At 44.4% G+C, this 72,089-nt stretch overlaps 1 protein-coding gene across 1 annotated transcript; it reads right to left on the reverse strand.

Annotated features, from left to right (window-relative positions):
* Positions 1 to 13,037: 13,037 nt before the first annotated feature.
* LOC103643958 (calcium-transporting ATPase 3, endoplasmic reticulum-type) lies at positions 13,038 to 45,142 on the reverse strand. Its single transcript, XM_020546917.3, has 34 exons — positions 44,789 to 45,142; positions 44,634 to 44,684; positions 44,502 to 44,535; positions 42,809 to 42,826; positions 41,733 to 41,869; positions 41,580 to 41,654; positions 41,073 to 41,118; positions 39,414 to 39,473; positions 39,235 to 39,315; positions 38,714 to 38,799; positions 31,515 to 31,616; positions 30,960 to 31,013; positions 30,477 to 30,578; positions 29,252 to 29,310; positions 28,983 to 29,127; positions 28,716 to 28,823; positions 28,024 to 28,176; positions 27,819 to 27,923; positions 26,644 to 26,840; positions 26,084 to 26,195; positions 25,660 to 25,758; positions 25,443 to 25,588; positions 19,927 to 19,984; positions 19,518 to 19,610; positions 18,364 to 18,414; positions 18,128 to 18,259; positions 17,950 to 18,051; positions 15,865 to 15,919; positions 15,677 to 15,762; positions 15,055 to 15,203; positions 14,242 to 14,347; positions 14,102 to 14,155; positions 13,619 to 13,670; positions 13,038 to 13,547 (listed from the first exon to the last, which is right to left on the reverse strand). The coding sequence occupies exons 1-34, from the start codon at positions 44,819 to 44,821 to the stop codon at positions 13,483 to 13,485; spliced, it is 3,006 nt and encodes a 1,001-aa protein (XP_020402506.1). The 5' UTR covers positions 44,822 to 45,142; the 3' UTR covers positions 13,038 to 13,482.
* Positions 45,143 to 72,089: the final 26,947 nt, after the last annotated feature.

Here is a 72,089-nt window from a genome sequence, read left to right on the forward strand (position 1 = left end):
TAATCAACAAAGAAGGATTGGCTGTGGATCCGAAGAAAGTGGCAGACATTTTGAACTGGAAAACGCCAACAGATGCTAGAGGAATCAAGAGCTTCATTGGAATGGCCGGATATTATCGGCGATTCATTGAAGGGTTTTCGAAAATTGCGAAGCCAATGACAGCGTTGCTAGGCAACAAGGTTGAGTTCAAGTGGACCCAGAAATGCCAAGAGGCCTTTGAAGCGCTGAAAGAGAAGTTGACTACAGCGCCTGTCCTAGTCTTGCCTGATGTGCACAAGCCCTTCTCGGTGTATTGTGATGCTTGCTACACAGGTTTGGGATGTGTGTTGATGCAAGAGGGAAGAGTTGTGGCTTACTCATCCCGACAGCTGAAGGTTCATGAGAAGAATTACCCAATCCATGATCTAGAGTTGGCAGCAGTGGTTCACGCACTGAAGACATGGAGGCACTATTTGTATGGACAGAAATGCGATGTTTACACAGATCACAAGAGTCTGAAGTACATATTCACTCAGTCAGAGTTGAACATGAGGCAGCGAAGATGGTTAGAGTTGATCAAAGACTATGAGTTGGAGATTCATTACCATCCAGGCAAAGCAAACGTAGTGGCAGATGCTTTGAGCAGAAAGAGTCAAGTCAATCTGATGGTCGCTCGTCCGATGCCTTATGAGTTGGCCAAGGAGTTTGACAGGTTGAGTCTCGGATTTCTGAACAATTCGCGTGGAGTCACAGTTGAGTTGGAACCTACCTTGGAGCGCGAAATCAAAGAAGCGCAGAAGAATGATGAAAAGATCAGTGAGATTCGGCGACTGATTCTAGATGGCAAAGGCAAAGATTTTCGAGAAGATGCAGAAGGCGTGATATGGTTCAAAGACCGCTTGTGTGTTCCCAATGTCCAGTCTATTCGGGAGTTGATTCTTAAGGAAGCTCATGAGACAGCTTATTCGATTCACCCTGGCAGTGAGAAGATGTATCAGGATCTGAAGAAGAAATTCTGGTGGTACGGAATGAAGAGAGAAATCGCAGAGCATGTGGCTATGTGTGATAGTTGTCGAAGAATTAAGGCAGAACACCAGAGACCTGCTGGATTGTTGCAACCGTTGCAGATCCCTCAGTGGAAATGGGATGAAATCGGTATGGATTTCATAGTCGGATTGCCTCGCACTCGAGCCGGCTACGATTCCATTTGGGTAGTAGTGGACCGCTTGACCAAGTCAGCCCACTTCATACCTGTCAAGACCAACTATAGCAGTGCCGTATTGGCAGAATTGTACATGTCTCGGATCGTTTGTCTTCATGGTGTGCCAAAGAAGATAGTGTCAGACAGAGGAACGCAGTTCACCTCTCATTTCTGGCAGCAGTTGCATGAAGCCTTGGGCACGCATCTGAATTTCAGTTCAGCTTATCATCCGCAGACAGATGGCCAGACCGAAAGGACCAATCAAATTCTTGAAGATATGTTGAGAGCCTGTGCGTTGCAAGATCAGTCCGGATGGGATAAGAGATTGCCTTATGCAGAGTTTTCCTATAACAACAGTTACCAGGCCAGTTTGAAGATGTCACCATTTCAGGCGCTCTATGGAAGGAGTTGTAGAACTCCGTTGCAATGGGATCAGCCTGGAGAAAAGCAAGTGTTTGGGCCAGACATTTTGCTTGAAGCCGAAGAGAACATCAAGATGGTTCGAGAGAATCTGAAGATAGCGCAATCGAGGCAGCGAAGCTATGCAGACACAAGAAGAAGAGAGCTGAGTTTCGAAGTCGGAGACTTTGTCTATCTGAAAGTGTCACCGATCAGAGGAGTCAGAAGATTCGGAGTGAAAGGCAAGCTAGCACCCCGCTACATTGGTCCGTATCAGATTCTTGCAAGACGTGGAGAAGTGGCCTATCAGCTCAGTTTGCCCGAGAATTTGTCTGCTGTGCATGATGTCTTTCATGTGTCTCAGTTGAAGAAGTGCTTGCGTGTGCCAGAAGAGCAGTTGCCAGTGGAAGGTCTTGAGGTCCAGGAGGATTTGACCTATGTTGAGAAGCCAGCTCAAATCCTTGAGATTGCAGACAGAGTCACCCGAAGGAAGACCATCAGAATGTGCAAAGTCAGATGGAACCATCACTCTGAGGAAGAAGCAACCTGGGAGCGTGAAGATGATCTGATGGCTAAATACCCTGAGCTCTTTGCTAGCCAACCCTGAATCTCGAGGGCGAGATTCTTTTAAGGGGGATAGGTTTGTAACGCCCTGAATTTGGGGGTAGAATTTTTTCTTCTTTTCTCTCACCAAATTCGGGCGTTACTCTCTTTTCTCTTTCCCCGTTTGCCCCTTCTTCCCAATTTCAAACCAGTATAGCGGCAGGTGTCCGTGTTATGTATAAACCAAAACCTAAGTGTCATGGGTGTTGCATCATGCCGAAGCACATTTCTTTGTCTGATGTTGAATGTTCGTCTCGTTCCGTTCCGGATTTCGGTTCGCGATTTAATTCCGTTTAGTGGTCGCGCTCGTCGTGGGTTTTCGATCCGCGAGGTGGCCCGGCCCAACCTAGCCCAGCCCAGCCGGCCCGGCCCGCCTCGGCCTGCGCGCCCCTGGCGCCCAACCCCCCCCCCCTGCGCCCCCCATCCTCTCCCTCTCCCTCATTTGGATCTCCCGCGCAACAACTTCCCTCTCCCTCTCCCACCTCTCTCTCCCCGTGGTGCCCTAGGGTTTGGAGACGGCGATCACCGGATTTTGGACCCCGAGGTGAGCTCCCCTCCCCTTCTCTTCTCTCTCTCCCTCCCCCTCCTCTTCTTCCCCACGCGCGCCCTCCCTCTCCCCTGCTCGCGCGCGCCCCTGCCCGCCCCTGCTCGCCGGCGGCGCGGCGCCCCCGCCCCTGCCCGGCCCCGCGCGGCGGCGCCCGCCCTCCCCCCGGCCGCGGCGGCGCTCGCCCGCCCCTCCCCCTCGCCCGCGCGGCGGCGCCCGTCCCCGTCCCCACCCCGGCCCGCGCGGCGGCGCCCGACCCCGTCCCCGCCCCTCGTCGGCGGCGCCTCCCGCCCGCCCTCGCCCGGCCCCGCGCGGCCCCCTGCCCGCCCCTCGGCGCGGTGGTGCCCCGGCCCCCCGCTCGGCCCCCGACCCTGCCCCTCCCCGGCGGCGCCCGCCCGCTCGGCCTCCCCGGCGGCGCTCGGCCGCTCGGCCCTCGGCCCTCGGCGCGGCTCCCCTCCCCCTCCCTCCCCGGCGGCGATCCCGCCCGCCCCCTGCCCGACCCCGGCCCCGGCGGCGCTCGGCCTCGCCCCCTGTCCCTCCCCGGCCCCGCCCCGGCTCGCCCTCGGCTCGCCCGCTCGGCCCCGGCCGGTTCAACCGCCCCCCTGGCCGGTTCAACCGCCCTGGCCCCAGCTCGCCCGCTCGTTTCCCCGTCCCGGTCTCGCCCGACCGTATTTTCGCTCGCCCGCGTTCGCGATGATTATTCGTTAATTAGCGTGTTGCATCGCGCGCTTCGCCGCGCGACGGATTTGTCTAAATTCAGATTCTATCTTGTGCTGCGTCGTGCGCTTCGTCGCGCGACGATCCATTTTGTTTCGGGTTGTTTAAGGTGTAGCGTCGCGTGTGTATTCACGCGACGTTCCACTTTGGACTCAGTTTAGTCGACGTATGCCGTCGTGCGCTTCGTCGCGCGACGCTTAACGTCTCCTCGTAACTAAGGCGAAGTGTTTTGTTGCGTGCTCGGTCGCGCGACGATTCGTTAACTTCTTAATTTGTTTTAGAGAGCTTTGTCGCGCGTCTCGCCGCGCGACCATCCTTTTATTTATCTCCACCTGCTTATAATAATTAGACATGAAACATGACTTTACTTTATGCTAAACATAGTGTCTACCTTAAATTCCTTCCATTAAGCGAGTGGCTAAATCTATAATCATGTAACGTTATCGTTTCTCGACTGTCTTTTCCTCTTTCTCTCTTAACCGTACTCGCGAGCCTGCGTAGAACGTCTGTTTACTTATTGCATTCTATTGTATGGTGTACTGTTCTTTTGTATTAAATATGTGGATGTATGTATGTTTGCGCTCGCATAGAGAACGATCCAGTTGAAGAGCCCGAGGAACCCGCAGGAGAAGCCCCTGAGCAGCAGTCGTTTGGTGGAGGCAAGTGTCCCTTGACCTATCTATGTCCTATTCATTCTTTAATTCACCTCCCGCTTACATATTTATGCCTAAGGATTGACTAGCTTTTGTTATCCCTGTCCTTGATTACCTATTTGGGTTGGATTATTACTGTTTAGCTTTATGCTATTGCTCAACTCTAATCAATGAACATGATGAGATTATCTATGATACGCTGTTTTCCCTTCTCTTATGATGATGTTGTACTTGTGACCTTCAAGGGGGCTCGAGCGGTTTCTCGAGTGCCTCTCCGTAAGGACCTGTTCTATGGATGACCGCCCGGGAAAACAGTGCAACCATGAGGGTGGAATGGGATGCCCTTAGCTGAATAATTAGAGGATCCGGGGTGTAGTTCACTTAGCCGTCGTGCCGTCAATGGGGCTCGGTGTATGCGACTCGCTCTGCCAAGTTTGGGTTCGCCCCTTGGGGAGGAGTGCGGTGCATTTAGGAAACCTAACGGGTGGCTACAGCCCCGGGGAATCTTTGTAAAGGCTACGTAGTGATGCCCTGCTAGGCCACCTAGGTAGTGGTCAATGGGGAGTAGCTCTCTCCGGGCAGAATGGGAATCACGGCTTGTGGGTAAAGTGCACAACCTCTGCAGAGTGTTTGAAAACTGATATATCAGCCGTGCTCGCGGTTATGAGCGGCCAAGGGAGCTCCAGTGATTAGTGGTACTTGATCAGAGACATTGTGGTACAGGTGGCAATGAGATTGATGGTTTTGGTTATGACTATGGTGCTGGTAAGTGGTATTCTTTCCGTTTGGAAAGGGTACATCGGGTTAATAACTTGGGTTAATGCTAAAACTTGGCTTTCTACTAGTAAATAATAATCTGACCAACTAAAAGCAACTGCTTGACTTATCCCCACATAAAGCTAGTCCACTACAGCCAAACAGGATACTTGCTGAGTATGTTGATGTGTACTCACCCTTGCTCTACACACCAAACCCCCCCCAGGTTGTCAGCATTGCAACCACTGCTCAGGCGAAGATGAAGCTGTGGAAGGAGACTTCCAGGAGTTCCAAGACTACGACGAGTTCTAGGTGTGGGTTAGCGGCAACCCCCAGTCGGCTGCCTGTGAAGGCCGCAGTTATCTACGTTTCTTTTCCGCACTTTGATTTATTGTAAGAACTATATGGACGTCTCAGACGTATGATGTAATCGACTATTTCCCTTATTAATACTATTTTGAGCATTGTGTGATGATGTCCATATTATGTAACTGCTGTGTACGTGAATAACTGATCCTGGCACGTACATGGTTCGCATTCGGTTTGCCTTCTAAAACCGGGTGTGACAGAGGTCGTTCAGGACGAGCATGCACGCATTCTTAAATAAACAAATAGATAATTGAGTAAAGACTTAAATACAAAATGATGACCAACTAAGTACCCCAGTACCATTTTTATAATTAGAGAGAGGTTGAGTCGTATTTCCTTTTTCTTTTTATAATTCTTTTTCTTTTACTTACGCTTAACCGTACACAGATGACTTCCCACGGATCCTCAGACGACAAGAATGCACTGTCCCACACTGACGGGCTTGCACGAGAGGGCTTTCCCCGCTTTTTGTGGGAGGTACTTCAGGGGGCCGGATACACGACACCTCCTCAGTACGCGGTGCAGCAGTTCGAGAAGCACCGAGTGCCCCGCTGTAGGGTGAGGATGACCCTGGAGCCTCATCCCCTGCAGCCAGGCTGGCGTTCACTGGACTCTGAATCCTTTGGATACCGGGCTGAGGACACGATTGAGGCGATTGCTCTGCACGGGTTGACCACTTTCTGCGGATTCCATCCCTTGGAGCTGTCTACCCACCCCATTGGCTTGTTCCCCGCGGAAAGGGAGGACGACCTAATGTGGAAGGATCAGGTGGAGCATGCCAAGGACATCTAGGCTATCTACCCGGGGCAGACTGCTCACTTGACCGTGCGGTGCATGAATGCCCTGTACCGTCTGCAAGTGATGCGTGGTGAAGCAATGTCCCATCTGATGGCACTGTTGGAGGCAACAAAGATCACCCTGGACAATAGAGAGGAGCTTGTAGTTGATTTGTCCACTGAGATGGTGGAAAAGGACTTGCAGGTGGAACAACTGTCAAATGAGATCCAAGAGTTGGAGGAATTAGTGGGAACCAGGGAGAACACCATCGAGGTTCTTGAGGATCAGCTTATTAACACCCAGCAGCAGCTTGCCGAGGCTAATGAGCACCTGGATATGCATCACCAGGAGATCCAGGATATGGAGGCCAACGAGGACGTCGACATTGAGGGAGGAGAGGAGCCTGCCTCCAGCTTGGACACTGCTGGCTCAGGGAGACCACCTTCCCCCGAGTCGAGTGTTGCCTCGTTCGCCCACTCGGTATCAGGAGTAGGGTTAGAAGTCGGTGATGGTAGGACTCCTCACAGCTAGCTTAGCTTTTGCACCCTTGGGGTACTAGGCTAGATAGAGTTGGGTCTTTTGGGGCTGTTGATGTAATCATGATGAACTCTTTTGGAAGCATGGTTGATGGATGATGTTAGTCTTAATTTGGGGAAGAAAAGTTTATGCCCTGTGAAATCCCTTATGTTTTTGCAAGAATCTATCACTTCGCCTTTTGACTCTTCTTCACGATTGAACCTTGAATCTTAAAAATGTGTTATTGAGAATATATGTGATTTTTCAGATGGCCGGGAGAGCGTGTCGCGGTCAGAATGAGCGCGTTCCTCCACCGCCGCCACCGCCTCCCACTCTGCAGGAGCTAATGGCTCAGCAGAATGAGATCTTGAGGCAGCTAGCTCAGCGTCAGCCACCACCTCAGCACTATGGTGGTCGAGATCATCAGCGTCACCCCGCGGCAGCTACCTACCAGGAGTTCCTCAATACCCATCCTCCATTATTCACCAGGGCAGAGGACCCACTTGATGCTGATGTATGGTTGAGAGTAGTGGAATCCAAATGCCCGCTACTCCATGGAGTTTTCTCAGAGGTCACTAAGGTCAGGTTCGCCACCCACCAGCTTCGCGGACCCGCAAGGACTTGGTGGGACCATTTTCTTGCTATGCAGCCAGATGACCGAGAGGTGGAATGGAGAGAGTTCAAGGCAGCTTTCAGGGGCACCATATACCAGCCGGAATTATGGACCGAAAGCTCAACGAGTTTCTGGCACTCACTCAGGGCAACAGGACAGTGTTGCAGTATGCTCAGGCTTTTAATGACCTGTGCCAGTATGCTAGATATCATGCAGACACAGACGAGAAGAAGAGAGACAGGTTCAGGAGGGGGCTCAGCACTAAGCTCCGTGACCATCTCAACACCGTCAGGGCCAACAGCTATAATGAGTTGGTCAACATGGCCATCTCCCAGGAGGACTGTATCACAGCTCGTCAGGCAGAAAAGAAAAGGAAGATCCCTGTGGCAGGACCTTCAGCTCAGCCACAACGTTTCAGGATTGTGTCTGACACCCAGAGCAGGGGACCTCAGCAACAGCAAGGGCGTTGGGTGATCCGACCACAGCAGCAGCAGCAGTAGGCACCCAACTGCACCCAGTTTCCAGCTCAGAGGAACAATCAACAGCAGCAGCAGTATCGCCAGGCAAATGACAACAGGTGTTTCACATGCGGCAACACCGGACATTATGCCAAGAATTGCCCCAGGAACCAGCAGAGACAGGAGCAGAATGTTAATCAGAATCAAGGCAAGAGACAGAAGGTGCAAGTGAGGCAGGGCAGGCTGAACTTCACCACCATGGCTGATATTCCAGAGGGAGCACCCATCATGACTGGTATCTTTACAGTTTTGAATTATCCTGCTATTATTCTTTTTGATTCTGGTGCATCGCATAGTTTTATCAGTGCCAAATTTAGTGCCAAGTGTCAGTTACCTTTTCACCACACCAATGGGGGTATCACAATTTCGACACCAGGAGGCAGGGTTGCCACCTATCAAGTCAACAGGCAAGTGCCTATAAAATTTGGTAGTCTTGTGATTAGAACCACCCTTCTCATCTTAGGATTGGATAGCGTGGATATTATATTAGGAACTGACTGGTTGGCCAGGCATCAGGCAGTATTGGATATTGCAGCGAGGGCCATTGAAATTCACTCCCCTGCTTATGGCGAGACTGTTTTATATTTGCCTGATCAAGGTTGTACCCGTTCTTGTGCTTTCGTTATGATAGAATCCCCAGTGGAAAAGATCCCAGTGGTTTGTGACTACCCAGATGTATTTCTGGATGAATTGCTAGGAATGCCACCTGACAGAGACATTGAGTTCGCCATTGAATTGCAGCCCGGGACTGCTCCTATCTCCAAGAGACCCTATAGGATGCCTCCCGCGGAATTGGCAGAATTGAAAAAGCAACTGCAGGAATTGTTGGACAAGGGGTTCCCCATCTCTCTATTTATTTATCGTTAGTTTTATTCCGCTGCACTCGAACAATGATGACTACTTTTGCAAAACTCCGATGGTGATGTAATAATTTAATACTCTTATATGCATGGTTTTATGCTTTATTGTATTTGCTCTGTGACTCACCATCGAGTGAGATTGTGGTACTTGATCCTGTCAGTGGCCTTGTCGGACTAGATTCGAGGGATTGACGGGTTATTCCCATTTAAGTGTGGTCTAGCCTCTAAGGTGGGACTTAGGCACTTAAGTTGGAATAATTCGGGCAGTTCCGCCACACGTTCCGCCACCCGGCCGGAGAATTTCCTCTCCGACAGATCCAATGATCATTTTGAATACCACTGTCTTTTTCTTTAGAGTCCTTTTCCCGTTTGCGAGGAATCTCCACAAGTTGGAGCCTCTCGCCCTTACAATATTGATCACAAGAGAAGCACAAGAGTAAGGTAGGGAAAGCAACATACAAGACTCAAATTGCAGCAAACACACGCACACAAGCCAAGACGTGAGCACAAAACACAGTGCAGGGAGTTCACAACTCAAATGGTGCTCAGATATCTAACACAGTGATTTAAATGCGTGGCGGCGGAGTCTAGGCGTCTTAGAATGATCCGAGAATGCTTGGTGTAGTGCTCCATGCGCCTAGGGGTCCCTTTTATAGCCCCAAGGCAGCTAGGAGCCGTTGGAGATCAAATAGGAAGGCAATTCTTGCCTTTTGTCGGGTGGTGCACCGAACGGTCGGTGCACCACCGGACATGAACAGTTCATGTCTGGTGCTCGATCTCCTTCCTTTTCTCGCGAAGCCGACCGTTGCGCCCTCGGCCCTCTTGGCGCACCGGACACTGTCCGGTGCGACCAAGTGATCGTTGGCCCAGGCCACGCGTCGCCCGCTGATTGCGCTGCCGACCGTTGGCTGTGGGCACTGTTGGCTCACCGGACAGTCTGGTGCATACCGGACAGTCCGGTGAAATATAGCCGTGGCGCCTTTGCTTTTTTCCCGAGAGCGACGAGTTCGTCGCCGGGCCAGCCTGGGCACCGAACATTATCCGGTGCACCAAAGGCTGGTGTTGGTTTTGCTGAACTTAGCCAAAACTTCTCCTTGATTATTGATTTTGTGCTTCTCAACCACTTAGCACATATTAACTTAAAACCATGTGTTGGACATCTAATTACCAAAACATTTATAGAAATGGCCCAAGGGCACATTTCCCTTTTAGTAACATCGACGTCAATAATGATGATGCTAAGGTAAGGGTCTATTTTCTGAATTGAAACTGAAAAGGCATATTTATGAGAAACTTTTGTAAAAAAGCTAAAACACCAAAAAGACGACCACCTTGCCTCTACTCGTAGCAATACATACAATAAATCAAATAATGAATATGCTAACATTACACCAAAGCATATGAACAAACTGTGTAAGAATATTCTATGCATCGCTACGAGATCGTAGGTTCGAGAACCACAAAATTCGGAGTTAAAACACCAAAGTTATGAATTTTCTGAGTTTCTAAGTATTTCATTATTAATTTTACAATTAAAAACGTTTTCCAGATATTTTCCATAAATTTCCTAATTTATTTTATTTGTTTTTCTATGAAGAAGGACAACGAGTGCTAAATCCTAGGAACTCGAGGCTTTCTCTGCAAATTGTTAGGACTTAGATTCAATAATCTAATACTACACTGAACTGTGGATTATTCTAAAAATAGATCAGGGACTCTTTCGTAAGTGTATGCGGTCGAAGGGGTATAGGTATATCAGCGTCATTCGATCTGAATCGACAACATCGATTAAACGTTTCTCAGCTTGAACCGGTACGCGATGACCGCCCTAGGATCGAGGATGAACAACCACGATTTAATGAAGTGGGATTCGATCAGAACCACCCGATCTGATCCAGTGACCCGGATTGAAACGTGCGAAGGGTGATTCTACGTCTAATAACAGTCACATGTGCTCGGATCAACACTCCACACAGCTCCCACGCTTCGGGGCTGTGGTGCCCGATTCCCAAAGTCAACTAGGTGATAAATGATGCAGGTGCTAAGGCGAAATCGATATGGGTGCTCTTACCGAGGATTACATCGCGTCGTCCTCCGCCCATCGAGAAGTGCGTTCCGCAGTGGCGCTCCCGTCACCGGCGACGAATTGCCATGGCTCTGTGGTCCCGCACACTCCACTGCTTCCCCGAGCACGCACCATACACCTGACAGAACGCCTTCAGTCACATTGGGGATTCTGGATGGTGGCGGAGGCGAATGATGTCGACGACGGCTATCCTTCTCCCTTTCTCCCTCTCTGATCCTCACCGAAGGTGCTCTCCAATTGGGTCGTCGCGATGGTTCGATTTGATGGATGAGGAGGTGGTTCAGGGCTTATATATACACCCTGCGAGGCGAATCGGATAATAACCAGCCGATCACAACCGGCCGCGCGGATCCTGGGTTTGCTGTAATCGCCCAGCGATGGACTTCGATGAGGATGACGTACCTGGCGCGCTGGTCCCTCATGTAAGCGAAGCAAGGACGCGATCGTAGTCTCCCATCGCGTGTCGCTGGCTAAGTAGGCTCACGAGTCAAGCATGCACGATAGGAGAGGATTACGATCCAGCCCTAGCTATCGGTGCACGGGAGAGAGTGGTCGGCAGGGCTGAGGGACTAGCGGGTGGGGTCCACGCCCACCACCGGTAGCTGAGCTGGGTTGAATGGGCCACGCAGGAAGTTGGGTAGTTGGACCAAGAGAGGGAAATTCGGTCCAGAGGCACATTTCTTCCTTCTTTTTCTATTTTATTTTCTATTTTCAGATTTCATTATCTTATTTTTAACTCAAATTTGCTTTTGAATTTCAAACTTTTAAAATCTAATGCACGGACAATAATAAAACTCCAGCATGCATAGTCTTTTATTATTCTTTTAAGTCAATGCTTCAACTACGCAATGTACACAAAATTTATATTTAAAGAAAATATAGTCTAGTTAAAAGTGTGTTCAAAATTCAATAATTTATCACTTATTTGTGTTAAAGGTAAATAAAATCTTTAATAAGAGATCGTTTAACTTATTTCTTTTAAAGATTATGTTTAAATATATAATTTAACAAGGATACAAAGGATCTTTTCATTTGACTTTTTATTATAAAATATATTTATTTTAGGGGATACAACTTTAAGGGTAAGAAACGTTTCATTAAAAGGTATTCTAACTCCAAACCTTTGGAGAATTTTACCAAATTTCCAAGTTAAGTTTTTGAGGTGTTACAATGAGAAAAACAGTGGTGTCGTAGAAACATAAGTATCAATAGATGATGCTCAAATGGACAGCGATGTTTCACTGGCTACACCAATCTATTGATGGTGGACTCGCAGGCAAATGCCTGCCAGGCAACTCATCCTGGCCCCAGGCGTAGGAAATCCAACGCTTGGTGCCTGGGCCAGGCAACTTTTTGTGGCCACCATCCAAACAAGCCCTCAATTTCCTTTTCAACTTGTAGAATTTGTTTAAATATTGATTTTTTTTCTTTTTCAACTTTTCCTTTGCCTTTGCAGGGACCTAAAAACATTGATGATATGACCATTTGATACTTCCTCTAGAAGCCCAATTGTTGCTACATGGGAAGGCTATTTTGTTATTTTGGGGTGAACGTGGTTTACACTTGGTCACTTGCTAAAATTATTTGGTTAAACTGTGCAAATTGATGTCTGTGATATTGGCCGTTTACTGAGGTTATTTTGGTTGTTTGGAGCATGAACGCTATACAAAATATTTAAGGCCCTATTTGGATGCTTAGAATTGAATTTCATTCTAATAATCCTAATTTAGACACACATCAATTAAGAAAATACGGTTTTATACGGAATATATTTGTGTACTATTGTTAACCATATAGAGAAGATATGTATATGCTACATTTCTACTATAGGAGAGCGACCCTAAGAATGACATAACCTTACTTCAAAAAAAAAGAATGACATAACCTAGAGATACATAAATATATAAATCAATTTCCATCCCTCCACTCTATAATTTATGATAGTCTTATTTCACCGAATCTGGGCTTTATTTGGGCTATGATCTTCCTTTGGACTAACAACTGCTATACGTGGAGAAAGTTGAGAGGAGCAGCAGCCACTAGATGTGAATTGAGTGGCATCCGGAAGGCAAAAGTCACCCGTGACTTTTCTTCAGAAAGTCACGAAATCTGAACCGGAAGCCAATACCAGGAAGAACCTGAACTAGTTATTTGTAGTACGAACTATACTAGCTAAGTATAAAAGCTTCAAGAGATCGACACCGGTTCCTCGAAATCGCCTGTAGATTAGCCTCGCTGTTCTGTAGATGGGAACGAAGCCTCCAGAACCGTGTGGGGCTCGGGGTTGGGAGGACCAATGAGATTTTTTTTTCTAGAATCTGTTTGGGTAGCTCCCTTAACTTTGGGTTCATATAAAATAGTTTCATTTTACAAGAACATCGACAGCCTGCAGCGGCAGTGGTTGTAAATTTCAGCCGAACATGCCATTGTTTCCAACAATATCAAGGTGCAAAACTTTTGCGATGTATAAAATGGCAGAAATACCAGAACGGCGTCTGTCACCCTGAAAATTTGACAGAACCTGATGCGTACAGTGATTTCATTGGTTGGGAGAAAGGGGTGTTGCATGAACTCATCCTTTTGTAAGCATCTGACATTCTGATACAAGTGTAGCACCGTCTATAACTAGTGAGAAGGCTTTCGAAGCTTCTCTATGTTTTCTGAGCAAAACTAGCATTCTGAGAACCCCCCCCCCCCCCCCCCCCCCCCCCCAATGAATTGTGTAGTCGCGAACTCTATTCTCGAAGATGCTCGGCCCTAGATATCAGCCACATAAAGATTTGTACAATGTCATCTTCATCCATGAACATTTGCCAAAATTAGGCTCAATACTAACAGAAGACAAGCTTTTCGCTTTGCATTGTATGCATCTGATATGCTGAAGCCTAAAATCAATTGTCTCTCGACTCTTTTGGAAGTATCTCACGTCTCCACAACCTTAAAGGGAATCTTCGACCTGCAAACAAGCAAACTCAGATTCTGCTGGCTAAAACAGCAGCTGCTGTAGTATTTGTATAGGGAACATACCTCGTGGGCTTCTCCTTGAGAAGAATTTCAAAACCTCATCAATCAAAATTACCTAACAATTAGATGAAATTAGTCTGGAGAAACATTTGTTTTGAAAGATCTGGAATGATGTTAAGAGGAAAAGATACAAGAACACGACAAATGGTCGTGTCGTAAAACAATGCTATAAGCAAAACACATACTCGCTCTGGTCACACAGACATGCCATTCAGGACAATATTTGGTCAAACCTTAAAACTACAAACGTCAATGACTTCTAAATTATTTAGTTTTAAACCATGTAAGTTATTTGTGTGCATTCATATCCAAATTTACTTGCAACATCTCATAAAGAAGGATTTTAAGAATAAGTCTAGAAGAAATTACTGGTCAAAAAGATACACATTGAAGACTGCCCAAAGTCGAATGTGACAAGTATTTTTGACCGGAGAGAGTATCACCACAATTAATTGCATAACAAGTCAAGGTAGAAAGAGTACTAACAGGGAAGGATAGATAAAGAACAATTTTCCACTCAACCCACGACAATGGAGAGACCTGCATAAGTATATCACAGTTTATCCGATTTATTTTAACATAAATAAGATCAAAGAACCACTGAAGAACAAAGAAAAATTACTTACAGAGAAAAGGGCTGATAGTGGTTCAATGTACAGGACTGCTACATGAAGAAGCATGGTCAGAATAATAGACCCAACAAGCCACAGGTTACTCCATGGATGAATGACACTGCATGAGTGAAGCTACATTACTACAGATGTATTTTCGTACATGACATGATAGCCTTTTCAGAGAACTGTTATTCTCAAGCTCACAGAATGGGAGGGCCAAGACAAAACAAGCAGAATTTCATGCACCACAGGACATAAAAAAATCTAGATTTTGAAGAATGTCTACTTCCAATATCATAATTCAAATCACAAAAAAGTGAGGTACATTTTTCTGGCTCTGTGAAGATAAAAAACCTATGTCCTAAGTTTCAGTGTTCATGGGTGATGTAGAAAACATTGTATTCGAGGACAATGGTTGTGTGAGTACCTTAGATTGGATACATACGAGAATCTTTTACAAGTGAAAAGACAAGATGAACGAGGCACAAACACAAATAGTGGATGCAAACTGGCAATCTCTTATCTACAACCAAACTCAGGTGAATTTCAGGATCTTCAAACTTTTCAAATTTTAAGTATTAATATCTTTACTATTTTATTATAAATATATTCCTCCCTGAATTGTTATAGTATGGTATTACCTCCTTACTGGTTTAAATATAACACCACATAAATTAATTGCCATAGTGGCATTCTGGAAGCTCTCAGTGCCCAAAGCATCAACAAATTGTTACTGGAAGCAGCACCTTTTACAGCCTTACAGGTTACACCATTAACAGAAACCTTAAAACATAGTGGCAGTAATGAAGAACAAAGAGTTCTTACAGCAGAGATTGGTTTTCACTTAGGTTATTCAAGGCATTAAACATCTCAACGACAACAAGCACAGTCATTGAAACAGTTGATGGATGACGATCCTCAAATATACTGCAAGAATATGAAGTCTGCCTTGTAGAACATGAATCAAAGTTGACCTGCAAGGGTAAGAGAGAAGTTTGGAGTGTATAGAATAAGTAATGCATATTAGGTACCAGAAAAAATATAAATTAGACCATGAACTCATTCAGCAACCATGCAGAAAACATAATATGTAGAAAGATCAACGAACATCAGTCTGTATAGACTGAAACATAGTTGACCTATGAACACATGCAAACTAACTGCCATTCTGTGGTACTATTGCAGCGTGAGCCTATCCCGGTTGTTAACTAGGATCTTCGTTGTGAGTAATTTATTTTATTTCAAAATATGATACCTGGGTAAAGCCAATTCGCTGAACAACCATCAACTGATACATCAGAGACTATACAGGACTACCATGTTGAAGTACAAAGTTTTATTGGATTGTTGAGGATAACACTCACAGCAGGCCATGGAACAATAGTTCCAGTAAATACACACTGGCACCAATGGAAAAAAGGAAAACAACTCCAAATTCTCAACATACCAATTCAGAATATGGTAATTTAGGGCCATTATCAGAATAAACGAACCACCAAACAAAACCCGCTATAGTAGCAAGACCAACATAAGCTGCATTAGCAAATACAGAAGACAACAAACAAACGTGAGTCAAGAGACACTACACTTATCAGTAGGAATATATTGAATAATAAGTAGATAGAAGAAATGAACCTCCAATGACCAAATAACGGAAAAAGAGCCATCCACTAACCACAGCTTCATTAACCTGGGATGCAACAGAAAAGGACAATTGTTTAATATCTGAGATAGCAATTAGAAAATTAAACCACAGTAATTTTACTTGAAATCTGCATAAAAGCTTCTCCTATCCCATACGGTGTCAATATGATTCAGTTGCCTTGGCTGCCCAGATTTTAGGATGTGCCTCCAAAAAAATTCCAACCACTTATCTTGGCCTTCCTTTGAGTTTCAGGAGGCTGTCTGCTGGCAGTTTGCTGCCTTGGATCCAGAAAATTGCTGATAAGCTTCCTCATTGGAAAGCTGACCTTTTGAATCTGTCTAGGAGAATCACCCTTGTCAAGGCTGTGCTCTCTGCCATTCCAGTATATCTTCTTACTGCGCTCAATGTTCCTAAATGGAGTATCAAGGCCATTGACAAAATTAGGAGGAACTTTTTATGGAAGGGCCGAAGGGAGGCGAGAGGAGGTTGTTGTCTCATTGCTTGGGATAAAATTGCTAGGCCATTGGAATTGGGAGGCGTTGGCATTCCTAATCTCCTCACCATGAGCTGGGCTTTACAAATGAGATGGCTATGGCTTCAAAAGACAGACCAACCCTTCCAAACCGTGGGCTGGCATAGAACTCAACAATTCTTCAAAAGCTAGAGCCTTATTTTAGACTGATGTGCCTACAGATATTGGTAATAGGGTCACGACCATTTTCTGGAAAGATAAGTGGATTCATGGGTGTTCTGTGGTTGAGGTAGCTCCTTCAGTTGCTGCTGCAGTCCCTAAGAAGTTTCAGACCATTCGGACTGTTCAACAGGCCCTCCCTTCCTCCACTTGGGTGCAGGATATCAAGGGGAATCTCTCTTGCTGGTCTAGAGGAATTCTTACAGCTTTGGGACTTGTTAGAAGACTTTAAATTGCATGATAGGCCCCGACAGGCATGTGTGGAGGTTCTCTAACTCTGGGATGTTTTCCTCAAAGTCTGCGTACAGAGTCTTTTTCACTGGTGTTGTTTCCTTTGAGCCATGGAAAGGGATCTGGAGGAGCTGGGCTGCGCCTAAGTGTAAGACTTTCATTTGGCTTGCTATGAACAAGTGTTGGACAGCTGACAGACTAAAAAAGAGAGGGCTTGTCTTCCCTGTGAGCTGTGTCCTTTGTGATCAAGATGATGAAACAGTGCAACATATTCTCTCTAATTGTGTTTTTGCAAGACAATTCTGGCACTCTATCATCTCCCTTATTGGCCTTGCTGCTGTTGTTCCCAAATATAGCGATGTTTGCTTTGATGACTGGTGGAGAGAGGCCTCCTCCAAAATCGTCAAGGGGAAAAGTAAGGGATTTAACAGTTTAGTTATCCTTGGTGCTTGGAGTCTTTGGAAACATAGAATCAGATGTGTCTTTGATGGGGCTCGCCCTTCCATGAACACTCTAGTGGATGGGTTCAAGGAGGAGCTACACCTTGGCAGGTGCAAAAAATATGCAACCCTTTTTGATCCCGGTTGAAGGAGGGGGTCTCGAGGGGCCGGTGTGTTCAGGTGGTTGTAAGCGGCCTGGGTGTGCCTTGTGTATGTGTGTGTTAGAGGGTGTGTGTTTTGGGTGTGTTTCTTGTTTTCTTGTCTGGGCTCTAGCCCTTCTTTCTTCTCCTATTAATATAATGATACGCAGCTCTCCTGTGTATTTGAGAAAAAAAACTTACTTGAAATCACATGCCTAGCAATTCCTAGCCATTAATATAAACTCATGCATGTGGCAATCATCTAATTTGATATGTAGTCATCAAGAGCAAGTGGTTAGCAAATCTAGCCTCATGTATACAAGGATTTTGCTTAATGCAATATCCCAAAGATATATATAGCAGTATTCTTGTAGCCAAGTAATTTCAAGTGCAAATAAAAAGGCTCAGCAAGTCTGTTATACTGCAGCTCAGTTGACTAATCGAGTACCAACAAAATATGTGTTAATGCATAGTTTTAACAAAAGTTTAAGCAAAAGAAACCAACAGAAATCATAGATAGCTATTGATACTCAGATAGTCAGGTGCACAACCAAATGTGTAGTTGTTTATTACCTTTCGAGGCTTGACTGACATGATGTTGCCATCAGGCTTATTGAAACCAATTGCAGTTGCAGGTAATCCATCAGTAACAAGGTTCACCCAGAGTAGCTGGACCTGCAAATCAATGATGAAAAGGGTAAGCATAATTCACGTCCATAAATAAAAACAAGAGATACAAGTATACACTCACAGGTATAAGTGTGTCAGGCATCCCAAGCACTGCCGCCACAAAAATACAAACCACCTCCCCAATATTTGATGAGATCATGTATCGGATAAACTGCTTGGTGTTATTATATATGGCCCTTCCCTCCGCAACAGCCTATAAACAAATTGTAGAATAGGATTTGAATAAAGATCATCAACTGAAAATAAGAACTGATTGTTCTCATTATTTGTATATCATGCAATGAGAAATAATCTTACTGCAACAATCGTGGCAAAGTTGTCATCCGCCAAAACCATGTCTGAAGCACTCTGAGTTAGAGAAACATTACAAGTGCATTCAGTGATTAAATACATGAAACAACCATTATGGATAATTGGTCATCTAAGAAAGGGCAAGATTGATAATACGGAGCTTCACTCAGTTGACATTTGCTGATACACACAGCACGAAGACTATTTATATAGACTCAGCAAGATATTCATCACAAGTTGAATAAATACAGAAATGATTTCATTAACTGGTGCAAATGTCTTTCGACAGGAGAGCATGCAGGATCAGCTCTTACGAGCACATGACTGAGGTAGAGCCAATACCCCATGAGATTTTTTTCCCGAATACGTAGGAGTGTTGTGCATCATTATATTAAGAATAAAAGGAGGTAAACAACCCCAAGAACAAACAAAAACAAAACAGACCCACACCCACACACTCACGCACACACCCTAAGCCAAACAAACACTAGTGGGTCACTGGTTACAATATGAACAAGAAAACACAATCAACCTGGCTGATCCAAAGCTTGGAGAAAAGGCAATACTTTTGCTCCAGCCAAAGACCACATGACAGCCTCCTCCTTAGCCAATAAAGCCTCCCTATCTCACTCCATATTTCAAACTTCACTATGTAAGCAGTACAGTCTAACAATACAATGTTTTGCATGCCCATATACACGGTCTGCTGGAGATGACCTAAAAGCTACATGAATACCCCACAAGATTCATATAAAGCTATAGTCTGCTGTACAAGCTCCTTCCCTGAGTCGGTACAGTCAAGACTGGCTGGTTGAGACAGCTTTCGATGCCATTTGGGTCTTACTGGCAGTTTTTATCTCCAAAAGAATGGGACGCATTTTTTGTGAGTCTTGTAAAAGATTGGATTCTTCCTGCAAAATTTCTCTATGAACCCCCTGATGTATGCCAGGCGCCCTTGAAAGTAACACAGCTCCTCAAGGTATTGAGGATGCATTTAGAGTATGGCCTTGATTTTACTCAGGTCGATTTCTAAGTTAGTTGGCTAGATAAAATGGCTCAAATTTTTGTGTCTAAATCATACTAGTCATGGACTCATGGTAGTGCATTAGGAACCAGTTTTACAACAAAGGGGGGAAGGGGCTTATTTTACTTCTTAATACCTTAGCAACTGCAGTTCCTGATCCCATTGCTATTCCTATATCCGCTTTCTTTAGAGCAGGTGCATCATTGACACCATCTCCAGTCATAGCAACCTTGCACGTGGAAATGAAATACAGCTTAGTATATGGAAACAGATAATGGTTGGAGTTTGCCATGTCGTTACTGGGATAAAATAATTGGCCATTAAAGTAAATTTGGCATATTGACTATAATGATAGCTAAGGAACAGTGTCTGAGCTACATAAAAAGACCCATGCAATATTTAAAATAAAACCTAATGATAAAAGTGTCCTTCAAAAAATACATGCCACCAATTTTAGTTCGGTACCATGCTCTGATCCCATCATTGATAACTAAAGAACGACATGGTGGTTTGATGATAGCTATCATATATGATTGTTAACTTACCACTTCATTATGTGCTTGCAAGGCTTCAACAAGCATCTTCTTATGGGAAGGTTCCACTCTGCACAATCCAGTACAAATTATCAGGTTAGTGAGGGTGAGAACAATCGAAAGAACGGAGAACACCACTATGTGATATCATATTTCAATATGGTACCATTACATTATTTTAGAACAAATTTCAACATCAATTATAAGTGACTGCCCCATGTTGTTTATGTGCAGAAACATCCAAATCCAACTCAGTGTTGAGGCTGCTGCTAGGCCTCATTTTTCATATTCAAAGGCAGTTCTGGCATGTTTATGATGGCCAGCAAAGTAAGAATTGAAGATATTTTGCTCAGGAAGTCGAAATTGAGAAATAAAATCCTCTTCAATCAGAAATAATGAAATTCTGAATTGAAAAGGATATTTATTTTCTCACAGCCTATACAATGGTAAGCAAACTATAATGTACAGTACAAGAAGTAGCCTCTTGTTCCCATTTTTAACCAGAAACTTTTCAATTACATTATGTTCTGATTCCTTGAAACAAATACTACCTATGCATATGACCATTAACAAGCTACAAGAGAAACTTGATCTATTTCATACCTTGTAGACACTGTTAAGGCCCATATTAGCTGTGACTATATATATTCTACCAAGTCCTAAGGACTAATTGCTCTCTCTAATCCAAGGTTAGTGACATGGTACCAAAGGAGGTTAGGGTTAGGGCCTAATCTCCACATTTTTTCCCTCCTGCCGCCATCGCGGCCAACTTTCTCAGTCCGCCGTCACGGCCTTCTCTCCGGCCTCGTCAGGCCCCCCTCACCCGCCGGCACTACGAGCCACGTTGCAGCCGTCTTTCATGCCGGATCCGCACTGCAGGCCGCGCCGCCATCGTCTTCCGTGCCGGATCCACACCCTTTCGCTGGATCCGCGACGTCATGCGCCTTTCCGCGCCGGATCCGCCTAGACCATTCGACGTCGTCGTCTTCTGCCCTGGATCCGCGCCATCGTCCGCCATCTGCACGCCGGGTCCGTCCGCGTGGATCCTGTCGCGTCGGATCCGCCTGGACGCCTGTGTTCTGCGTCGTTCACCCTTTGTCGTCCGCACAGCATCACTCCGTCCGTGCAAGACCTGTCCTCCTGGGATCCGCCCGTCTCCAACTAGCGTCATCTCTGGTCAGGACCTATCCCGCGCAAACTGTTGGCCAGATCCGCTCGAGGCTGACCAGATTCAGGTCCATCCGCAGTGGTGCTTCCATTATTCATAGGCCTGCATCCTTTGTACGTCACATCAACTGATCATCATGTCAGTCAATGATATTGTGGTTAGTATCATCCTTGATGGTCAGAATTATCCAGAGTGGGCTTTCTGTGTTCAGACTGCTCTACGTGGTCATGGTATGCTTTTTCACTTAACTGAAGATCCTCCTGCTTTACGTGAGGATCGTAGCAATGCCGCAGACGTTAAAAGTTGGCAGATGAATGATGGCAAGGTGATGGCTGCCATGGTTAATAGCACTAAACCATCCATGATTATGAGCTTGTCCAAGTTCACCACTGCTAAAGCTATTTGGTAAAATCTGAAGGGCCGGTTTGTTCAAGGCAGTGGTGCTCTCTTACACACTATTATGCAGCAAACACGTGTTATTAAGCATAATGAAATGACTATTGATGAGTACTATTCTGCTTTTGATCGTTTGATGAGTTCTTTGCTATCTATGGTGCCAGCCTGTGCAACTAATCCATGTCCTTTACATACAGATTTGTTATGGGGGTTCGGGTTGGATATGACTCTCTTTGTGCACGATTGCTTCACAATTCTGATACTCTCACAATGACAAAGGCATTGTCTGATCTACTTACCGAAGAGACTCGCCTCAAAGCCTTGTCTTCTGCTACTGGTTCTAGCACTCACAGTGTGTTGGCTGCTACTCAAAAGTCCTATGTAGCAAGAAGTTATTCCTCAGTACCTTGTGAGCATTACAAGAATACTCATCGGTCTGAAAATTGTTTTGTTAAATTTCCAGAGAAGTTGGCTGATTTCCGTGCACGACGGTCAGCTCGTGGTCGTGGCATAGGTTCTGCACCTAGAGGTTCAGTTGCTATTGCTTCTACTTCACCAGCTACAACCTCCTCATCGTCTTGGGCTCTTGACTCAGGAGCCTCCTTTCATGTGACATCTGATCAGTCACAGTTAGTCTCTTCTTCACCCGTTACAGAAGATGCCTCTGTTCAGTGTTCAGATTGCACATGGTACTTTATGCCATATAACCCACAAGGGTTCTTTTTGCACTCCTCAGTTTACTGTTCCTAATATATTTTTTGTTCCTGAGTTGTCTATGAATCTTCTCTCGAATAAATTACAGACCAAAATTGTTTTGTTGGATTTGATGACTCATCTTGTTTTGTATAGGATCGTCGCACAGTGGCTGTGATTGGGACTTGTCGTCGCCGTAGCACTGCTCATCGCCTCTACATCCTCGATAGCTTGCACCTTCCTTCATCCACTTCATCATCTTTGGCTCGTGTGCTTTCTGTAGTTTCAATCCATGCTGCCTCTTTTGCCCAATGGCATCACCATCTAGGTCATTTGTGTGGCTCGCGTCTGTCCACTTTAATAAAATCAGGTTGTTTAGGTCGTACGTCATCTGAGTCTAGCTTTCATTGTAAGGGTTGTCATCTTGGAAAACAAATACAACTTACTTATTTTACCAGTGATTCTAATTCTGCTAGACCATTTGATCATGTTCACTCTGATGTTTGGGGCCCAGCTCCTTTGGTTTCAAAAGGTGGAAATAAATAATATGTTATTTTTTTATGATCATTCTCGTTACACTTGGATTTATTTCATGTAACGACGTTCTGAGTTGCTTTCTATCTATAGGTCTTTTGCTCGCATGATTCACACCCAATTTTCTGTTCCTATTAAAAAATTTCGCTCTGATTCTGGTGGTGAATATTTATCCAATTCTTTTCGACAATTTCTAACTTTAGAGGGTACTCTTGCACTGCTTATGTGCCCTGGTGCACATGCTCAAAATGGTGTTGCTGAACGCAAGCATCGTCATGTCATAGAAACTGTTCGCACCCTTTTGATATCTTCTTTTGTCCCCTCACATTTTTGGTGCGAAGCAGTGTCTACCATTGTCTGCCTCATCAATAGACAACCATCATCAGAACTCTCAGGGAAGACTCCTGGTGAAGTTCTTTTTAGAACTCCTCGCTATGACCATCTTAGAGTTTTTGCATGTACATGCTACGTGTTGTTAGCCTCTTGTCAACGGACTAAATTAACTGCTCAATCTATTGAGTGTGTTTTTCTTGGATATAGTCCGGAGCACAAAGGCTATAGATGTTATGATCCTTCAGCACGTCGCATTCATATTTCATGTGATGTGAGTTTTAATGAAAATCGACCTTTCTTTTATAACTCACTCACATTCATCTTCTTTTTTGTACATAGTCCATCTCTTTCATGTGCCTTCCTCCCAGCCATGCTCATTCAGCTGGGTCTTCATCTTTCACTACACCATCGTCTACCACATCCTCACCTGATGTTCTCATTCCCATTACAAATCCTTCTACCTCAACACCCACTTCACACTTCACTTCTAAACCACCAATTACCAAAACCTACATTCATCGTCCTCGCACTCGTCCCATGGCTGGTACTGATGGCGAACCTGTTGTTGATGTTTGTACTAACAATGATGACTCTCCAGTTGTTTCTGATGATCTACAAATTGTTGATGGGTCACAATTTGCTGATTTGCTACCAAATCACCAGGGATATCATCTTCGTGATCGTAGTACAATTGAACCTCTAGATCGCTATGGATTTCGTTGTGTTGCTGTTGTAATTGTTGAACCATCTAATTATCATGAAGCTTCTGGTATTCATGAATGGCAGCTTGCTATGCAAGAAGAGTTGGACGTTCTTGATCGAACAGGTACTTGGGATCTTGTTCCTTTACCATCACATGCAGTCCCTATAACATGTAAATGGGTCTTTAAGATTAAGACTAAATCTGATGGCTCAGTTGAGCGATATAAAGCTCGTCTTGTAGCCAGAGGTTTTCAACTGACTCAGGGTCTAGATTATGATGAAACCTTTGCACCGATCGCACATATGACGGTTGTTCGTACTTTGATTGCTGTTGCAGCATCTTCTTCATGGATTATCTCTCAGATGGATGTCAAAAATGCTTTTCTTCATGGTGATTTACACGAAGAAGTTTATATGGACCCACCACCAGGAGTTGATACTTGATATTTCTTCCGGCCATGTCTATCGTTTGTGTAAAGTTTTATATGGATTGAAACTTCATGCTTGGTTTCAAAGGTTCGTCGCTGTCGTAAGGGCTGCTGGTTTTACCTCTAGTGATCATGATCCCGCATTATTTCTTTATTCCTCTTCACGAGGGCGCACCTTGCTCCTATTATATGTTGATGACATACTGATTACGGGTGATGATCCAAAACATATCTCTCAAGTAAAACAACATCTTATGAACAGTTTAAGATGTCTGATTTAGGCCCTCAAGATATTTCCTAGGGATTGAGGTATTATAATCTACAAAGGGCTATTATCTCTCACAATCTAAATACATCCAAGACATTATTGCTCGCTCTGGTCTTACTGATAGTCGTACAACTGCAACACCCATGGATATTCACTTACAACTTTGTCTGAATGATGGTTCACCACTACAAGATCCATCCAGATATCGGCATATAGTCGGCAGTCTAGTCTATCTCACTATCACTCGACTGGATATTGCACATTGTTCATATTCTGAGTCAACTTGTCTCTGCGCCTACTTCAGTGCATTATGGTCACTTGCTTCGTGTATTGAGCCATTCAAATGATCCTATGAAGCATGAACATACAAAACATATTGGTGTTGATGTTTTCTTCACGCGGTCTCATTGTCAACAGAAAACTATTGCTCTTTAACATGTGCCCTCAGAAATGCAAGTTACAGACTTCTTCACAAAAGCACAAACAAGAGAACAACATCGTCTCAAATTGTTCAAACTCAATGCTTCAGATCCTCCGCTTCCACCTTGAGTTTGAAGGAGGTGTTAAGGCCCATAATGGCCCATATTAACTGTGACTATATATATTCTACCAAGTCCTAAGGACTAATTGCTCTCTCTCTAATCCAAGATTATTGACAGACACCACATCACTATTATTTTGTTTTAGATTATTCTCTTGTGTGGTTATAACTAATCTTTCAACATTGATACAACCCCTTGTCTAATGCATGTGCAATCAGCAAGCGCCAGATTGCATAAGAATTTGACCATCATAACTGTGTTATTGTGCACTCAGGCAGCTTTTATAGCTTTCAAAATTCAAATTGTAAAAAGCTCAGGAATGATCTGGGGTGATGTGTTCAAAAGCATTTTTCATCCACCAAAATAATTCCTGACATTCTGCATTGTCCTTTTAGCTTCACAGTTCAATACCACTCAGAGGAATAGCTGCTCTGACTTATCTAGAAGACAATGGTATGAATCACCTTGAAAACAGAACCATCCTTTGTAATGCGTTTGTCCTTTCCAAAGGAGGCAATCCTTCAAATTCTGATGCTGTATAGGAATACCCTGAAAAGTCATTCAAGTGCTCAAAAGCACCAATTTGCCGACACAGCGATTCTGCTGTAGACTAAAAGAGTGCGTATTAATTTTCTCACCAGTAGCAAAAGTACTCAAAAGTTAAGCCAAGACTTCACCAACCTTGTTATCCCCCGTAACAACTATAACACGGATCCCTGCAGACATACAAGAGTGGATAGCATCCCAAACTTCTTCTCTTGGTGGATCAAGCATCCCAACCTAAACAAGTACGAAAAGAAATGGTTTCATAAATAAAAAAAGGGCAGACCCAATGCTGGAGGCTCCCACAATAGTGGGGTTTGAGGAAGGAATAAACTGAGACAAGCTTTACCCCGCAAATGCGGAGAGGCTGTTTTGAACCTACGACTACGATCTGGTGACTCAGTGATACAACTCTCACCACTGCACCAGATCTTCAAATGGTTTCATCATTAGCTAAATTATTATCATACGCAATAGAAACAAAAGGCAAACCACATTACAACAAGAAAAAAATGTAACAGAAAACAAAGAGAGGAAGCAGCAGGAGAATGATAAACCATACCAATCCTATAAATGTGAGGTTGGCCTCATCACCATAACAAATACTTTGTTGACCAGCTGGCATCCGTTTTAATGCTAATGCTAAGCACCTTAGCGTGTCTTTCCCTGCAAAACTAGAGTTCCAAGAGCATTTAGCATATTTATACTATGCCTAAAACTATAATATATGTTTTAAAAGTATTCAATCTAAATGAAGTTTACAAATGCACGAAAACAGAACATAGAATCAGAACAGAAAGTATTTTCTCCAGCATTGGGTCTGCCCTATAATATATGTTATTTTCAATAACACTTTGGTAGGGGACCTTGATTATTTTCTCCTTGATTATTGAATCTAAGGAGAAAATAATCAAGGTCCCCTACCAAAGTGTCAGAAATATATCTATGTTGATATTTTGTTTTCGAGAACATGCAAGAGAGTCATGTGTCATTATATTAAGAAGAAATACATTGATATGAGCTGGATATTTCAATATTATACTATTATAGTAAGATTCCATAAAAGCATGGAATGTAGCTTACCTTAAGAGTTAAGACAAATAACATATGAAAAAGGCTAACCTTTGAAATCTAGCTTCCAACTCGTTACGAATGTCCATAGTCAATGGTACTGAAGAACCATCGTCATTGCACAATATATGTGTGCATCTGGCCATTATACTTTCAGGGGCACCTTTTGAAAACATAATTTCTTGGTGTTTTCTACTGCAGAGGACACTCATCATTTTGCGGTCTCGGGAGAACTCTAAAACAGATATCTAAAAAATCATAAAATAGAGAATGAATTTTGAAAATATAATAAATATCAAGAAATAGAATATAAAGAATAGAGGCTGATTATATGTATAAAAAAAATATTTTGCCCACATGCCTACACTAGTTTACAAAAATGTTGAGTTGTTGACATGACGAGTAGATAAGACAATGTTTATGCAGATAGGTACTTAGACAGTTGAAATCTTCCAGAATATGGGAGGAACAATTGTTGACATTGTTGGGGCTTTAGAGGCTCTTGCATACTGGTTAGTACAATTAAAATAAAATAATTGTTGCTCTTCTATTCCACGTCTGAGACCCAAAAGAGGCTCAACGCGAGGGGGTATTGGAATATAATATAAGTGAATTTTCTACCTCTTCCTATCAGCTTAAACTTTTTGGGTTGATCTGGTTGTTGCATGCAACTTAATATTCGTTCGTGTGAATCTTAATAGTACGGTTAACTGACAAAGGTTGATTAGGCATGTGGAAAATTTTAAAGCATTTGACAACAATGAACAATGAAAGCAGTGTCAATAACACTATATGGTCTAACTAATCCTACTATGCATTTGAGGAACCGTGTTTGCTTGGGAGGGACTAGTGACCAAGGTGCAGAATGACGAGCAATTAAGATGCCAAATGCATTCATCAAACCTAAGTTCCTAGGAAGCATTTGAAGGCCATGAAGTTATAACGACTTGACTAGAAAGCCATTCAAAACCTCTTGTTTTATTTTGCCTATTCACTGAAGGAGCCATTTTCTAACATCTAAAATATACTAGAAAGAATTAGTTCATGGTCAAAAGATATTCCCATAAGAAAATACAGATGGTGATCTTTAAGGGAGTCACAGATACAGCAAGGTTGCAGTACAGAAGAAATATAACATTTTTTCTTCTTAATATAAAGATACACAGCTCTCTTTGTGTTCGAGAAAAGAAAAAATATAGCAATTCAAACAAGATGAGGGTAACAACCTTTCTAAACTGGTTTTCCCAATAATGGTTGCAGTATGATGCACGCTCGTGCTTAGTTAGCATGTTGAGGGATGAAGGCATTGAGTCAAAACCAGGAAGACCAACCTAAGAGTAATGTACAAAACGAACATTAAAATTTCAATGAAGTTCATAAATCCTGTGAAAGCAAAAGTGCACAGATGTTTATCTATATGCAGTAACTGACCTTCTCCACCAGCACACGCAGAGCAACTTCAGTGGACTCTCCAATTTTTTCATAAGATTTTTTATCAGGATTGTATTGTAGAGTGGACTCGTTGCAAAGAGCTGAACACATAGCAAGATGGAGGAGACATGGTGATTGAGGGGGAAACTCTAACTGCAACAGATGAAAGTCCTTTAGTTAGTTATAAAACCCTAAATCCAAAAAAGACTTACAACTATACTTGTGTGATAACATAGGTGGTGTAACAGGTGGCTAGATACACATGCTGTCCAAAAAAATCAAGTACCCATCCAAAAGGGCATGTAATGGAATCAGTCCACCTGCTCTGCTGAGAAGTTCATAGAATGAGAAAAAACTTCATACTAAACTCAGCCTCTCGCACTGGTAAGTAGCAGGGTAGAAGGCTTTATTAATTGTGGCCTTGTGGGCACGAAATACACTACCAATCACTCTGTTCCGTTTCCCTAGTGAAAACCATTCATTGATGAAACTGGACTTCTCTGAACAAAGTGCTAAAATCTCCAAGAGGGGTGTGATGAGCCATTTCACGTGCTAATATATCTACTAAATGCAAGCATTTTTCTCTCCCCAAATTGAAGAAAACATATCTTGTGTTCAATAATGCAGGTTTTCAGATTTTTTGCACTATAGAAATCCCAGAAATTGATGGAACTATAGAATATGCTAATTACCTGCAACCCATCAGCATCATAAATAAAACCATCAGGAGCAAATGTTGTCCCACTAATGGAGTACTCATCAGTCATTGGTCTCTGGTGCACAGACCGCACAACACACACCTGTGATGTTAAAAACACTTTTTAGCCCAGGCACATGAAAAACAATTAATTAAAAGAGCCTATCGTATTTCAGAATTCAGATACATATCATACTGAGCACCTGTATATGCAACAAGGATAACATAATGGAAACGAGTAAATAAAAGAGAAACATATCACCTTTGACACAGACATCATGTTTGTTGTAAGGGTACCAGTTTTGTCACTGCAAATGACTGTTGTGCATCCTAATGTCTCGACAGAGGGAAGTGACCTGACAATGGCGTTCAAGCGAGCCATTCTCTTGGTACCAAGAGCTAAGCACCTAGAAGAAAAACAAACAAATGATTTATGAGGTTTACTTCAATGTGGAAGGAATGGAGTACAACCCCACATCTAACCAAACATGATCTTGGGACAACCAAGAAATTGTTTCACAAGAAACTCACGTTGTTACCACAGCTGGGAGACCTTCTGGAATAGCCGCAACGGCAAGAGCAACAGCCACCTATTAAACGAAAAACAGCAGAACACATGTTTTGAGAAAAAAAAATATTAAGAGCAAAATGCAAATGATAAGGATGATTCACATAAACATACACTCACAGTTGCGGCAGTAATTTAAAAAATCAACTAAAATGGTGTATTATAGTGATGAATTATTTATTATCAGCTCTGGTCATAAGTTGTTGAAGATGCATAACATGTAGTGCAAATAATGGTCACAAAAATATAAAGGTGTGAAGAAGATTTTTGACAGGATCAGTTGACTTGGTAATAAACTAGAGAATCATGTGTTGTACCTACACAATGAAGTAAAAAAACTAACAAAGAAACATGATAAGAAGACATCCTCCAGAATTTCCTAAGAGGGGAGAAACCGAACCCTTTTGGAAGGTACTCGCACACAATCTAAGACTAAGAGTACCCGGGTTTGAGGGCTGGTGGGCATCCTCACAGACGGAGGCACTACAAAGTACCAACCAAGCTATTGGTTGGTTCCCTGTAAATGTAATTATCCTATAAAACCATAGTACCATACCACACACGCCTTAGACCGGCCGGAAAGGGCCTCCCCGTGATTATGCCCTTAAGAAGTTTGTGTCAGCCTTCAAACCTGGAACAGTGATGGGTTTCATCAACCCCCGGATTTCAATAGTATAGCCAGTGTAACTCCGGATAAGTTGGCACACTGCATGCATCTTGCAATCAATAATATATATTAACTTACTAAGGCCTGTCAACCCAACTTCAAGAGCTATGGTATCTCAGTGTGAGTTTTCGCCTAAAAAGGTCACCATACGTGCCACCAGAGAACATTATAATGAAAAGAAGCACATCATATATATGAACAAACAACACGATAAAACACAGTCCATTTCTGAAAGGAATTATAGAATCTAAACGGCTGTCTTTTGTGGAAGAGAAGCCTGTGAACTATAGTCAAGGTAGACAGTGCAACCAACTAGACTGCAAATGTGGTCCCAAAGAATGATCAGTATGGCCAAATAATGTATCCTGGCAGCAGACACATACATACACACACTTCAATTTACAGCACAACTTCCAAGTGTTCAACCTAATAAATAAGATAGTACATGCTAGACAGGAGATTAACCCACACTGATCGAATGTTACAGAAATGTAAGTTGAAACATAGGAGCAACAGCATACCTTAAAATAGTGGATGGCACCCCTAACAAAGCCACCATGAGAAGGATCTCGGAAATGTCCGATATTTACAACCCAAACAAGTATGCAGATTCCTGCTATCACCTGCAAAGATAATTGTGTTACGGATAAGCTTCAAAAGTCATTTGAACTGCACAATTTGTCTGGACTCTGGAACAAATGGCTAAATGCAGGGGCCGGCATTCAACAGAATAAATATTCCATTTCTTTTTTACACTAATATTTGACAACAATATGATTGTGTAATAACGCTGCAGCTTCTAATGATAAGTTAAACATTAAGATCCAGGAAAGAACATTAAACTAATGCTGCTCAGATTGTATAATGTCATCAGTCTCTCGATAGTAGATACTAGATACATAAAATGTTTCAATGATCATTTCAGTGCTAAATTTCCATGTCATAGTATTTCTTGGTTTCGGAAGTAAAAACAACTCACAACTTGTTGAAAGGACCATGATCACCTTTGCCAAAAAAGTACCAAACTCGTCAAGCTTTTTCTTCAACGGCGTTGCTTCCTGTAATATTGTGAGATTTTTAACTGTGAGCAGAATAATCACCATATAAATCGAGGGGTGAGGCTACAATTAATCAAATTACAAATAGGCATACAAGTTGCAACATAAAAGGAAGGTAAAGTTTGAATGAAGTTAAATAAAAACTCAGCAGGTGGGGGAAAGACCGCCCTCACGGTATTTCACTAAGAGCTTAGTCGGAGCCCGGCCAAGAAAAGCCACAAAAGTTGCCCCCTCATACATGGGGATCCCGCCCACTATGGTTCAGACCTTGACTCGTTCTTTGAGGCCCAACCCACACGACCAACCCCTTACATGAGGCCTCGCCCAAGGTCGGTTCACCCATACCGACCAAGGGAACCAGCGAGTGACTTTTTTTAACCTCGGCCTGAAATTCGCTCCCACTGGGAGTCGAAGCCAGGGCCTAAGAAGTGCTACTCATACTACCTGACCAACTCAATCACATAGTTCAATTCTAAGAAATATAAGTGTTAAATTACTTACATCCTCTGTTCTTAGCATAGCATCACGTATACTTCCCATTGCAGTATTAGAACCAATCCCAATAACGATTGCTCTTGCTCTACCAGCTACAACAACAGTGCCCTGGGAAACAACAGCACAAACATAGAATTCTTAGAGGGGGCAATGAAAGTTGGAAGAGTAAAAAGATAATATAGATGTTTTAGAATGTGCATATTCAAATATCATTTCAGCACAATTACTAGGAACTCAAGAAAAAAACTAGGGTTAACTGATCGACACCATTACAATTGTCACGTTTCTGAGTTCTACAGTTAGTATTATTCATCTATAAGGAATCATGCCACCACAAGATTTCATGTACCTAAAACAGCCACTTTATACATTTAGGACAATGTTGGTCCCATTACAAGCAAATTGTATTCTCATATGGCCCAAAATGCCTCTGCTACTCCCATCTCCCTCCACTCACTGACATGTGGCCCCATGCATCACCCCCTACCTACCACCTGAGCCCCCACTGCCTGCTCCTCTCATGATCAGCATCTGCCTCCTGCCCCTCCTCCCATGGCCATCCTCCACCTGCTCCAGCTGCCGGGGCTCGGGGATAACCCATGCCACCTCCGTCGCCTCCTCTCACCCGACAACAAAGCTAAACTGACCCTCGAGAATGCTTACAGCTCTGAGCTTCAACTCATGCACAGCCCAAACAGTGGAACCAGCAATTGGGAGCACAACATGTGGGGCGCGGCACCAGGTTGACGTGCAGATACGGCTCAGCAAAACTAGTGGTGCAGCAAGGCTGGCATGCAATGCAGTGAAGCCAGCGAGCAAGGAGGCATAGTGCATGGGGACGGTGACCGGGGATCACTGGCGCGGCAAGGCTTCAGACCCAACACACAGTGAGGCCACAAATCGGGGCGGTGCAATGGGCAGGACCGCTAGCCATCAAGCGTAGCGGCTCTGGAGCTGGCGAGCAGAGGAGCAGGGTGCCATAATGAGGGCAGTGTGTGGCGCAAGGAAGGTTGTCGCTCGAAGCTCGTCCAAACCAGTTGTGCGCAAGGGGCCACACTCAGTTAATGTTGACTTTAACCGTGGCTTGGTTGTTGCAAGAATCAGCAAGAACTGTGGTGACGAGGCAGGTATGGGAGCGGGTGTGTGACATCGTCAAGTTTGGGGGCCTAGCGCCGTATGGAGGAGTCCATGGAAAATGACGGCCAAGCCAAGAGCATACGGATAAGCTCCATCCTTAGCGGCCATGCTCATCCACGCGACAGACACTCCACGCCGTACTACCTCCATGAGAAAGAGAGAAACGGAGATTGTGTTATCATGGCCATTGGCCAGACTCAAAGGTGGCATGAGCAAAGAGAGCGAGGGTGGCATGAGGAAGAAGAGAGCAAGTAAGACAGGTATTTTCATCCATACAAAACCATAACCCAAAAGATAGTCAAACAACGAAGCAAACGTACAGTGTGGCATTGATCCAATTTTCTACATATTGCAGTGGCATGGTTCCAAATAGATGAATTGTAGTGGTAGAACTAAAAAGAGGCATGGAGCAAATTACAACAAAAACAACGCCTTTTAGTCCCATGCAAGTTGGGGTGGGCTAGTGTTAAAATCCAACATAAGCTACAAATCAAGGTCCAGGCACATGAATAGCTTTTTTCCATTCGCTCTTATTCAAGGCTAAATACTTGAATAAATTCCATCATTTCAAGTCTCATTTTACTACCTTTTCCTATGTCAGCTTTGGTCTTCTCTTGCCTCTCTTCCCTTACTATCTCTACTACTATGAAGAATGTAAGGGGGTAGGCTGCCACCCCGTTCTGCCCCTCCCTCGTTCTGCCATCCCCGTCCGTTATTGTCGCAACAAAAAAAAATGCTGCTAGGCTCAGGAATCGAACCCTGGATGTCTTAAGCAGAACGCCTAAGCTCCCACCCACTAGCCAACTCGACTCATGTTAATTTATATTCAACCTCAACTACGAGGTCTAAGTGATGAGATAATTCATGCTTAGTTTTTCATTTGGTGACCCTGGTATGTATAATTTTTTACCCACTCTGGTATTTTTAACAACAACTTACATACTTGCAGGTGATAGACTATTACATAAGTTTAATAAAATCTCAAAAATTACGCATCAGGGGGCATAGTTCACATGGAAAATTGAGCATTATAAAAAATAGTTCACATGACAAACTTGCGCGGCAGGAAAAAAACGTGGATTAGTTCACATGGAAATTTTACTCGAAAAGGTGGTTTAGTTCACATGAAAAAAACGCAGGAGGAAAAATGTGGATTAATTACATAGTAGTTTTATATATTTAGGCTCCTTCGAAATGCAGAAATTTTAGAAAAAAATCGATTTATGATAAAGCCAAAAAGATACCCCATTTAAGCTTAATTTTCTGCATTTTACCAAAAATTGTCTGAAATCATCTACTTGGAGGACTGCGTCCTTTGTCATCTATAGTCAATAATGGAAGGCATGTTTTTTTCCTTGCCATTCACAACAGTCGAGGAAAAGCTTGAGTTGTATTGCAACATTAGGGTCGTAGTATATGATGTGATATCTGTCTCATAATTGTGATAGGTATTTTTAACAACAACTTACACACTTGCAGGTGATAGACTATTGCATAAATTTAATAAAATCTCAAGATCATCTAAAGTGCCAATCTGGATGTCGTGTCCACATAGAAAATGCTTTTCAGTTCAACTTTCTAAAGCGAGACGGTGATGTTGAAACTAAAACAGACGAGCTATATCCAATTAAAGACATGTCACAAATATGTAGTGCCGAATGAAGGGTTTTACTTTACCTAGACCATGACATGGTAAATATGAGTTTGAAATTTACACGGTTATTGTTTGCATGTATTTTATTTTTTATGCAATATTTATAATTGTTTTGTAGGTGTATCCAATTAAAGACATGTCACAAATATGTAGTGCCTCCTTGTCTCCCTCTCCTCCTGCGGTGATAGCTTCCTCGAGGAGATGAGCGCACCGCCCCCACGATCGGCCTACCTCCGCCGTCCCCGCGTGCACCACCACCATCGGGTGGGAGAGGCAGTAACGACTCGCCTGAGGCCAACCCTCGGTGGGAGGGGCAGTTATGACTTGCCCGAGGCAAAGCCAAAACAGGACAGGCAGTCACGACTCTTCCTAGACCACTCTCGGGCGAGAGACACAGTCATGACTCATCCGAGGCCAAGCCTAGGCGGGACAGGCAGTAACGACTCGTCTGAGGTCATCCGCGGGAGGGACAGACAGTCACGACTCGCCCAACGCCAACCCCCCGGGTGGGATACACAGTTACAGCTTGCCTGAGGCCAACCCCGGTGGGATACAAACTTACAACTCGCCCGAGGCCAAGGCAAGACAGAACAGGCAGTCCGCCCGAGGCAACCCTCGGGTGGGAGAGCCAGTCATGACTCGCCCGAGGCCAAGCCCAGGCAGGACAGGCAGCCACGACTAGCCCGAGGCCATCCTCTGGCGAGACAGGCAGTCACGATTCGCCAGAAGCCAACCCCCGACGGGAGACACACTCACGACTCACCCGAGACCAAGCCCTGGCTGGACAGTTAGCCACGACTCACCTGAGGCCATCCTCGGGTGGGATAGGCAGTCACGACTCGCCCGAGGACAACCCGGGGTGGGAGAAGTAGTCACGACTCGCCCGTGGCCATCATCAGGCAGGATAGGTAGTCACCACTCGCCCGAGGCCAACCCCCGGCGGGATACGTAGTCACGACTCGCTCGAGGCCATTCTCGGGCTGGAGAGGCTGTCAAGAATCGCCCAAGGCCAAGCCCGGATGGGGAGATGCAGTCACAACTCGCCCGAGGCCAACCTCGGGTGGGAGACACAATCATGACTCGTCCGAGGCCAAGCCCGGGCAGGAGACGCAGTCACGACTCGCCCGAGGCCACCTTTGGGCGTGAGACACAATCATGACTCGCTCAAGGCCATGCCTAGATGGGACAGGCAGTCACGAGTCGCCCGAGACCAAGCCCAGGCGAGAGACGCAATCACGACTTGGTCGAGGCCACTCTCGGGTGGGAGAGGCAGTGACGACTCGCTTGAGGCCAAGCCTACACCGGACAAACAGTCACGACTTGTCCTAGGACACTCTTGGGCAGGAGACATAGGCACGAGTCACCCGAGGCCATGCCCAGGTGGGACAAGCAGCCACGACTCTCCTGTGGCCACCCTCATGCGGGACAAGCAGACACGACTCGCCCGAGGACAACCCCATGTGGTACTGGCAGTAATGACTCGCCTGAGGCAACCCCGGGCGGGAAAGGCAGTAATGATTCGCCCGAGGGCAACCCTGGGTGGGAGAGGCAGTCACGATTCACTCGAGGCCATCCTCGGGGGGGAGGCAGTCACGACTCGCCCGAGGCCACCCTCAGACGGGAGACACAATCACGACTCGTCTGAGGCCAAGCCTGAGCGAGACAGGCAACCACGACTCGCCTGAGGCCATTCTCGGGCGAGATAGGCAGTAACGACTCGCTCGAGGCCAACCCCCAACGGGAGACGCAGTCACGACTCAACCGAGGGCAAGCCCTGGCTAGACAGTCAGTCACGACTCGCCTGAGGCCACCCTCGAGTGGGACATGTAGTCATGACTCGCCAAAGGGCAACCTCTAGCGGGAGACGTAGTCACGACTCGTCCGTGGCCATCCTCAGGTGGGACAGATAGTCACAACTCGCCTGAGGCCATCCACGGGCGGGACAGGCAGTAATGACTCGCTCGAGGCCATCTGCGAGTGGGATAGACAGTCACGACTGGCCCAAGGCCAACCTCCGGCAAGACAAGTAGTCACAACTCGCCCGAGGCCATCCTCCGGTGGGATACGCAGTCATGACTCGCTCGAGACCACTCTCGGGCGGGAGAGGCTGTCAAAAATCGCCCAAGGCCAAGCCCGGCGGGAGACACAGTCACGACTCGCCTGAGGACACCCTCGAGCGGGAGACATAATCACGACTCGTCTAAGGCCAAGCCCGGGCGAGACAGGCAGTCACGACTCATCCGAGGCCAAGCCCGGGCAGCAGACGCAGTCACGACTCATCCGAGGCGAAGCTCGGGTAGCAGACGCGGTCACGACTCGCCTAAGACCACTTTGGCAGAACTGTCCGCACCCGGCCTCCTCCACCTCTTCCCGCCTCTCGCTCTAACCGCGCCACGTTCCACATGTCACGGCCTCCATCCACCTAACGCCCTCCAATCTGCCTCCCGACGCAATTTGCGGTCCCACACACCCGACGCCCCGCCCCCCGAGCCTGCCTCCCAATGTCACCTCCCTCGCATGTTGACCCGACGCATGAAGTTTGGTTGATAACATCACTAAATAATGATCTATACATACACAAGTGTCACCCTGCCGGTTGATTACCTCACTAAACAATAACCTATGCCTGCATTAGTATTACCCGTTGCAACGCACGGGCATAGTCATGCCTTATGATCCCACTACACATTGGTGCCTTTGGAAGGTCTTGGTTGGACATGTCCGAACCATCTCAATCAATGTTGGACAAGTTTTCTTCAATTGGTGTTGCCCCTAGCTTATGATGTATATCATAGTTCCGGACTCGATCCCTTCTTGTATGGCAATAAATCCAATGCAACATACGTATTTCCGCAACACATATCTATTATTGAACATGACGCCTTTTTGCACAATATGTTGTGGCAAGTGGAGCCGTTAGGATAAGAAAAGAATAAGTTAGATTGATTTGGTTACTTATGATAAGGAAAGAATAAGTTAGATCGATTTGGTTAGCTAGGATAAGGAAGGATTTGGTTAGTCAGGATAAGGATAGAGATAAGTACATAACACCATAAAACGTAGTACTTGTCGTCCTAATAATGTTTTTAAGTCGTCTAGTCGAACCTAGTCATATAGCTACCGATCAGTTGACTAGTCACGATTAGTCATGGATCAGACCGACTAATTGAGCCTAGTAGCAACAAGAAGGGACACAAGACACGGGCTATAGCAAGTAGCAACAGGGCAACAAGCAAGAAAACCAGAGCAGCAAGAAACACAATCACCATCTAAGGATGAGCTTATCTTTTGGGTTTTGGGATCCTATCCATCGTTGCTTGATGCAACCGAACACATAAGAGTTGGGCCTAGGCGACGATGCTTGAACTTGAAAGATGGCGGATGTAGTTGAATCTTGCGGGCGCCAAGCAGTGGAGCTTGAGCGGTTGCCAGGAAGGTTGGAGCTAGATCTTGTCGCGGAGAGGCACTGCGGCAGGGTCTACGTCCACTTGGATCTTGTGACCTTGCGGGCGGGGGCAGGACTGTAAACTTGTGCGGCGGCCAGGGGGCACTGCGGCAGCACGGAGCCACGAATGGCTTGAGTCTTGTGCGGATGTGTCTGGGTAGTGGCTATCCAACCCTACAAGGCCACAATTGCAGCCCATAGATGCAGCACCAAATGGCAGCCCAGAAGTCCACAACCGCAGGTCCAAAAGCCCATCTAAAAACATGTGTCTAATCTGGTCATTCCACACCAAATCGGACGACTAATCATGATTAATTGTCGACTGATCGGATGACTAGGATTCTGGTCAAGCTATTCGCTTCGGTGGGTCTAGTCGGGTTCAAGTTATCGATTAGTCCGACTAATCAGATTAATCGCGGTTAGTCAGACGAGTTCAAAACCCTGGTATAAAACTTGCCTTTTAGCTTTTATGGTACCCTCTTGTCACAGAACGCCAGATGGACATGGATCAAATTAAACCAAAAAACTAATATTGTGTATATAAAGTATGTGAAGTCTGAACTGCTGCTGTTTCACTACAGTTTCAGAAATCGATCATGGTCATGAAAAGATCCCCCCACAAAAAATCAAAGAAATGGGGATGAATCAAAGAAATGGGGATGAATCGAAGGTAATCTAACGTGTTTGTCTTATCCATAATATATGGATCTTTCTGAATTTTCCGATGAAGATGCTAACAAGAAGAAATACAACAGAATATGTGTCAATGGCTGTGAAGAGCGGAGCAAGACATGCAAATATAGGACAGTTTCACCAGACAGGCAAACAGGATAAATTAAATGATAAAGAATTGAAAACTTCTATGCGGTGTTAGTTATCATATTACATGCATGATCTATGATCATAATGGAAGTTCCAGTTCCATTGAATTAAGCCAATTAAATAACACTGCCAGTATGGTTCGCTTACCGAAAAAAGAATGTTTGTTTTGTCCTGGTAGACAGCATTCATTGCTGGAGTTGATTCAACCTCTTTTGCCACTGAACAGCTTTCTCCTAGTCAAAACACAAATCCACAACAGTAAGGAACTATATTTTCAGTAACTGATATTTTTGTGCAGCTTATAATTTGTACAGGTTGCTCTATAACCACATGCTCATCAAGGAAAAAGGGACAGTTATACCTTCTCACAAGGAACTTCAGAGTCCAGAAGATCAATTAACGACTCTATAGCATATGGCAAACAGTTTGTTTATAATGAAACTATTGCTGAAGTGGTGAATAATTTAGTCTGACACAGTTTTTTCCCTAACTCTTACCATAAAAAATGTCTTCATCGGAGCAAATGGTTGATACTAATTTCTAAAACCAAACAGTGGAAAAACATTATATGAATGCTAAAATAGGATAGCCTTATTCACACGTATTATTATGCTATTAAACTATAAAGCTTCAGGATGAATGTGGATGTCACAAGAAAACAGGAGTACCTGTAAGAATTGCTTGATCAACACGCAATTGGTGGCTTAACATTTCAACCATTCTCATGTCAGCCGGAACTTTGCAACCAACTTATCCACAAAGGGGAAAAAAGCATCAACCAAACAACATCAGGAAAATGCTAATCTTAATACTAAAAGAAAATCATTAGATGAGCAATTGACAGTACCTCCTACTTCAACTATATCTCCTGGGACAAGTTCTGTTGCTGGAAGTATAGAAAAGCAACCTACAGGATTAACATCGATAAATGTGCTAGTGCTAATCAGCTATATATCTAACAAAACATACAAGAAAAATATTTTAGACTGGAATTTAAAAAGAATTGTCTCAAATCAGTTGTTGTTTATGCAGTATGAACTAGTTAGTATAGCAGAGAGCATTGTTTTGACCGATGATTATGTTATATATGTGAAAGGGCCTCTAGCGTAATGGTTAAGACTTCTGAGTAGCACCTCCAAGTCTCGGGTTCGATCCCCCTCGGGGACGGATTTTCTGGTTTGGTTAAAAAATCCCCTCGCGCTGCCCCGCCCGCTCCCGGGTTACGTCCTGCGTGCCACCCTCCAGCTGGGCCGTTGCAGAGTTTAGGGTTTGGGGATTTTCTCGGACGGGACCTTGTTTCGGTCTATTCTTAATATAATAATCGGGAGGGCGGTCTTTCCCTCCCTGGCCGAGTTTTCTTTATGCTATAATGCTCTGTACAGTTTATATGCAGTGATTAGCTTTAGAGGGTTGTTAGTTTGTTACCACTTTGCACTACTATTGTAGTGCATATATATCTTTGGTTCCTGGCTAATAATAGGCTGCTTACTAGAGATAAATTATCTATTAGGCAATAGTGGAAGATATGTCCTGTCTTTTCTGTGCTGATGATGAGAAATTATTTTTTAAATGTTGTGTGGCAAAGTTAGAAGGGCAGACCTGGTGCAGTGATGAAAGCTATCTCACTGAGTCACCAAGTCATGTGTTTGAAGCAGACTCTCCGCATATGCAGAGAAAAGGCTTGTTCGGTTTGTGAGGTGTGGGAGAAGGGGGGGGGGGAGGGGGGAGAGTGATTTTGAATCAGTAGCGGTGCTTTGATGGGAAGAGCTGCAGCGCTACAGGAGATTGATGGCGGGAGACAACTACAAGGCATGTTCGATTGGATGGCATCTCAAGAATGGCCTCTGGAGCTTTCGGACCTGAAGGGAGAGCAGATGTACAAGTGGTGTTTTGGAGCCACCAAATAAGTATTATCAGGTTCAGGGGGTGGCTGCAGTAACCTGGACAATAGAACTATAGTTGTTTGTGTCAATGGTGCAGTGCTTGCTCTTAAGAGCACTGTGTTCTGATGTAGGCAAGCGTGCCCAAGAATAAGTTGAGCATGGATGACATAAACGCTGTGGGAACCTTTTCTCTAAAATTACATGATTGATAATTTCGTTTAGAAAAAATTGGGTTCTGGGAACAAATGTTTTATAACATGTATTGGTCGACACTCTTAAAACTTTGGTTGCATTTGAATCCCGGTGGATACTGGAAATCTGGAATACAAAAAGTAGTGTGTTCATTGGATTCTGTGTCTGTATGTTAAAATTCAATAGAATCTAGCCTGTTTGGTTGGACTTCTAGGATTCTGAGATTTTGTTTATCCAGATTCATAAAATCACCTTGAAATCAAATGGGGCCTTCATTTTGATGGCACACGCAGAGCCATATGTTAATTGGCCCATGACTTATATAATCAAAATATGATTTTGAGACAAAGTGAATAGATAGTGTTGACAAAACTTACAATAATTAGCAAATGAAATTCAATAATCAATTGCTAAAGCTTCTTAGTTCTTACCATTGCGCAACACAGTTGCAATATCAGCTTGATAAGCACGAAGCTCCTACGGATTTGGTATAAATAAGTCATTATGAATGGTGGAAAAAGTTCCCATTGCAAGCTAAATTAGAGTCAGAGAATGCTATGGAAGGTGATTTACAAATTGTAGCATGTGACGTTGAGATACAGCATTCATACAAGAATCAGTTATGCGGTAATAAGCATAGGACATTAATAATTAGGGACAAATTGTTCTGCCTATAGTTCCCAGTGCCAAAAAAACAATAAAAACACACCCCCGGTGGCCAGAAAAAGGTTATAGATCACCTCATAGTTCCACCTATATTTAATATAGCTATGTTTATGCTGATATGAAGACACATGGGAGGCCAAAGATTAATCCACTGATCAATCTCATTTGTACAAAATATCTTGTAACATGTGCCAGGAAATAAACAATCATACAGCAGGAACAATATCCTCAGAGCTAAACACAACATTAGGGCATTGTTTAGAAGTGAGAACCTCAAGAGCTTTTTCAGCATTCGTTTCTGTAATCACACCCACAGCTGCATTTGCTGCCAGTATCATAAAGATAACCTGCATTGCAAACATCAAAGCACCAGGTCATTTGTTTCTTGCAGGTAATTTTCAACCAATAGGATGTATCCAATTTACCGAAGGTTCCAAAAATGCTGATAATCCAGTTTCACCATTCATCCGGGCCAAAAGGAACGAGATCACAGCAGCTGCTATCAATATTTTGACGAGTAAATCATCAAACTGCTTCAGAACTAACTTCCAAAAGGGAGTACCTGGGTATGAATTTCCATATCAAAAAAAGAACAGTAAAGCATATATGAAATTGGAAATTGCTGGTTCAAAACACAATCAGAAAAAAGAAAAAGAATAAAATATGTAGGGTGTAGCAAAATAAGGATGACCTCAAAAGTCCAAACTAAAGTTTGTCTTAATTAAATGAAGTTATAAGAAGACGCATGTCCCAGAAATAACAGGTGTGCCGCATACACAATAGCATGTTATTATCAAATGATAAAATATAAAAAAGCAGGAAGGTAATTATACTTGTAAGTAGCATGCAGGCATGCGGCTAACGTGTAATGAAAGGTGTATTTGTGAATAGAATGCAAATAAAATGGTAATAGCACCACATTATCTGAATAAGTTTCATATGTAATTGTTCAGTGACATTTGCACTAGGAATATAAAAACAGCAACAAAACTCTATTTTTGTTGCTGTATCCCAACAGTAAGCAACCCAAACAAATAACATGAACAAACTTGATTAAGTGATGTTGTAGATCTATGATGTATCTTCCTACAAAGGGCACACAACGCAGAGCAATTAATTAGAGTTAACTTCAGTTTTTCAAAGATGATAGGAAATGGTACATGTCTGCAGTGGCGAAGCTAGAGCAAAATATAAGGGGGTGCACGTCTCTTGTGGGTGCATAGGAACAAAATTTGGGTGATGCATATATGGTGGAAATTTGACTGTTATCACTGTTTTTTGGATTTTTGGGGGGTGCATATGCATCCAGAGTGCACAACATAGCTTCGCCCCTGCATGTCTGGATTCTTGGTAGAGAAGCTCATTAACATCATATTCCATTGGTAACAAAAATATGAGAATACTGATTGAGAGTAAAACTGTCAGGTGGGTCCAAAATAGTATTATGTATTGTACTGCAACTGCAAGACATACAAAACAAAAGCGGGTGCTATTAGCTTACTTTCTTCTTGAGGAAGCACTGGAGATAGTCCATGCATGAAAACAACAAAGACAAATCAGATAGTCATCAGCAAAAATGTAAGAATCCAAACTTAGAATAATGCAATGCAAAAAGTAATTGTGCATGAACAAGCCAACTTCCAAAATGCACTCCAATTGAAACTTTGAACTGATAAATAGCTGGGGACTCCAACTAGATTAGAAGCATGTAAGGCTGTAATTCTGTTAGATCAGCATAAAAAACATGGCCAAGACAAAAAAAAATGACACATTTCATGATGTTGTCCTAACAGTAGCATACCTTATCTGATCCATATAACGGCACTGTTAATGCTTATGACTTGTGACACTATTTCGATATTTCCACCTTTTTTATGTCAACTTAGGGTGCTTTGTTTGTTTGGATGCTTGGGCAGTGTTCAGGGCCTGGCTAGGGTGCATGCAAAAACAACCCCGGAACCTGGCTCGGCGCGTCCGCCTGAATCGAGTGTTTCTCGTGGGCCTGGCCAGGCGGGTGCAGCGCGCGCTCGCGCAAGAGAGAGCAAATGGATCATCCAGCCAACCAAACAGTTGTTCCACTCAGATAGACTCCAATGAACCATGTAACCAAACAAGGCCATGTTGCATGGACGAGCCTAGCCGAACATTGCCTGGTTGGGGAATGCGAGCCAGGATGGTCTCATTCACCATCCAAACAGGCCATTATTCAAAGTTCCAAACAATAGGTGAGGTGAGAAATGGTAGAGTGATTTTATCACAAATAGCCTTCCCTCAGCAAGGTCCTGTGAACTAGCTTCCTTATCTAGAAATTATCTGAGTTTAGATGGTGTAAACCACTAGTCACTACAGCACTAAATAGTGATGAGCCATGGATTCTACAAAGAACAAGAGAGTACATAACTGGTTTGCTTTGCATTAACGACCAAACTCTCATATAGATGAACATGGTGAGCATGAAATCCATAGGTCCACTAGTTCATGAAAAGCAATTTATCAACAAGACAACAACAGACACTCTTTCACCTGAAAAACAATCTGCATGTAGTGTAAACTAAAATCACTCTCCCGGTTCAGTTCCAAACTCCAATGCATAGCATAGCATCTTTAGTACTATATGTCTATAACTTATTTAATAATTGGTATGAGAGATAGAACTTTTAGATTATTTTTATTGATGGGTGCAGCAGCGATCTTCTGGTCCATTTGGCTAACAAGGAACGAAATTATTTCTGATAAATGTCGAGAAAAAGAACTCTTTTGAAGGTCTTATTCAGGGGAAAGCATCGGCTACGGTTCGGGGCCTAGTTGCAATGGTGTGAAAAGGAAAAGTTGGTGTTAGAGGCATTCCACATGTTGGAGAATGTGGCTATACACCTCTTCTGGCCATTTGAATGGCCTTTTGTTTCACGAATTGAGTTATGAGTAGGTTTTGTTTAATAAACTCGCTCTAAGGTGGTCTGATTCCTCTTCCAAGAGGATGAAACCGATTTTTTCTTTACAATGCTAAAAAAAAGTACTAGACATGACTTAACCAAAACGGTAAAAGCATTAACATAATGATGACTCGAGTACTGTACAATTACTGCCAGACTGACAATATTCAAGTTTTTTATGTTTGAGGATGCAACCAACCAAACCATATACCAGAAGAAACAGGGGTCATCTACACGCGTAGAAAAGGCAAATAGCCTCACCGTTTTTGCCGTAGAGCCTCGCATGCTGCTCCACCTGCGCTCGGAACCAAAAACGAATCAGCACAACCCCACCCCCACCACATTACCAGTACGCAAACTGAAATTCACAAGAAAAACGCTTCAGTTCAGTACCTGCGAATCAGAGAGTCCTTTGGTTTGATCCACGCCGAACGCCTCGAGCACCTGCGAGAAGCGGGGAGGCCAGATCCGTGAGTGGCGGCGGCGGCGGCGGGGTGGAGGGTTCAAACGAACGCACGACGGGGTTGAAGTCGGAAGGCGCTCATTACCTCGGCGACGGACTTGGCGTAGGCGTCCTCCATGGGCGACCGCCGCCGCCGCTGCCTCTAGGGACGCCGGGCGGGGGGAGTGAAGGCTGTGCTAGAGAGGAAGGGAGCGCGCGAGCCGGAGAAGGGAGAAGAGGTGCGGCTAGAACTACAAAGCGATCGAGTCTGCGACGTTTGGCAGCGGTGTTTGCAACGGTCACGCCCGTACAGGAGCCCGGAGCTCCGGAGCCCGGAACGGGACGGCACGCGTGGCGTCGGTCGCGGTCGCGTCTGTACTCGCCAACCTTTTTGGTGCGGAGCGGACGCAGGAGGTGCGGCGCGATCGCGGGTTCAGTGCAGCCAGTGAGAAGCAAGCGACCCGTCCGAGAGTCCAACAGCGCGCTGGCTGCTGACCTTGCTTTCACTGGGAAAAGCTAAGTTTAGCAGGGGACGAACTGAAATATACTAGTAGACAAATTGTGTAGAATTTTACTTTACCAGTACAGTAATAGTTGTGTTGCGACGACGACAGACAATCATTTCTGATAATTTATTTAGACGAAGAATTTGATCAGGATAACACAAATGGAGAAACTTACAACTAACCAACCTAGATATCATCGCTGTCACTGTGTGTTACCACAAAAAAATCCATTCTGATAGCACCAGATACTATTTGCAAACTCTGAAATCATTCGTTGTGACCAACTAATCAATAGGCTAACAAATGGGGAAACTTACAACTAACCAACTTTGAAACCATTAGAGCAACTTTATCACCACGCATTAACGAAAACATTTATTATGTGGGCAAAATGGAAAAATAGGGATCACGCATAGTTCTGGCACAAGAAATCCAAACATCATAGGGATGCTAGATAAACACTTGTTACTGTAGATAAAATGGTCGAAAACGAACGGAAACAAAAAAACAAGGGTTGAAATACGGGATCAGAATTGTTGGTTATTTAAAAATAATCGAAAATAATAAACTGTAGTCGAAAAGACAAATATTTTATCATTTTATAAATACATAATAAAGTGACATGTTGCCTGATTTTTAAGGTATTAAAATACACATACAACTCTTTTTTATCATTTGCGTATTTAGAGTAATTGTAGTTTTTGTTTTTCTCTTATTTATTCACTTGAATGCAATAAAATTTATAACTTGCATAAATTATATGCTAGATGTATCTTGTCGGAGTGCAAAACTCTGGTCGAGTGGTGGGATGCACCTCTCCGGTCCTAAGATGAGAAGAGGGATTTGAGGCTTGCTTAATTGGAAGGATGAGCACAAGAACACAGGAGGGTTTAGAGTGGTTCGGCCCGCCAGAGCATAATACATTACTCCACTGTGAGTTGTATTGTCGAGGATCCAGATCGACTTGGATCCCTCCCCCGTCGTGGGACATGTGCCCTCTCTTTTATAGTCCAAGGGAGGCACATACATGGTGACCGAGCCCTGACAAGCGGGCCCGGTAATCTAATACTAAGTATATAAAAGATGGAGCGATGAATCCTGGCAAACCAAGATCTATGCGGCGTCAAATAACTCTTCTTGGTCTTGAAAGGAAAATGTGCCCTTATGCCAGTTCTATAAATGTTTTGGTGATTAGATGCTCAACACATATTGTTTATGTGTTAAGTGTCAAATAGATGCAAATGGAAAATCAAGGTATGATTCTAGCTTTAGTAAATTGTTTTTGGTACTAATATTATTCTACTAAGCGCTAGGAACCTTGTCAAAATGAGAGAAATCAAATTGGAGAAGTTTGGCTAAGTCCAGTCAGACTTGCACCAGCTTGAGGTGCACCGGACTGTTCGTTGTGCACCGGACAGTGTCTGGTGCTCAGGTTGGCTCCCCTGGCGAACAGGCCGCTCTCGAGAAAAACTCAGCGTGTCACGGCTATAATTCACCGGACTGTCCGGTGTGCACCGGACTGTCCGATGAGCCAGCTGCGCCCACGCCAATGGTTAGCAGCACAATCAGCGGACGACGCGTGGACTTCGCCAACGGTCACAAGGGCACACCGGACTGTCCGGTGTACCATAAGCGTCGTGGCTGCAACGGTCGGCTTCACCAGAAAAGGAAAGAAATAGTGCACTATTCATTGTCTGGTGGTGCATCGGACTATCCAGTGCGTCCATGGACAGAAGACAACTATAACCTTCCAAATGGAGCTCGAACGTCTCCAATCTGCCTTAGGACTATAAAAGGTACCCCTAGGTGCATGGAACAGAACACCAAGCACCTCTTGAACATCCTAAGACGCCGAGACTTTGCATTCACGTATTTGATTCACTGTGATAGAGATTCGAGCACTTTTCTGAGTTGTAACTCCGTTGTGCTGCTTTCGTGTGCTCGTTCTTGTCTTGTGTGCGTGTTGGTGCTGCAACTCTCGCTATTGTGTGTGTTGCTTTTCCCTCCTTACGTTAAAGGGAAATAGGGCTTAAACCTTTTCCTAAATGATTTTGGTGGTTGAATGTCCAACACAAATAATTGGACTAACTAGTTTGCTCTAGATTATATATTCTACAGGTGCTAAAGGTTTAACACAAACCAATAAAAAGATCAAAGTTAGGGTTCAAAAGAAAGGAGCAAAAGAAACCGAAGAGGACACTGGTCTGGCGCACCGGACTGTCCGATGTGCCACTGGACAGTGTCGGGTGCCCAGGGTCGTACGACTTCAAACTTGCCACCTTCGGGTTTCTGGAGAGCCGCTCCGCTATAATTCACCAGACTGTCCGGTGTGCCAGTGGAGCAACGGCTAGCGAGCGCAACGGTCGACTCCAACGGTCGCTTGCAACGTGAACAGTGCGCGGACAGTTCGTGCAGAGTCAGAGCAGCGCCAGAAGGCGCACCAGACAGTAAACAGTGTCTGTCCGGTGCGGCACCGAACTGTCCGGTGCTCCAAGAAGTCAGAGCTCCAACGGTCGAAACCGTCAGAACCCTAACGGTTGGGTGACGTGGCTGACGCACCAGACTGTCTGGTGCGCCCATCGACAGACAGCCTCCCCAACGGCTATGTAGTGGTTGAGGGCTATAAATAACCCCCAACCACTACCATTCTAAGCATCCAAGTTTTTAGACATATCATTCAATACAAGAGCTAGTGCAATCAATAAAAGACACAATTCAAAAGAATCAAAGCCTCTCCAAGTCCCAAATACACTCCAAATACCTAGTGACTAGAGAGAGAGAGCTTTGTTCGTGGTCTTTGAGCTCTTGTTCTTGGATCGCTTTCTTCCTTCCTCATTCTTATTCCCGAGTGTTTTGTAAGCAAGGCAAGAGACACCAATTGTGTGGTGGTCCTTGCGGGGTCTAAGTGACCCGTGAGAATTAAGGTGAAAGCTCACTCGGTCTAAGTGACCGTTTGAGAGAGGGAAAGGGTTGAAAGAGACCTGGTCTTTGTGACCACCTCAACGGGGACTAGGTTCTTTGGAACCGAACCTCGGTAAAACAAATCACCGTGTCATCCGCTTTATTTCTTGGTTGATTTGTTTTCGCCCTCTCTCCCGGACTTAACTTTTGTTCTAACGCTAACCCCGGCTTTTAGTGTGTTTAAAGTTGTAAATTTCAGTTTCCGTCTATCCACCCCCCTCTAGGCGACTTTCAATTGGTATCAGAGTCGGTACTTCATTTGAGTTTAACCACTCGAAGTGATGTCGGGAGGATCTGCCAAGAGGGAGATGGCAAGCCATGGGAAGGCTCCATCAAGGGAGTCTAGCGCTAAAGGAAGGGAGGAATCATCTCCCCGCGTCAAGTCGCACCGGAGTGGCGACAAGAAGAAGATGAAGAAAGTAGTCTACTACGAGACCGATTCTTCATCGCCCTCCACCTCCGGCTCCGACACTCCATCCGTCACTTCTAAGCGTCATGAGCGCAAGAAGTTTAGTAAGATCCCCCTACGCTATCCCCACATTTCTAAACGCACTCCTTTACTTTTCGTCCCATTAGGCAAACCACCGGTTTTTTACGGTGAAGATTATTGTATGTGGAGTGATAAAATGAGGCATCATCTAACCTCACTCCACGCTAGCATTTGGGACATTGTTGAGTTTGGAGCGCAGGTACCATCCGTGGGGGATGAAGGATATGATTCGGACGAGATCGCCCAAATCCGGCATTTTGACTCCCAAGCCACCACTATACTTATCGCCTCTCTATGTCGAGAGGAGTATAATAAGGTGCAAGGGCTAAAGAGTGCCAAAGAGATTTGGGACATACTAAAAACCGCATATGAAGGGGATGAGGTGACTAAGATCACCAAGCGGGAGACGATCGAGGGGGAGCTCGGTCGATTCATCCTCAACCAAGGAGAGGAGCCACAAGCAATGTACAACCGGCTCAAAACCTTGGTCAACCAAGTGCGCAACCTCGGGAGCACCAAATGGGATGACCATGAAATGGTCAAGGTTATTCTAAGATCACTTGTTTTTCATAATCCTACATAAGTTCAATTAATTCGTGGTGATCCTAGATATAAGCTAATGTCTCCCGAGGAGGTTATAGGAAAGTTTGTGAGCTTTGAGTTAATGATCAAAGGCTCCAAACAAATCGTCGAGCAAGGTGGCACCTCCACACCCGAGGTGCAACCCGTCGCATTCAAAGCGGCGAAAGAAAAGAAAGAAGAGTCTACATCAAGTAGGCTCCCCATCGACGCCTCCAAGCTCGACAACGAGGAAATGGTGTTCATCATCAAGAGCTTCCGCCAAATCCTCAAGCAAAGGAGGGGGAAGGATTACAAACCCCGCTCCAAGAAAGTATGCTCCAAATGTGGTAAGTCCGGTCACTTTATTGCTAAATGTCCTATATCTAGTGATAGTGACAGGGACAACGACAGGAGGGGGAAGAAGAAGGAAAAAGAAGAAGTACTACAAGAAGAAGGGCGGCGATGCCCACGTGTGTCGGGAATGGGACTCCGACATAAGCTCCACCGACTCCTCCTCCGACGAGGACGCCGCCAACGTCGCCGTCAACAAAGGTCTTCTCTTCCCCAACGTCGGCCATAAGTGCCTCATGGCAAAGGACGGCAAAAGGAAGAAGGTAAAATCTAGAGCCTCCACTAAATATGCAACATCTAGTGATGAGGGTAGCTCTAGTGAAGATGAGAATAATTTGCTTACTCCTTTTGTCAACCTTAACATGCAACAAAAAGAAAAATTAAATGAATTGATAGGAGCTATTCATGAGAAGGATGAACTCTTGGATAGCCAAGAGGAATTCCTCATTAAGGAAAATAAAAAGCATGTTAAGGTGAAGAATGCTTATGCTCAGGAAGTAGAGAAAAATGAAAATTTGACTAAGGAGCTTAGCATTTGCCATGACACTATTTTTAACCTTAGGACTGAGAACGCCAATTTATTTGCTAAGGTTGAGAAAATAAATGCTTGTGATGATTCAATTACCAATCTTAAAAATGATAATGCTATTTTAATTGCTAAGATTGATAAGTTGAATGAATCAATTTTTAGCCTTACAACTGAGAATGCTTGTTTAATTTCAAAAGCTAGAGACTTAAACGTTTGCAATGATTCTATTTCCAATCTTAGAAATGAGAATGCTATGTTACATGCTAAGATTGATGAATTAAATGCTTGCAAACCCTCTACATCTAGTGTTGATCATGTTACTATTTGTACTAGATGTAGAGACATTAATGTTGATGCTATTCATGATCACCTAGCTTTAATTAAACAACAAAATGATCACATAGCTCAACTTACTGCTAAAATCAATGAGCATGAGTTAGAAAATGAAAAATTCAAATCTGCTAGAAGCATGCTCTATAATGGGAGACGCCCTGGCATTAAGGATGGCATTGGCTTCCAACAGGGAGGCAATGTCAAGCTTAATGCCCCCAAGAAATTGTCTAACTTTGTTAAGGGTAAGGCTCACATGGCTCAGGATAACGAGGGCTGTATTTTATATCATGTTGGTTATCCCGAGCATAAAATTAGGAGAATTCATTCTAGGAAGTCTCATTCTGGTTCTCATCATGCTTTTATGTATAAGAATGAGACATCTAGTTATAGGCATTCTACCCATGTTAAAATACCTAAAAAGAAATCTCCTGTTGCATCAAATGAACCCAATATTTTATTTAAGACTTTTGATGCATCTTATGTGCTAACTAACAAATCAGGCAAAGTAGTTGGCAAATATGTTGGGGCCAAACACAAGGGCTCCAAGACTTGTGTTTGGGTACCCAAGGTGCTTGTTTCTAATGTGAAAGGACCCAAGACCGTTTGGGTACCTAAGAACAAGGCCTAAACTTGTTTTGTAGGTTTATGCATCCGGGGGCTCAAGTTGGATCATTGATAGCGGATGCACAAACCACATGACAGGGGAGAAAAAGATGTTCTCCTCCTACGAGAAAAACGAAGATCCCCAAAGAGCTATCACATTCGGGGATGTAAATCAAGGTTTGGTCAAAGGACTTGGTAAAATTGCTATATCACCTAACCATTCCATTTCCAATGTTTTTCTTGTAGATTCTTTAGATTATAACTTGCTTTCAGTTTCTCAATTATGCAAAATGGGTTACAACGGTCTTTTTACGGATATAGGTGTTACTGTCTTTAGAAGGTGTGATGATTCAATGGCATTTAAGGGAGTATTAGAGGGTCAGCTATACTTAGTTGATTTCAATAGAGATGAACTCGATACTTGCTTGATTGCTAAGACTAATATGGGTTGGCTCTGGCATCGCCGACTAGCCCATGTTGGGATGAAGAATCTTCACAAGCTTCTAAAGGGAGAACACATTTTGGGACTAACAAATGTTCATTTTGAGAAAGACAGGGTTTGTAGCGCATGTCAAGCAGGAAAGCAAGTTGGTGCCCACCATCCACACAAGAACATCATGACGACCGACAAGCCGCTTGAACTACTCCACATGGATTTATTCGGTCCGATCGCTTACATAAGCATCGACGGGAGTAAGTATTGTCTTGTAATTGTGGATGACTATTCTCGCTTCACTTGGGTATTCTTTTTGCAGGAAAAATCTCAAACCCAAGAGACTTTAAAGGGATTCTTGAGACGGGCTCAAAACGAGTTCGGATTAAGGATAAAGAATTTAAGAAGCGACAATGTGACGGAGTTCAAGAACTCTCAAATTGAAGGCTTTCTTGAGGAGGAGGGCATCAAGCATGAGTTATCTTCTCCCTACACACCTCAACAAAATGGTGTAGTGGAAAGGAAGAATAGACATATATTGGACATGGCGAGGACCATGCTTGATGAGTACAAGACACCGGACCGGTTTTGGGCTGAGGCGATTAACATCGCCTGCTACTCCATCAACCGGTTATATCTTCATCGAATCCTCAAGAAGACATCATAAGAACTCCTCACCGGTAAAAAGCCCAATGTTTCATATTTTAGAGTCTTTGGTAGCAACTGTTTTATTCTTGTTAAAAGAGGTAGAAAATCTAAATTTTCTCCTAAGGCTGTAGAAGGCATTTTACTTGGTTATGACTCAAACACAAAGCCATATAGAGTCTTCAACAAATCCACTGGATTAGTTAAGGTATCTTGTGACATTGTGTTTGATAAGACTAATAGCTCCCAAGTGGAGCAAGTTGATCTTGATGAGCTAGATGATGAAGAGGCTCCGTGCGTCGCGCTAAGGAACATGTCCATTGGGGGTGTGTATTCTAAGGAATCCGAAGAGTCTCCACAAGCACAAGATCAACGATCATCTTCAAATCAAGCATCTCCACCAACTCAAAATGAGGATCAGGCTCAAGACAATAAAGAAGAAGATCAAGAAGATGAGACACCTCAAGAGGAGGACAATGATCTAGGGGGAGATGACAATGATCGAGACAAGGAAGATGATAAAAAAGAACAGGGTCAAAGACCGCCACACCCAAGAGTCCACCAAGCGATTCAAAGAGATCACCCCGTGAACTCCATCCTCGGCGATATTCATAAGAGGGTAACAACTCGATCTCGTGTCGCACATTTTTGTGAACATTACTCTTTTGTGTCTTATATTGAGCCATACAGGGTGGAAGATGCATTAATAGATTCGGATTGGGTGTTGGCTATGCAAGAGGAGCTCAACAACTTCACGAGGGGTGATGTATGGCATCTTGTTCCACGTCCTAACCAAAATGTTGTAGGTCCCAAGTGGGTATTCCGCAACAAGGAAGATGAGCATGTTGTGGTGACAAGGAACAAAGCCCGACTTGTGGCCAGGGATATTCACAAGTCGAAGGTTTGGATTTCGGTGAAACCTATGCACCCGTAGCTAGGCTTGAGTCAATTCGTATATTACTTGCCTATGCTACTCACCATGGCTTTAAGCTCTATCAAATGGACGTGAAGAGTGTCTTCCTCAATGGACCAATCAAGGAAGAGGTCTATGTTGAGCAACCTCCCGGCTTTAAAGATAGTGAGTACCCTAATCATGTTTATAAACTCTCAAAGGCGCTTTATGGTCTCAAGCAAGCCCCAAGAGCGTAGTATGAATGCATCAGATTTCCTTATCACTAATGGCTTCAAAGTCGGCAAAGCCGATCCTACACTCTTTACTAAAACTATTGCAAAGGATTTGTTTGTATGCCAAATTTATGTTGATGATATCATATTTGGGTCTACTAACAAATATACATGTGAAGAGTTTAGTAGGATCATGATTCAAAAATTCGAGATGCCTATGATGGGGGAGTTTAAGTATTTCCTAGGATTTCAAGTCAAGCAACTGAGAGCACCTAGAGGGGGGGTGAATAGGTGATCCTGTAAAACTTAAAACTTGACACCACAAACTTGATTAAGAGTTAGAACAATGAAATCAAGTGAGTAGAGAGGAGATCTCTTGTGAAGCACAATAGACACAATAAGGACAAGCACAAGAGACACGAGGATTTATCCCGTGGTTCGGCCAAGTACAAAACTTGCCTACTCCACGTTGTGGCGTCCCAACGGACGAGAGTTGCACTCAACTCCTCTCAAGTGATCCAATGATCAACTTGAATACCACGGTGTTCTTCTTTACTTTACTCTTTCCCATTTGCGAGGAATCTCCACAACTTGGAGTCTCTCGCCCTTACAATAAGAATCACAATGAAGCACTAGAGTAAGGGAGGGAAGCAACACACTCAAATCCACAGCAAATACGCACACACAAGACCAAGACTTGAGCTCAAGACAATATCTCGAGGTTCTCACTAGAACGGAGCTCAAATCACTAAGAATGTCGAACAAGTGCGCAAGAATGAAGTGTGAGTGATCAACAATGCTCAAGGAATGCTTGGTGTGCTCCTCCATGCGCCTATGGGTCCCTTTTATAGCCCCAAAGCAGCTAGGAGCCGTTGAGAGCATTCCTGGCAGGCAATTCTTGCCTTCTGTCGCCTGGCGCACCGGACAGTCCGGTGCACCACCGGACACTGTCCGGTGCGGATTTCTTTCCTTCTTTGGCGAAGCCGACCGTTGGCGGTTCAGAGCCGTTGGTGCACCGGACACTGTCCGGTGCACACCGGACAGTCCGGTGCCCCGTTCTGACCGTTGGCTCTGCCATGCGTCGCGCGCGGATTACGCGGCCGACCGTTGGTCGGGCCGACTGTTGGCTCACCGGATAGTCCGGTGCACCACCGGACAGTCCGGTGATTTATAGCCGTACACCGCCGTCGAAGTCCCGAGAGCAGCCAGTTGACAGAAGCCAGCCTGGCGCACCGGACACTGTCCGGTGCACCCAGACCGAGCAGCCTTTTGGCTGTACACAGCCAACTTCTCCAAAATTGTTTCTCCTATTTCTAGCACTTAGACACAATACATTAGTCTTCAAATCAATGTACTAAGTCTAGAAACATACCTTTAACCTTGATTTGCACTTCTTGAGTCCTTGGCACAATTTAACACTTAGACACTTGTGTTGGACACTTAATCACCAAAATACTTAGAAATGGCCCAAGGGCACATTTCCCTTTCAATCTCCCCCTTTTTGGTGATTTATGCCAACACAATGAAAATCAACTAAAAGAAGTGCAACATCAATGCAAATGAAAACTCAAATTTGTTTTGATTCAAATTTGGCATATTTGGATCATTCTTTGCCACCACTTGGTTTGTTTTTGCAAATCAAACTCAATTTCCTATCTCTAAGTCAAACACACTTGTTGAGACATAAAGAGAGTTGTTCCAAGAGAAATTGATCAAAGATTTCAAAAACTCCCCCTTTTTCCCATAATCAACCATTCTCCCCACAAGAGGCCAACTTTTGACAAAAGAGACAGTAAGAGATTTTTGACAAACCAAAAGTTCTATTCTAACATTTTCAAAATTCTCAAGTGGTAGCTGATCCATTTATTGCTTTGGCCTATTCTAACATTTTCAAAATTCTCAAGTGGTAGCTGATCCATTTATTGCTTTGGCCTTATTTTCTCCCCCTTTGGCATCAAGCACCAAAACGGGATCAATCTTGGCCCTTTAACCTCATTGCCTCACCAAAATCTTTAACTAAGAGTACAAAGGCAATAAGAGTACAAAGATGAACTTGGAATCAGTTACTCTTTCATCGGAGTGCAGTGGAAGTCTGGCATGGTCCAAGTCCACCTTTTCCCGTTCAAACCTCCTTTGATACTAAATTAAGCAAACTCAAGCACACAGTTAGCCTCAAAGGGTCAAGTTGTAACACATCTCCCCCTAAATATGTGCATCACTTGCAAATGGACTTGTGAGGTCCGGGGAGTGCTTGTACAACTTGAGCACCATTAATAAACAACAAAATGCATTAAGGAACATGATCAAGGCATAAGACACATGTATGCTGTAAATCAATCCAGGTTCCGCGAATCTAAGACATTTAGCTCACTACGCAGCCTGCAAAAGGTCGACTCATCTAGAGGCTTGGTAAAGATATCGGCTAGCTGGTTCTCGGTGCTACCATAAAACACTTCGATATCTCCCTTTTGCTGGTGGTCTCTCAAAAAGTGATGCCGGATGTCTATGTGCTTTGTGCGGCTGTGTTCAACAGGATTATCCGCCATGCGGATAGCACTCTCATTATCACATAGGAGTGGGACTTTGCTCAGATTGTAGCCAAAGTCCCTGAGGGTTTGCCTCATCCAAAGTAGTTGCGCGCAACACTGTCCTGCGACAACATACTCGGCCTCAGCGGTGGATAGGGCAACGGAAGTTTGTTTCTTAGAACTCCATGACACCAGGGACCTTCCTAAGAATTGGCACGTCCCCGATGTACTCTTCCTATCGACCTTACATCCAGCATAGTCGGAGTCTAAATATCCAATTAAGTCAAAGGTAGACCCCTTTGGATACCAGATCCCGAAGCAAGGCGTAGCGACTAAATATCTAAGAATTCGCTTCACGGCCACTAAGTGACACTCCCTTGGATCGGATTGAAATCTAGCACACATGCATATGCTAAGCATAATATCCGGTCTACTAGCACATAAATAAAGTAAGGACCCTATCATAGACCGGTATGCCTTTTGATCAACGGACTTACCTCCTTTGTTGAGGTCGGTGTGTCCGTCGGTTCCCATTGGAGTCTTTGCGGGCTTGGCGTCCTTCATCCCAAACAGCTTGATCAAGTCTTGTGTGTACTTCGTTTGGGAGATGAAGGTCCCATCCTTGAGTTGCTTCACTTGGAACCCAAGGAAATAGCTTAACTCGCCCATCATCGACATCTCAAACTTTTGAGTCATCACCCTGCTAAACTCTTCACAAGACTTTTGGTTAGTAGAACCAAATATTATGTCATCGACATAAATTTGGCACACAAAAAGATCACCATCACAAGTCTTAGTAAAAAGCGTTGGATCGGCTTTCCCAACCTTGAAAGCATTAGCAATTAAAAAGTCTCTAAGGCATTCATACCATGCTCTTGGGGCTTGCTTAAGTCCATAGAGAGCCTTAGAGAGCTTACACACGTGGTCGGGGTACCGTTCATCCTCAAAGCCAGGGGGTTGCTCCACGTACACCTCCTCCTTGATTGGCCCGTTGAGGAAAGCGCTCTTTACATCCATTTGGAACAACCTGAAAGAATGGTGAGTAGCATAGGCTAACAATATGTGAATTGACTCTAGCCTAGCCACAGGAGCAAAAGTCTCCTCAAAGTCCAAACCTACGACTTGGGCATAACCTTTTGCCACAAGTCGTGCCTTGTTCCTTGTCACCACCCCGTGTTCGTCTTGTTTGTTGCGGAACACCCACTTGGTTCCCACAACGTTTTGCTTGGGACGAGGCACCAGTGTCCAAACTTCATTTCTCTTGAAGTTGTTGAGCTCCTCTTGCATGACTAACACCCAGTCCGGATCTAGCAAGGTCTCTTCTACCCTGAAAGGCTCAATAGAAGAGACAAAAGAGTAATGTTCACAAAAATTAACTAATCTAGAACGAGTAGTTACTCCCTTGCTTATGTCACCCAATATTTGGTCGATGGGATGATTCTTTTGAATCGTCGCTCGAACTTGGGTTGGAGGTGCCGATTGTGATTCTTCCTCCATTAAATGATCATCTTGTGCTCCCCCCTTGATCACGCGCCTCCTCTTGATGAACATGTTCATCTTCTTGAGTTGGGGGATGCACCGTTGTTGAGGAAGAAGGTTGATCTTGCTCCTTTTGTTCTAGTGGCCTCACATCTCCAATCGCCATGGTGCGCATTGCGGCCGTTGGAACGTCTTCTTCATCTACATCATCAAGATCAACAACTTGCTCTCTTGGAGAGCCATTAGTCTTATCAAATACAACGTCGCTAGAGACTTCAACCAAACCCGATGATTTGTTGAAGACCCTATATGCCTTTGTATTTGAGTCATAACCTAACAAAAACCCTTCTACAGCTTTGGGAGCAAACTTAGAATTCCTACCTTTCTTCACTAGAATGTAACATTTGCTCCCAAATACACGAAAGTAAGACACATTGGGTTTGTTACCGGTTAGAAGCTCATATGAAGTCTTTTTGAGGAGGCGATGAAGGTAGACCCGGTTTATGGCGTGGCAAGCCGTGCTCACGGCTTCCGTCCAAAACCGTTCGGGCGTCTTGAATTCTCCAAGCATTGTCCTCGCCATGTCTAGTAGTGTCCTGTTCTTCCTCTCTACCACACCATTTTGTTGTGGTGTGTAGGGAGCGGAGAACTCGTGCTTGATTCCTTCCTCCTCAAGATACTCCTCCACTTGAAGGTTCTTGAACTCGGACCCATTGTCGCTCCTTATCTTCTTCACTTTGAGCTCAAACTCGTTTTGGGCTCTCCTTAGGAAGCGCTTGAGGGTTCCTTGGGTTTCAGATTTATACTACAAAAAGAATACCCAAGTGAAGCGGGAAAAATCATCAACTATAACAAGACCATACTTACTTCTCCTATGCTTAGATAGGCAACGGGTCTGAAGAGGTCCATATGAAGTAACTCCAGGGGTCTTGATGTTGTCATCACATTTTTGGCATGATGAGAGCTTCCCGCCTGTTTACCTACTTGACAAGCTGCACAAGGTCTATCTTTTTCGAAAGTAACATTTGTTAGACCTATTACGTGTTCTCCCTTTAGAAGCTTGTGAAGGTTCTTCATCCCCACATGTGCTAAACGGCGATGCCACAGCCAGCCTATGCTAGTCTTAGCAATTAAGCATGCATCTAGACCAGCCTCCTCTTTTGCAAAATCAACTAAATAAAGTTTGTCGTCTAGTACACCCTTAAAAGCTAATGAACCATCACTTCTTCTAAAGACAGACACATCTACATTTGTGAATAAACAGTTATATCCCATATTACAAAGTTGACTCACAGACAACAAGTTATATCCAAGCGACTCAACTAAGAACACATTATAAATAGAGTGCTCGGATAAAATAGCAATTTTTCCTAACCCTTTCACCTTGCCTTGGTTCCCATCACCGAATATGATTGAATCTTGGGGATCCTTGTTCTTGACGTAGGAGGAGAACATCCTCTTTTCCCCCGTCATGTGGTTTGTGCATCCGCTGTCGATAATCCAGCTTGAGCCCCCAGATGCATAAAACCTGCAAGGCAATTTTAGGCTTGGGTCTTAGGTACCCAACTCATGTTGGGTCCTACAAGGTTAGTTACAATAGTCTTAGGGACCCAAATGCAAGTCTTGTCTCCCTTACATTTGGCCCCTAATTTCCTAGCAATTACCTTCTTATCCTTTCTACAAATAGCAAAGGAAGCATTGCAAGCATAATAAATTGTAGAAGGTTCATTCATTACTTTCCTAGGAACATGGACAACATTTCTTCTAGGCATAGCATTTTTCCTAGCCAAATTTCTATCATGCATAATGGAAGAACTAGAAGCAATCGTGGCATGAGAATCAAACGCATCATAACTTTTATAACCATTCCTAGAATGTCTCCTATCATGATACATGAAAGCATGGTTCTTTTGAATACTATTTTCCAAAGGGGCCTTCCCTTTCTCCTTGATGGAGATGAGAGCCTTATGACTTGTTAAGTTCTTGACTTCCCTCTTGAAGCCAAGACCATCCTTAATTGAGGGGTGTCTACCAATCGTGTAGGCATCCCTTGCAAATTTTAGTTTTTCAAATTCACTCTTGCTAGTCTTAAGTTGGGCATTAAGACTAGCCACTTCATCATTCAATTTAGAAATTGAAACTAGGTGTTCACTACAAGCATCAACATTAAAATCTTTACACCTATTGCAAATTGCAACATGTTCTACACAAGATGTTGATTTATTAGCTATTTCTAACTTAGCATTCAAGTCATCATTTATGCTATTTAAACTAGAAATAGAGTCATGGCATGTAGACAATTCACAAGAAAGCATTTCATTCCTTTTTATTTCTAAAGCAAGGGATTTTTGTGCCTCTACAAACTTATCATGTTCTTCATACAAAAGATCCTCTTGCTTTTCTAATAACCTATTTTTATCATTCAAGGCATCAATTAATTCATTAATCTTATCAACCTTAGTTCTATCTAGGCCCTCGAATAAACATGAATAGTCTATTTCATCATCGTTAGATTCTTCATCACTTGAGAAAGCGTAAGTACTAGTATCACGAGCGCTTACCTTCCTTTCCCTTGCCATGAGGCAGGTGTGATGCTCGTTGGGGAAGAGGGCCGACTTGTTGAAGGCGGTGGCTGCGAGTCCTTCGTTGTCGGAGTCGGACGACGAACAATCCGAGTCCCACTTCTTTCCAAGGTGTGCCTCGCCCTTAGCCTTCTTGTAAGCCTTCTTCTTTTCCCTCTTGTTCCCTTGTTCCTGGTCACTATCATTATCGGGACAGTTAGCAATAAAATGACCAATCTTACCACATTTGAAGCATGAGCGCTTCCCCTTCGTCTTGGTCTTGTTTGGATGCTCCTTGCGACCCCTTAGCGTCGTCTTGAAATGCTTAATGATGAGGGCCATTTCTTCATCATTAAGCCCAGCCGCCTCAACTTGTCCCACCTTGCTAGGTAGCACCTCCTTGCTCCTCGTTGCTTTGAGAGCAATGGTTTGAGGCTCTTGGATTGGGCCATTCAACGCATCATCAACGTATCTAGCCTCCTTGATCATCATCCGCCCGCTTACGAACTTTCCAAGTATCTCCTCGGGCGTCATCTTGGTGTACCTAGGATTCTCACGAATATTGTTCACAAGATGTGGATCAAGGACAGTAAAAGACCTTAGCATTAGGCGGACGACGTCGTGGTCCGTCCATCGCGTGCTTCCATAGCTCCTTATTTTGTTGACGAGGGTCTTGAGCCGGTTGTACGTTTGGGTTGGCTCCTTGCCCCTGATCATTGCGAATCTCCCAAGTTCGCCCTCCACCAACTCCATCTTGGTGAGCATGGTGACGTCGTTCCCCTCATGTGAGATTTTGAGGGTGTCCCAAATCTGCTTGGCGTTATCCAAGCCGCTCACCTTATGGTATTCATCCCTGCACAATGAAGCTAGAAGAACAGTAGTAGCTTATGCATTTTTGTGAATTTGCTCATTAATGAACATGGGACTATCCGTACTATCAAAGTGCATTCCATTTTCTACTATCTCCCATATACTTGGATGGAGAGAGAACAAGTGGCTACACATTTTGTGACTCCAAAATCTGTAGTCCTCTCCATCAAAGTGGGGGGTTTACCGAGGGGAATGTAAAGCAAATGAGCATTTGAACTTTGTGGAATACGAGAATAATCAAAGGAAAAGTTTGAATTAACCGTCTTCTTTTTCTCGTAGTCGTTGTCGTCGTCCTTTTGGGAAGAAGAAGGTTCGTCGTTGTCGTAGTAGACTATCTCCTTGATGCGCCTTGTTTTCTTCTTCCTCCCGTCTTTTCTTTTGTGACCCGAGCCTGAGTCAGTAGGCTTGTCATCCTTTGGATCATTGACGAAAGACTCCTTCTCCTTATCATTGACCACCATCCCCTTGCCCTTAGGATCCATCTCTTCGGGCGATTAGTCCCTTTCTTGAAGAGAACGACTCCGATACCAATTGAGAGCACCTAGAGGGGGGGGTGAATAGGTGATCCTGTAAAACTTAAAACTTGACACCATAAACTTGATTAAGAGTTAGAACAATGAAATCAAGTGAGTAGAGAGGAGATCTCTTGTGAAGCACAATAGACACAATAAGGACAAGCACAAGAGACACGAGGATTTATCCCGTGGTTCGGCCAAGTACAAAACTTGCCTACTCCACGTTGTGGCGTCCCAACGGACGAGAGTTGCACTCAACTCCTCTCAAGTGATCCAATGATCAACTTGAATACCACGGTGTTCTTCTTTACTTTACTCTTTCCCGTTTGCGAGGAATCTCCACAACTTGGAGTCTCTCGCCCTTACAATAAGAATCACAATGAAGCACTAGAGTAAGGGAGGGAAGCAACACACTCAAATCCACAGCAAATACGCACACACAAGACCAAGACTTGAGCTCAAGACAATATCTCGAGGTTCTCACTAGAACGGAGCTCAAATCACTAAGAATGTCGAACAAGTGCGCAAGAATGAAGTGTGAGTGATCAACAATGCTCAAGGAATGCTTGGTGTGCTCCTCCATGCGCCTAGGGGTACCTTTTATAGCCCCAAGGCAGCTAGGAGCTGTTGAGAGCATTCCTGGAAGGCAATTCTTGCCTTCTGTCGCCTGGCGCACCGGACAGTCCGGTGCACCACCGGACACTGTCCGGTGCGGATTTCTTTCCTTCTTTGGCGAAGCCGAGCGTTGGCGGTTCAGAGCCGTTGGTGCACCGGACACTGTCCGGTGCACACCGGACAGTCCGGTGCCCCCTTCTGACCGTTGGCTCTGCCACGCGTCGCGCGCGGATTACGCGGCCGACCGTTGGTCGGGCCGACTGTTGGCTCACCGGACAGTCCGGTGCACCACCGAACAGTCCGGTGATTTATAGCCGTACACCGCCGTCGAAGTCCCGAGAGCAGCCAGTTGACAGAAGCCAGCCTGGCGCACCGGACACTGTCCGGTGCACCCAGACCGAGCAGCCTTTTGGCTGTACACAGCCAACTTCTCCAAAATTGTTTCTCCTGTTTCTAGCACTTAGACACAATACATTAGTCTTCAAATCAATGTACTAAGTCTAGAAACATACCTTTAACCTTGATTTGCACTTCTTGAGTCCTTGGCACAATTTAACACTTAGGCACTTGTGTTGGACACTTAATCACCAAAATACTTAGAAATGGCCCAAAGGCACATTTCCCTTTCAGCAACTCCAAGAAGGCACCTTCATAATCCAAACCAAGTATATTCAAGGCATACTCAACAAGTTTGGAATGAAGGATGCCAAGCCCATCAAGACACCCATGGGAACCAGTGGGCATCTCGACCTCGACACGAGAGGTAAATCCGTAGATCAAAAGGTATACCGGTCGATGATAGGATCTTTACTCTATTTATGTGCATCTCGACCGAATATTGTGCTTTCCGTATGCATGTGTGCAAGGTTCCAAGCCGATCCTAAGGAAGTGCACCTTAGGGCAGTAAAAAGGATCATGAGATATTTAGTTTATACACCTAAGTTTGGTCTCTGGTACCCCAAGGAATCCACCTTTGATTTAATAGGATATTCAGATGCTGATTGGGCAGGGTGTAAAATTGATAGGAAGAGCACATCAGGGACTTGTCAGTTTTTGGGAAGATCCCTGGTGTCTTGGGCCTCAAAGAAACAAAACTCAGTAGCTCTTTCTACCGTCGAAGCCAAGTATGTTGCTGCAGGCCATTGTTGTGCGCAATTACTTTGGATGAGGCAAACCCTCAGGGACTATGACTACAAATTGAGCAAAGTTCCTCGCCTATGTGACAATGAGAGTGCAATTCGCATGGCGGATAATCCCGTTGAACACAGCCGCACTAAGCACATAGCCATTCGGTTTCACTTTTTGAGAGATCACCAACAAAGGGGGATATCGAGATTGCTTATGTTAGCACAAAAGATCAATTAGCCGATATCTTTACCAAACCTTTAGATGAGAAAACCTTTAGCAAACTTAGGAATGAGCTAAACATTCTTGATTCTCGGAACTCTGATTGACACTTTGCACACATTGTTCATTTATATACCTTTGATCATATCTCTTTTATGTCTATGACTAATGTGTTTTCAAGTGTCATCCTATGCTACCTCGTAGATTGAAAGGGAAATGGAGTCTTCGGCGAAGACAAGGCTTCCGCTCCACTCTATCGGTATTATTTACCCTTCACCGTCACTCCGCACCACTCTCCAAATTGGTATAATCTTCACTCATAGTTATTTGTACCATTGGGGGAGAAAAGAAAAGGGGCTCTAAAAGACTCCATTTTTGGCGATTAATGCCAAAGGGGAAAAATATTGAGCCCAAAGCAAAAGGACCGCACCACCACCTTTCGGAAATTTTTAAATTGACATATTTAAAAATTGGTATGTTTTCAATTGGTTAGTATTTTTCACATTGGTATCTAAAAATATTTGATCTTCTTTGGGAACACCCTCTTGGACACTAAGAGGAGAATTTCATCTAGGGGGAGTTTTGTTTTAGTCAAAGGAAAAGCATTTGAAACAGGGGGTGAAAATTTCAAATCTTGAAAATGCTTCTCGCAATCTTATTCATATATCTTTGACTATTTGCAAAAAAGACTTTGAAAAGATTTTCCAAAAGAATTTGCAAAAACAAAACAAGTGGTGCAAATGTGGTCCAAAATACTAAAAGAAAGAATGCAATCCATGCATATCTAGTGAAAGTAAAAATTGGTTTAAATTCTAAGTAAACCTTTGCACTTGCCTTATGCAAACTAGTTCAATTATGCACTTATATATTTGCTTTGGTTTGTGTTGGCATCAATCACCAAAAAGGGGGAGATTGAAAGGGAAATAGGCCTTAAACCTTTTCCTAAATGATTTTGGTGGTTGAATGCCCAACACAAATAATTAGACTAACTAGTTTGCTCTATATTATATATTCTACAAGTGCTAAAGGTTCAACACAAACCAATAAAAAGATCAAAGTTAGTGTTCAAAAGAAAGGAGCAAAAGAAACCGAAGAGGACCCTGGTCTGGCGCACCGGACTATCCGGTGTGCCACCGGACAGTGTCCGGTGCCCAGGGCCGTACGACTTCAAACTTGCCACCTTCGGGTTTCTGGAGAGCTGCTTCGCTATAATTCACCAGACTGTCCGGTGTGCCGCCGGACTGTCCGCTGTGCCAGCGGAGCAACGGTTAGCGAGCGCAATGGTCGACTCCAACGGTCGCCTGCAACGTGAACAGTGCGCGGACAGTTCACGCAGAGTCAGAGTAGCGCCAGAAGGCGCACCAGACAATAAACAGTGCCTATCCGGTGTGGCACCGGACTGTCCGGTGCCCCAAGAAGTCAGAGCTCCAACGGTCGAAACCGTCAGAACCCTAACGGTTGGGTGACGTGGCTGGCGCACCGGACAGTGTCCGGTGGCACACCGAACTGTCCAGTGCGCCCATCGACAGACAGCCTCCCCAACGACTATGTAGTGGTTGAGGGCTATAAATAACCCCCAACCACCACCACTCCAAGCATCCAAGTTTTTCAGACATATCATTCAATACAAGAGCTAGTGCAATCAATACAAGACACAATTCAAAAGAATCAAAGCCTCTCGAAGTCCCAAATACACTCCAAATACCTAGTGACTAGAGAGAGAGTTTTGTTCGTGTTCTTTGAGCTCTTGTTCTTGGATCGATTTCTTCCTTCCTCATTCTTATTCCCAAGTGTTTTGAAAGCAAGGCAAGAGACACCAATTGTGTGGTGGTCCTTGCGGGGTCTAAGTGACTGAAAGGGAAATGTGCCCTTGGGCCATTTCTAAGTATTTTGGTGATTTAGTGTCCAACACAAGTGCCTAAGTGTAAAAAGGTGGACAAAGTACAAATCAAGGATAAAGGTATGTTTCTCAGACTTAGTACATTGTTTTATGGACTAATGTATTGTGTCTAAGTGCTGGAAACAGGAAAAATCCAATTGGAAATGTCTTGGCTCGAGCAGCCAAGACTCTGTTGAGTCTGGGAGCACCGGACTGTCCGGTGGTGCACCGGACAGTGTCCGGTGCGCCAGGCTGGCTCGAGCGAAGTGGCCGCTCTCGGGAATTCACCGGCGACGTACGGCTATAATTCACCGGACTGTCCGGTGTGCACCGGACTGTCCGGTGAGCCAACGGTCGGCCGGGCCAACGGTCGGCCGCGCGATCTGCGCGGGACACGTGGCCAAGCCAACGGCTAGAAGGGGGCACCGGACTGTCCGGTGTGCACCGGACATGTCCGGTGCGCCAACGGCTCTCTGGCTGCCAACGGTCGACTGTGCCATTTATGGAAAGAAATCGGGCACCGGACATGTCCGGTGTGCACCGGACTGTCCGGTGCGCCAGTCGACAGAAGGCAAGATCAGCCTTCCTAGATTGCTCTCAACGGCTCCTAGTTGCCTTGGGGCTATAAAAGGGACCCCTAGGCGCATGGAGGAGCACACCAAGCATTCCTACAACATTCCTAAGCACCAAGACATCGATTCCGCACCTTTGATTCTTTGCGATAGCAATTAGAGCTCTAGTTGAGTGGTGAACTCATTGAGTTGTATTGTGAGCTCTCGTTGTGACTTGTGTGCGTGGTGTTGCTGTGATTTCTTGAGTGCGTTGCTAATCCCTCCCTTGCTCTGTGTTTCTTTGTGATCTTAAAGTGTAAGGGCGAGAGGCTCCAAGTTGTGGAGATTCCTCGCAAACGGGATTGAGAAAAAGCAAGCAAAACACCGTGGTATTCAAGTGGGTCTTTGGACCGCTTGAGAGGGGTTGATTGCAACCCTCGTTCGTTGGGACGCCACAACGTGGAGTAGGCAAGCGTTGGTCTTGGCCGAACCACGGGATAACCACCGTGTCATCTCTGTGATTGATTTATTGTGGTTATTGTGTTTTGACTCCTCTCTAGCCACTTGGCAATTATTGTGCTAACGATTAACCAAGTTTTGTGGCTTAAGTTTTCAAGTTTCACAGGATCACCTATTCACCCCCCCTCTAGGTGCTCTCAATTGGTATCAGAGGCGTTCTCTTCACAAAGGGACTAACCGCCCGAAGAGATGGATCCTAAGGGGAAGGGTATCGTGATCAACGATAAAGAGAAGGAGTCTTTCGTCAACGAGCCAAAGGATGACAAGCCTACCGACTTAGGCTCGGGTCATAGACGAAAAGATGGGAAGAAGAAGAAGACAAGGCGCATTAAGGAGATCGTCTACTACGACGACAGTGATGAGTCCACTTCTTCCCACAAGGACAACGACAACAACGACTACGACAAACGAAAGACGGTTAACTCGAACTTTTCTTTCGATTATACGCGTATTCCTCAAAGTGCAAATGCTCATTTATTATCTATTCCACTTGGTAAACCTCCTCATTTTGATGGAGAGGACTACGGATTTTGGAGTCACAAAATGCGTAGTCACTTGTTCTCTCTCCATCCTAGTATATGGGAGATTGTAGAGAGTGGAATGCACTTTGATAGTTCGGATAGTCCCATGTTCATTAATGAGCAAATTCATAAGAATGCACAAGCTACTACTGTTCTTCTAGCTTCATTGTGCAGGGATGAATACCACAAAGTGAGCGGCTTGGATAACGCCAAGCAGATCTGGGACACCCTCAAGATTTCACATGAGGGGAACGACGTCACCTTGCTCACCAAGATGGAGTTGGTGGAGGGCGAGCTTGGACGATTCGCGATGATAAGGGGCGAGGAGCCGACACAAACATACAACCGGCTCAAGACCCTTATCAACAAAATAAGGAGCTACGGAAGCACGCGATGGACGGACCACGACGTCGTCCGATTGATGCTAAGGTCCTTTACCGTTCTTGATCCTCATTTGGTGAATAACATTCGTGAGAATCCCAGGTACACCAAAATGTCGCCCGAAGAAGTCCTTGGAAAATTTGTAAGCGGGCGAATGATGATCAAGGAAGCAAGGTACGTGGATGACGCTCTAAACGGTCCAATCAATGAGCCTCAACCCGTTGCTCTCAAGGCAACAAGGAGCAAGGAGGCGTTACCCAGCAAGGTAGCACAAATTGAGGCAGCCGGACTTAATGATGAAGAGATGGCCCTCATCATCAAAAGATTCAAGACGGCGCTAAAGGGGCGCAAGGGACAGCCAAGCAAGACCAAAACCAAGGGGAAGCGCTCATGCTTCAAATGTGGTAAGCTTGATCATTTTATTGCTAACTGTCCCGACAATGATAGTGATCAGGATCAAGGGAACAAGAGGGAGAAAAAGAAGAACTATAAGAAGGCAAAGGGCGAGGCACATCTTGGCAAGGAGTGGGATTCAGATTGCTCCTCGTCCGACTCCGACAATGAAGGACTTGCCGCCACCGCCTTCAACAAGTCATCTCTCTTCCCCAACGAGCATCATACATGCCTTATGGCAAGGGAGAAGAAGGTATGTACTCGAGACTCTACCTATGCTTCTTCAAGTGAGGACGAATCTAGTGATGAGGATGAAATAGATTATTCATGTCTATTTAAGGGCCTAGATAGAACCAAGGTAGATAAAATTAACGAATTGATTGATGCCTTGAATGATAAAAATAGGCTTTTAGAAAAACAAGAGGACTTGTTGTATGAAGAACATGACAAATTTGTAGAAGCTCAAAAATCTCATGCCTTAGAAGTTAAGAGAAATGAAATGCTTTCTTGTGAATTATCTTCTTGCCATGAGACAATTTCTAGCTTAAGAAGCATTAATGATAATTTGAATGCTAAGTTAGAAATAGCTAGTAAATCAACAACTTGTGTAGAAAATGTTGTTATTTGCAATAGATGTGAAGATTTTGATATTGATGCTTGTAGTGAACACATAGCTTCTATTGCAAAGTTAAATGATGAAATGGCTAGTCTTAATGCCCAACTTAAGGCTAGCAAAAGTGATTTTGATAAACTAAAATTTGCTAGGGATGCCTACACGATTGGTAGACACCCCTCAATTAAGGATGGGCTTGGCTTCAAGAGGGAAGCCAAGAACTTAACAAGCCATAAGGCTCCCATATCCGCCAAGGAGAAAGGGAAGGTCCCTATGGCAAGTAGTACTAAAAGGAACCATGCTTTTATGTACAATGATAGAAGACAGTCTCATAGGAGTTGTAATGCTTTTGATTCACATGCCTATGACTCTCATGCTATGTATGCTTCCAGTTCTTCCTATATGCATGGTAGAGATATGCCTAGGAAAAATATTCATCATGTGCCTAGGAAGAATATTGTTCATGTTCCTAGAAAAGTTATGAATGGTCCCTCTACAATTTATCATGCTTTAAATGCTTCCTTTGCTATTTGTAGAAATGATAGGAAGATAGTTGCTAGGAAATTAGGGGCAAAATGCAAGGGTGATAAAACTTGCATTTGGGTCCCTAAGGAAATTGTGACTAACAAGCCTAAATTTGCCTTGCAGGTTTATGCATCCGGGGGCTCAAGCTGGATTATCGACAGCGGATGCACAAACCACATGACGGGGGAGAAGAAGATGTTCACCTTCTACGTCAAGAATAAGGATTCCCAAGATTCAATCATATTTGGTGATGGGAACCAAGGCAAGGTAAACAAGTGGGAGGAGCACATCACAGCAAGAATGTGATGACCACCTCAAGACCTCTGGAGCTGTTGCATATGGACCTCTTCGGACCCGTCGCCTATCTGAGCATAGGAGGAAGTAAGTATGGTCTAGTTATTGTTGATGACTTTTCCCGCTTCACTTGGGTGTTCTTTTTGCAGGATAAGTCTGAAACCCAAGGGACCCTCAAGCGCTTCCTCAAGAGAGCTCAAAATGAGTTTGAGCTCAAGGTGAAGAAGATAAGGAGCGACAACGGGTCCGAATTCAAGAATCTTCAAGTGGAGGAGTTCCTTGAGGAGGAAGGGATCAAGCACGAGTTCTCCGCTCCCTACACACCTCAGCAAAATGGTGTGGTAGAGAGGAAGAACAGGACACTCATTGATATGGCGAGGACTATGCTTGGAGAGTTCAAGACCCCCGAGCGTTTTTGGTCGGAAGCCGTGAACACGGCTTGCCACGCCATCAACAGGGTCTACCTTCACCGCCTCCTCAAGAAGACTTCATACGAGCTGCTAACTGGTAACAAACCCAATGTATCTTATTTTCGTGTTTTTGGGAGCAAGTGTTATATTCTTGTGCAGAAAGGTAGAACCTCTAAATTTGCTCCCAAAGCTGTAGAAGGGTTTTTATTAGGTTATGATTCAAATACAAAGGCGTATAGGGTCTTCAACAAATCATCGGGTTTGGTTGAAGTCTCTAGCGACGTTGTATTTGATGAGACTAATGGCTCTCCAAGAGAGCAAGTTGTTGATCTTGATGATGTAGATGAAGAAGATGTTCCAACGGCCGCGATACGCACCATGGCGATTGGAGATGTGCGGCCTCAGGAACAATTGGAGCAAGATCAACTGTCTTCCTCAACTATGGTGCATCCCCCATCCCAAGATGACGAACAGGTACCTCAAGTGGAGGCGCATGATCAAGGGGGAGCACAGGATGATCAAGTTGAAGAAGAAGAAGCACCTCAGGCACCTCCAACCCAAGTTCGAGCGACGATCCAAAGGGATCATCCCGTCGACCAAATATTGGGTGATATTTGCAAGGGAGTAACTACTCGTTCAAGATTAGTTAATTTCTGTGAGCATTACTCCTTTGTCTCTTCTATTGAGCCTTTCAGGGTAGAAGAGGCCTTGCTAGATCCGGACTGGGTGTTGGCCATGCAGGAGGAACTCAACAATTTCAAGCGCAATGAAGTTTGGATACTGGTGCCTCGTCCCAAGAAAAGTGTTGTGGGAACCAAGTGGGTGTTCCGCAACAAACAGGACGAGCACGGGGTGGTGACGAGGAACAAGGCTCGACTTGTGGCAAAAGGTTATGCCCAAGTTGCAGGTTTGGACTTTGAGGAGACTTTTGCTCCTATGGTTAGGCTAGAATCAATTCATATCTTGCTAGCATATGCCGCTCACCATTCTTTCAGGTTGTACCAAATGGATGTGAAGAGCGCTTTCCTCAACGGGCCGATCAAGGAGGAGGTGTACGTGGAGCAACCCCCTGGCTTCGAGGATGAACGGTACCCCGACCACGTGTGTAAGCTCTCTAAGGCGCTCTATGGACTTAAGCAAGCCCCAAGAGCATGGTATGAATGCCTTAGAGACTTTTTAATTGCTAATGCTTTCAAGGTTGGGAAAGCCGATCCAACTCTTTTTACTAAGACTTGCGATGGTGATCTTTTTGTGTGCCAAATGTCGATGACATAATATTTGGTTCTACTAATCAAAAGTCTTGTGAAGAGTTTAGCAGTGTTATGACGCAGAAGTTCGAGATGTCGATGATGGGCGAGTTGAACTACTTCCTTGGGTTCCAAGTGAAGCAACTCAAGGATGGCACTTTCATCTCCCAAACGAAGTACACGCAAGACTTGCTAAAGCGGTTTGGGATGAAGGACGCCAAGCCCGCAAAGACGCCGATGGGAACTGACGGACACACCGACCTCAACAAAGGAGGTAAGTCCGTTGATCAAAAAGCATACCGGTCCATGATAGGTTCTTTGCTTTATTTATGTGCTAGTAGACCGGATATTATGCTTAGCGTATGCATGTGTGCTAGATTTCAATCCGATCCTAAGGAGTGTCACTTAGTGGCTGTGAAGCGAATTCTTCGATATTTAGTCGCTACGCCTTGCTTCGGGATCTGGTATCCAAAGGGGTCTAACTTTGACTTGATTGGGTACTCAGATTCCGACTATGCTGGATGTAAGGTCGATAGGAAGAGTACATCGGGGACGTGCCAATTCTTAGGAAGGTCCCTGGTGTCATGGAATTCTAAGAAACAAACTTCCGTTGCCCTATCCACCGCTGAGGTCGAGTATGTTGCCGCATGACAGTGTTGCGCGCAACTACTTTGGATGAGGCAAACCCTCAGGGACTTTGGCTACAATCTAAGCAAAGTCCCACTCCTATGTGATAATGAGAGTGCTATCCGAATAGCGGAAAATCCTGTTGTGCACAGCCGCACAAAGCACATTGACATCCGACATCACTTTTTGAGAGACCACCAGCAAAAGGGAGATATCGAAGTGTTTCATGTTAGCACCGAGAACCAGCTAGCCGATATCTTTACCAAGCCTCTAGATGAGAAGACCTTTTGCAGGCTGCGTAGTGAGCTAAATGTCTTAGATTCGTGGAACTTGGATTGAATTGTAGCATACATGTGTTTATGCCTTTGATCATGTTCATTCTGCATTTTGTTGCTTATTGTGGTGCTCAAGTTGTACAAACACTCCCTGGACCTCACAAGTCCTTTTTGCAAGTGATGCACATATTTAGGGGGAGCTGTGCTACAACTTGACCCTTTGAGACTAACCCTATGCTTGAGTTTGCTTGTTTTAGTCTCAAAGGAGGTTTGAAAGGGAAAAGGTGGACTTGGACCATGAACGACTTCCACTGCACTCCGATGAGAGGGTAACTTATTCCAAGTTCATCTCATGTCCTCTTATTGCCTTTGTACTCTTATTTGAAGATTTTGGTGAGGCAATGGGGTTAAAGGGCCAAGATTGATCCTGTTTTGTGCTTGATGCCAAAGGGGGAGAAAATAAAGGCCAAAGCGATAAATGGATCAGCTACCACTTGAGAGATTTTGAAAATAGTAGAATAAAGCTTTTGGTTTATCAAAACTCTTTTAGTGTCTCTCTTGTCAAAAGTTGGCTTCTTGTGGGGAGAAGTATTGATTATGGGAAAAAGGGGAGTTTTTGAAATCTTGAATCAATTTCTCTTGGAATGACTCTCTTTATGTCTTAACATGTGTGGTTGACTTAGAGATAGAAATTTGAGTTTGATTTACAAAAACAAACCA

The sequence above is a fragment of the Zea mays genome, chromosome 1 (genome assembly GCF_902167145.1).
Source record: "Zea mays cultivar B73 chromosome 1, Zm-B73-REFERENCE-NAM-5.0, whole genome shotgun sequence".
Taxonomy (NCBI): Eukaryota; Viridiplantae; Streptophyta; class Magnoliopsida; order Poales; family Poaceae; genus Zea; species Zea mays.

What these genes read in the sequence shown, in the direction of transcription:
- LOC103643958 (XM_020546917.3), bottom strand. Translation starts at nt 44,821, where the DNA reads ATGGAGGACGCCTACGCCAAGTCCGTCGCCGAG. An exon ending in ATGCTGAAAAAGCTCTTGAG is followed by an intron (nt 41,119 to 41,579) that starts GTTCTCACTTCT and finishes CCAAATCCGTAG; the next exon opens with GAGCTTCGTGCTTATCAAGC. An exon ending in TGTCAGTCAAGCCTCGAAAG is followed by an intron (nt 15,920 to 17,949) that starts GTAATAAACAAC and finishes GTTGCATCCCAG; the next exon opens with GTTAATGAAGCTGTGGTTAG.